The sequence below is a fragment of the Idiotropiscis lumnitzeri genome, chromosome 2 (genome assembly GCF_059441095.1).
Source record: "Idiotropiscis lumnitzeri isolate Australia: NSW breed Sydney's pygmy pipehorse chromosome 2, RoL_Ilum_1.0, whole genome shotgun sequence".
Lineage (NCBI taxonomy): Eukaryota > Metazoa > Chordata > Actinopteri > Syngnathiformes > Syngnathidae > Idiotropiscis > Idiotropiscis lumnitzeri.
In genome coordinates this window covers 29,877,239-29,949,327 of record NC_142392.1, presented here as the reverse complement: position 1 = coordinate 29,949,327, position 72,089 = coordinate 29,877,239, and the positions used below count along the sequence as shown (strand labels likewise).

General features: G+C 41.5%; 1 protein-coding gene across 1 annotated transcript; it reads left to right on the top strand.

The window, feature by feature from the left end:
- Positions 1-14,672: 14,672 nt before the first annotated feature.
- Positions 14,673-50,603, top strand: LOC148342270 (uncharacterized). The gene is made up of 6 exons (XM_088288115.1): positions 14,673-14,796; positions 16,662-17,386; positions 49,709-49,774; positions 49,988-50,068; positions 50,122-50,364; positions 50,457-50,603. Exons 1-6 carry the CDS (start codon positions 14,673-14,675, stop codon positions 50,601-50,603), a joined length of 1,386 nt encoding a protein of 461 aa, XP_088144241.1.
- The last annotated feature ends 21,486 nt before the right edge of the window (positions 50,604-72,089 follow it).

Sequence of the window (72,089 nt, the reverse complement as noted above, 5' to 3'; positions counted from 1 at the left end):
AGAAATTTATTCAGAAAGCGAAATATTAAATGTATCTGAGGGGATATTTGAAGAGTTTGAGTTTTGTTCAATGAACCATACATATACGAGCCAGCCAAACACAACGAGAAAACCAGCGCTGACTCCAGTTGCCATCAGATTGCCAACTCCTGACATTCCAAAACCTTGAAGAGAAACTGAGACTATTTGCGTTTCTCTTTCTGGTTCTTTTTTTAGTTCAACTTCGAGTTCTGTTTTTCACCTTTTCACAGCGTAATGAAGGCGAGTTGAGCAAGTGGAACAAGTGATTTTATTGATGATTGTGGAAGGCACCGATTTCATAAGCACTGTTTCTTCTCACACCTTTTCCATTAAATGCGATTAAAAAGACAACTGAAAAGCATAATGTTAAAAAATGTTGTACCAGGCAAAAGCAATAAATTTTATTTACATGTTTGAAGTAAACACACAAAAAAATCATCACCACTCAGACAGTGGTTCTTCTGGCACTGATCTCAATAAAAGAGCTTTGCAAAATTCAATTTCATCATATTTTATTGAAAATCACATTTACATCTTACCACAAAGAGTCGGTTCTTTCATTTTTTTTGTCTTTTTTTAATCTTCAAGGATCGCTGCAATTCTCGCCAGCACAATCGTGTCTCTCAGCTCCCTGTTTAGTGACAATATTTTTTAGAACGAACGCTGCAACTGAATGGCTTGTCTCCACTGTGTGTTCTTGTGTGGCTTTGTAAATGCCACTTTTGAGAGAAACTCTTAGCACAAACTGAGCAGGAAAAAGGTTTTTCTCCAGTGTGTGTTCTTGTGTGGATTCCTAAATATGACTTTTCAGAGAAGCTTTTACCGCAAACCGAGCATGAAAAAGGTTTTTCTCCAGTGTGCGTTCTTGTGTGATTTATTAAATCAGACTTTCGAGAGAAACATTTACCGCAAACCAAGCAGGAAAAAGGTTTTTCTCCACTGTGTGTTCTTGTGTGTTCTGTTAAATATGTCTTTTTCGAGAAGCATTTTCCACAAACTGAGCAGGAAAAAGGTTTTTCTCCAGTGTGTGATCTTTTGTGGATTGTTAAATGCGACTTATGCAGGAAGCTTTTGCCACAAACCGAGCAAGAAAAAGGTTTTTCACCACTGTGTGTTCTTGTGTGCCTTGTTAAAATAGACTTGTCAGAGAAACTTTTGCCACAAACCGAGTATGAAAAAGGTTTTTCTCCAATGTGCTTTCTTGCGTGATATGTTAAACCTGCCTTTTGAGAGAAGCATTTTCCACAAACAGAGCAAGAAAAAGGTTTTTCACCACTGTGTGTTCTTGTGTGGCTTGTTAAATTAGACTTGTCAGAGTAACTCTTGCCACAAACTGAGCATGAAAAAGGTTTTTCTCCACTGTGCTTTCTTGTGTGATATGTTAAACCTGCCTTTTGAGAGAAGCATTTTCCACAAACAGAGCAGGAAAAAGATTTTTCACCACTGTGTGTTCTTGAGTGAATTATTAATTGAGACCTTCGAGAGAAACTCTTGCCACAAACTGAGTAGGAAAAAGGTTTTTCTCCACTGTGTGTTCTTGTATGTTGTGTTAAATTTGCCTTTCGATAGAAACTCTTGCCACAAACTGAGCAGGAAAAAGGGTTTTCTCCACTGTGTGTTCTTGTGTGCCTTACTAAATGTGCCTTTCCAGAGAAGCATTTTCCACAAACTGAGCAGGAAAAAGGTTTTTCTCCACTGTGCGTTCTTGTGTGCCTTACTAAATTTGCCTTTCGAGAGAAGCATTTTCCACAAACTGAGCATGAAAAAGGTTTTTCTCCAGTGTGTAATCGTGTATGTGTTTTTAAATTTGACTTAAAAGAAAAGCTTTTGCCACAAACTGAGCAGGAAAAAGATGTTTCTCCACTGTGTGTTCTTGTGTGGATTGTTAAATGAAACTTTCGAGAGAAGCTTTTGCCACAAACCGAGCAAGAAAATGTTTTTTCTCCACTGTGTGTTCTCGTGTGCGGTTTTAAAGACAGCTTTGAAGTGAATGAGTCAGTGTGACATACCCTTTCACCTTTAGCTTGCCCATTATCATCATCATTAGTATCACCATCGTCATGAGCGTCTAATGTGTCCTCATTATGTGCTTGTGATGGCCCCCAGTGGTCTTCATCACCTTCTGTTGTCACGTGATGACTTGAGCTGCTGCTTGGAGGCTCCGCCCCTCTGTTGTCCTCACTCTCATCCTTGTTTTCATTTTCAGTCTTTATATGGACAACGTTCATCTCCTCCTCCTTTTTGATGTGAGTCAGGTCTGGCTCCTCTTTCACAGAACAGAGATTGTTTTCACTGACGTCTGTCGGACACAAAAAGACAAACATACAGTTGGTTTGGTCAAGTCAAACCTTGTGCGTCGACTTTGCCTTATATTGTTTCTACCGTACTACCTTGACTGGTGCCTGCCGCACACGGAACAATGCGTGCGACCCCGACTTGGACCAGACCATGGGGGCATTTCAATAAATTACGTCCTTTGATGTAAACCTCCTTTTAGCAGCACAACAGTGATAAACGAGCATTTAAAAAGGAAGCACGTTGCGGCTGATGCCCGATTTCATTCCTGACATCGTCCCAGGCGTTTCTGGAAGCGAGCTGAAGTTAGCACACACAGGTTATTGTGTGCGTCTGATGGAACACCTGTTGTGGGACCCTAAAATATTGATGCAGACCACTGGGGGCCATCGCAACATAATGTCATTGATAAAATAGGAATCCTTCAAGCGAAATACGTTTTCAAGTATTTCTTTTTGCATTTATAGATAGTTTCATTGTGGGTACTTTTTGCTTTCATGATAACCTGCATCCCTAAAAGAATTAAAGGGGCCCTGGAATCAGAGTCGCTATTTATTGCATGAGTAACGTTTGGTTTTTTTTTGTTTTTTTTACCCAAAATGACATTTATCCTGCTAGTACGTTCTGACATTACTCTTTTTATTTTTATAAAATTTCTGTTTCTAAATAAATTCTAAAACAAGATTACGTTTGAAGAGTAAAAGTTCTTACACATAAGCATTCAGCAACAACACTTTCACTCTGACTTTCGTGTTGACATATTTGAATAATGACTGTATATTTTAAAGTTATCCAATATGTATTCAAATTCGACGAAGATACACCAAAATATTATGAGTTCACTGAATTATTTTGTAACCGCAATGATGCTTAACAGCCGTAGGGTGTCAGTAATGAGTAACAAAGTAACACAACACCTCCCATTGTTCCGTCATCATTGTCATTTGCAAAAATTACCAGGAACTATAAGTTGCGGGGGAGATGCAAACCACCTGGGCCACAGGAACTTTATCAGGAACTAAATGTTCCTGGACTTGTAGGTAGAAAAGGGGGTTGTGACTTTCAGCCTTTTTGAGACCATAGTAAGCCAAAGATGCAGATGCATTCCTTGCAGCATGCGCTTGTTCACTGATGAGATCCGTGCAACCCTGGATGGAGGCATTCAATGTATTTTAATTGCTTGGATGGGGTGAAACTATGCACACGTGCACAAAACAGTGCAGGGCCACCCGAGGTTCATTGACCGAGCCAGTAAAAGTTTCATAAATAAGACCAATATGTACTTGATTTATTTAAAAAAAACTTAATCCTTTGTGCTTTATCCACTAAAATTAATCAACCGCCATTGATCTTTTTGCCGCAGTGTGCACAGTTTTGAGAGTCAGGTTGACTCATTCCATAAGGAATTGCTTGAACAAGATATGTCAGAGTTTTTGTCAAAAACGAGACAAGCCAAGATTGTCTTTGTCACTTGCGAGGAGCAGTCCGCCAGGTTGTACCGGCATTAACTCTGTCAAATGGGGGAGGCTCAGATATAGCAAAAACAAATTGGAGAAGCTGTGGAGCAGAGCACAACATCAGTCAGACCCGGGTCCACAACCCCTCTGGCAGAGACGCAAACAGAGATTTCGCTTCAGAGTGACCCATTCACTGTCTACCATACTGTCAAGAAATTCGGAAAATGTTCCGTAACAGAAGAATTCGGATTGGGTGCTGAAACACCACACCCTGCAAGTGACATGGAGTATTCTACATCTGAAATTAACTCTGCCAAAAGTCTTCACCAATGGGCCGAAAACTTTAGTATGATGATGCGCACCGATAGTTAATGTGATTTGTGGCTCAGCGATCATAGACAATTCATACCGTTTCCTCTGCTCTGGGGCAAGGCACACATGCGAGGCAGCACCGGTAGACATCACAAATACATAATCCTAATGCAAGATGCACTTCTGACCCTCGGAATTGGGTGAATGCATCCTGAAAAACCAAATCATCAGAACTGAGTGTTCAATGCAAAGGACCAATTGGTGGTTTGAATGGGTGGAGGCGGCTCCACCGCGCAGACCAGAGCAGGAACAGGACGGACCACCCGCGGGAGGATGGAGACCCTGGTCTCAGAGCTGCCCAGTCGACTGGAACGCAGGACAACATATGCTTCCCCCGGCGGATGTGCACAGTCAAATTCAGTCCCTTCTGGAAATTCAGTCCCACTCGAATTCCAGTGTTTCACAGGTGCGGGTTCGGTCCATGGCAGTGACTCGGCCAATGTCAAGAGTCCCACAAGGGTGACAGTGTTGTTGCTCACTGTTGCTCGTCAAGCTTGCAAAGCGTGGAACATCTTGTTCCACCATCAAAAACTGTTGTCCATCAATCGTCACCGGAATGCCAAGACCTGCCGGTCCTTGAATGCTGAGGCTCCACGGGCACCCCTATCGTGGAATGTGGTCCCAATCGGGTTGAGGCGTCAAGTGTGCGTTTGGAAGCCATAGAAGCGTTGTCGGAGGAGGGGGTAGCGGTGGCGCCCCGTGCTAGTGGAGCTCTTTGTGACAGGCATGGCGCTGGACCACAGGATGGTACATTTCAGGAAGTGGCTCGGCTTGGACCGCTCATGACCCAGTGACCCCACAGCAAAAGAACGTCCCACTCACAACCCATGTCTATAACCACCCCTACTTCTTTTACGTGACCTTGTTGACCGGCAGGTGCGGACAACAAGCCTGCTATGGGCACTGCGTCACCAGAACCTGGCCAAGGAGCAGCGGAAACGGAAAGAGCAGACGCAATGGGAGCTGCATGCGTCGGCTGCTGCATTAGCTGCTTCCCTCTGTTTTATTTTATTTATTTTTTCCATATTCTTTTTTCTTTTCCGGGTGAATTAGCACTCTTGGCCCCCTGAACCTGCAAGTGTAACAATTATTTTTCTCCATCCAATACAATATTTTCTTTCATCGATGCAAAAACGGGGGTTCTACTCATACTGATGAGCAGTTTCTCATTGACGGACTGTTTCGCATGATGTCAGTAACTGGGAGGCGCACGCCCTCGAGGACGGCCACCCGGCACAGCTGTGTGGTGGTGACACTATTGGACGTGTCACTGGCGGAAGCTTCAATCCATTCGCGTCTCGCCCCGTCTCCCATAAGAGCTCACCAACTTAATCCCTCATCATATTTTACAAATGCCAATGCCAATTGGTTTTGTCTTCTGTTTATGATTCATATTCAATCTCCATGAACACATCAACTATAATTTAGCTATTCTTTTTTAACTAACTAATACAGTGATTCTCAAATAGTGGGGCGCGGTGTGATGCTGAGGGGGGCGCGTGGGACCCTGGCGAACATGCTTTTTTGCATGGTTTTGGGACCGAAAAAGGCGATCTCAGACAATGCGAGTTTGAGCTCGTCAAAGCTATTTGAGCCCAGAGTTTACGCAGTACTGGTTTTAAAAAAAACGTGTCGCCCAGTCCTGATTAACAAAAAAAAAAGCGTCGCCCCGTCGCTCGTTGAAGTGATTTCTTTCGCCGCTCTTTAAATGCTAAGCTATCTTGCGCCGCAGCAGAGCGAGCAAGTTGGCGCTAAACGCGCTAATCGCTAAAATTAATTGCTTCGATGGACGCTCGACTTTTAAAAGAAGTCTGACTCAAACCGCGTTCGGGCGGAGAGCCAGCAGCTATGAACAGAAATGTTGGATTGCAACCATTACGTATCCGAACAAAATAAGACGATGGCTACGTGAGCAATTTAGCAGACGCTCTCAGGCTGGAACACGGAAATGGCTGACGTCATCACAACAAAGCGGTTTGACGTCAAACGGATTGTAAACATAAAAAAAAATGTGTAGTCAACATATTAAAACTGTTGCTTTATGTTATTTATATAGAATTTTTGTTTGAAATCCCCCTGGCTCTTTTTGTCTTTTCTATATTATGTATGTATTAATTTGGTTTGTTCATGTTAATAAAGTTAAAAAAACTAAACAAAAACGTATAGTAAATATTTATCATCCCATCAATATTCGCACCACAGAGTGCTGAGTTTCGAGATCCTCACAATAGTCGTTCTCAAAATGATATATTTTTTAATCAATTTATCTTTGTTAAGGGATATTTTATTGACAATCCAACATTAATATACAAAGAACATGTACATTAGTACGAAATGTAAAAAAATTATGGTGGGGGGGCGCAAATTTATTTTCTTCTTGGTAGGGGGGGCGTGACAGGAAATAATTGAGAACCACTGAACTAATATAACCCCGTTTTCCTCAACCCATGAGTCAGTATTCTTTGAAGTGGATTATGCGCAGACTAAAAATTTCTAATTTAATTTATATCAATTTACTGTATCTCAAAAGTCCCCTCATAACATGATAATTCATCATATTCCTGTCATTTCCATCTCAAAATGTCGTTCCATTAATTGAATTACCGTAGCACATCCGTCGCCAAACTGAAGTATGGAACATTAGATGGTTTTTTTTTTTTCGTTTTGCATGACCTTTAACCTTGCATGTTCTTTATCAACAAAATTGTATCTCTTATCAGTTTCCCTGTTTCATGAGTTGCTGCCGGGGGCAAAAAGGAGGAGTTCAGAGAGGAATTTCACCCTCAGGGGCAATCCCAAACTTTTGTTTCCAGGACATTGTAACACTCTTGGCTGGTTTATTGTTCTTCTTATTGCAATTTTACTGTATTCAGTCTTCCTCGAGACTAAATACGTTCTCGTGTTTGCCAAATAGTTAATCCTAGTTTCTCACTTTAGCTTTGCACAGTCAATATATGAACTTTTTCAACTGCACAATCACTTCATTGAGGTCTAATTATCAATTGTTTACCATAGCCAGACTTTTGCCGTCAAACAGACCTGTTCCTGAACCATATGTTAACGTTTTCATCACTCAGGGCTCTGCTTGCATTCTTCCTGCTGGGCCCAATCTTCTACTCTTTCACCTCTGCATGATCATCGTTGACATGTCCTATTAACACCTAAAAATCCTTACATGTAAAAACAATTATGAGAACAAAATACTGCACCTATCTCCCCCCTTTGACACATGCCCCACATGTGTCAACACAAATAACAATAAAAACAAACGAAGCAGCAACCCCCCTAATTAGGCCGAACTTCCACGTACTTTCATCTCATCTCTTCACAAACCCCTGCGTACATCCTGTGCCAATACGGGGCGGACCGCAGCCAGGTTTTTGATTTTGCGTGGCCTTGACCAGAACACGAGTAATCACAGGGTACATATCTGAACAGCGGAGTCGAACCGGCCCAGACTTAATGCATTATTCTTGCTACGTACCAGCGAAACTGTCGGCTCAGCCCCAGGCTCTCCACACAACGGTACGCCTCGATCCTTACTGTGTTCCATGCCACAAAGTGCCCAATACGATACGTGGACGCGCGCTGCTCTTCATTATTTCTATTTTCAGCTCATAATTTTCCTGCTAAAATTTACACCCTGGCCAGGGTATGTGCTCAAACTGAGCTTATTCACGACTATGTTGTCTATAGCTATAGTTTTACACTTCTTATTTCTCATTTCTTTAACCACTAGACCTTTCTTTTCTTTATCTTCTGCACATTTCTCCCACACTCGTCCCCATTTACTGAGTTCCCATCATATTTTTTTTAATCATTTATAGAGGCCTCTTGTTTAAACAATAATTGAAACTAACACAGGGACATTTTCCATGACCAATCAGCCAGCAGACCCACACGCACAAGCTCTCTTTAACGACCCCAAAAGCCCCGACCGCTTGGACACAGGCGCACAACACCCATTGTGAGTAAAAGCATCTCACCGAAAGTTCAGCCGGCCGGCTGTTGAACGCCTGCGCCCCAGCACCCTGAGACCCTCAATGGAGCAAGAATCCTGTTTGTGACGCCAGAAATGTGGTATATTTTGTTGTTGATGTGTGGGTCTGGCTCAGCTTCCCTCCGGACAGGTCGTGGAGCATGGCAGAATTGGTGATGGAAAAAAATTCTCTGACACAGCCATTTTGGTTAGAAAGAGATTTTATTCTCGTCACATGCTGATGTCAAAAGAAGTCTCCCCAAAAAGAAAAAAGGGAAAGGTGTACCCTTCTCTCCGACGTTCCCTTCTTATTGGGCAGGGGTCTCAAACTAAATTTACCTGGGGGCCACTAGAGGCAGACTCTGGGTGAGGCTGGGCCGCATCAGGTTTTCCGCAAGAAAAAAAAAAAAAAATCTAATCTTCTCAAATGTCTTGATTTTTATTTTTTAACACAAAATAGGATTTAAAAATAAATAAGCAATTAATAAGAAAATAAATAAGAAATTAATAAGAAAATTAATCCGTAATAAATAATAATAATGAGTCAAATGTCTGTCTTCACAGTTCTTTAATCTTCTTCTGAACATGAATTGTCATGAACATGAGTGGAACATTGAACATGAACTGATCTTCTGAACATGGCTTCTCATGCCTACATCTTGCTGCTAGAGACCTGGCAGCGCTTCCTTTTGCATAGCTGAGCCACGAACAAAAGTAAATAATAAAAACTCAGTTTATATTTCGATAAAGTTTTCAACCAGCCTGCTCACTAAATAAAAACCGGAAGTAATTTTCAGACGCCACAAAATCCGAACATTCATCAATCAAACCCCTACTAAAACATCGAAAAAAAAATTACAATCCTACCCTCGTTTTAAAGCTGAAGATGTGGTAGGTTCGTTCAGCTCCGCACAAAACACTGTAAAGTGCCAGTCATATCAAATTCGCGGGCCGCACGAACATAAACTTTCATAATAAGGCGGGGGCCGCAAACTATCATCGCGCGGGCCGCAAATGGCCCGCGAGTTTGAGACCCCTGTTATAGGGAATGGCCACACCTGACATGAATATTGAAGGATTGTATTATGATTGCTTGCATTATTTTAAACACTTCCGGGACAGAAGGTCAATTATTTAATTTAGCAGGTTCATATTTACTGAATATGTTAAACATTGATTAAACAAAAAGCATTTATCAAAGGAAAGTAGAAGAACAGTGCATCGATAAGATTGACTGGGATTGTAGTCATGGTGTTCACTGATGCATTCATATGCTAAATTGATATGACTTAGTTTAAATGTAAGACCTCAAAATTGCACACATAGTATTTTCATGACCCACACTCTCATTCAGAACAGATTCAGTCTGCTCAGGTTAAACTGATGACAAACCAGATAGCACATCATGGACAAATACGACTAAACACATTCTCCACATAGGCCATAGAAGATACAAACATATCAAGTTGGGCAGGGGAGGACGTCACAGGGACACTATCAAGAACACCAAAAACATAACAATTTCATCTGTGAAAACATACACCACACAATCTGTACACTGACGAGATTACAGGGGAATGAGAGACGGAGAGACTGCCGCCTGCCTGAGAAGGTCAGCCTTGGACGTGGAATGTGGACCGGGCCGGGGGAAGGAGCAAGGACGACCGATTCAACCTACATGACCCTTGACATAGAAAACCTCCTAGAAAATGTGAGGCTGGGCTGAGATCAGCGCGCCATTTTTCGATTGTGGTCGTCCGAGTACAGTTTCTCGTCAGATTGAGAAAAAAACGCCCAGATATCTGTCTTTGTACTATTTCCTGAACTCCAGAAATCGAAGAAACTAAAATATCGCAACTGTAATCAGTTGTTGTTGAGTCTTTATTTGACCCTATTCTTCTTGAGTACAAAAAATGAACACGCATTGGAGTAAGTTTGGCTTTCAAGATTCATTTCCTAAATGTTTCTCATTTTCTCGGTGGCTCAACTCCAACAGTGGATATAAAAATACACTACATCTGTCAGCATAGTTTTGAGACATGACAAACTTAATTTCTTTCACAACGTATAAAAACTGGAATATGTAAAATGTTAAATAATCAGTTCAAATTTTAAACTGGGAAAAAAAACACGGAGTTTACCCCCCACTATTGGTTATTCTTTGGCATTTATTTTCTGCACTGATTTCATTTGGCATAAACAAATGTTCAGCAAACCGGCAAGTAAAAGGCAATATTTAAAAATAAAACGGCAATAACCTTGAACGATTTCCCCAAACAACCTAATGTTGTGATGCATATTTTTAACGATAGAAAGTCGTTCTTTACAAAGCAAATGAGAGTAAGACGGGTACAAACCTGCTTTGTGTAGCACAACACGAGGCTGGTTGCAAACTTCGTCCAGCAGTTGAAGATGTTGCTCGTTCTCTTCTTTTATTCCACAAAGTTCCTCTTTGTACTTGGGTGTCGTTCTTGCACACATTTTCAAACGCCAATCTCAACAAATCCGCACTTGATCTCTGCTTGGCGATAACTCGTGTGCTTCTCTTTGTTCGACGAGACGAATGAAAGATGGCGTCGTCTTTTCAGAGTCGCACTGAAAGAATTTCCTCCGAGAAAATGGCAGTCTGTTCGGCACGAAAACGGAAGAACAGGACACACCCCGCTGTGATTTGATTGGCTGCTGGCTGTGTGGAGCACTGTCACCAACTCACCGACAGATGTCGCCATTTGCGATGCAAATCATCCTTATCTTCTTCTAAACATAGAGAAAAACCCAAGATGCACATGAAAAAACATTTTAGTTCCCAAATATGAACTTGAGAGATGTATTGAATTTTACTTTTGTTGCTGGTTTTGTTTTCACATCTGACACCATGTTGTTGGTTGGATAGTATTCCAAATGTATTTCCCTGTTATTAACAGTTGACATGATAAAGTGATACTTTATGTCAACATATTTGCCTTTTTACAGGGTTTTTCGCCAGCGACGTGGTTGCGAATTTTAAATTAAAATATGTCACTCTTTTATTACTTAACTGTTATTGTGTTTGAAAATGATTTCGGTATTTATTTAAAGTACTGTAATATTTCATTATTCGTTTCAGTATTTATTAAACTACAATAATTCACTATTAATTTCAAGATTCATTGATCTGTTTTAGGAATAATTTAGTATTCAATGTTTAATAGTTACAGTATTTACTTTTTAAATTTTTGTTTCACCATTTTGTTCAATCTTAATCTTATGGAAAATTATTTTGCAAGCACCAACACAAGGTTTTTAAAGATAACGATAAAGATGTCTTTTAATAGTCCCACAATGGGGAAATTTGCAGTGTTACAGCAGCAAAGGTATAGCTCACACAGAGGCGGCGGTGCAATGTGGCCGTTAATGTATAACATTAGCAGCAGACATTCAGAATCAGCAAACCTATGCGAATATACACAGTATATACGTAAATACACAAGTCCCCATGTGTATATACACACTTACATCCCACAACATTTACAAGTGTAAGGAAACACTCCGAATGTCTGTCTATGGTACAGAGGGAAAATTAATAAAATGCTGCAATGATAAAAAATACTGCTGTCATAACCCGTGTCGGTCATGTCAGTGTTTTTGTTATTATTTTCTTCACCTTCCTGCCATGTGCTCATTCTGTTTATTTAGTCAGCTGAGTGGGACGTTCCCTCCAGCACTCGTTCCCCACCAGCCACGCACCTGTTCCCCGTTACCCTCACACACCTGATGCCCATCTGCTCCCCTAATTACTGGACTATTTGAACACCTCACTCCAACAACTCATTGTCAGTGCATTGCTCCGTTACGGACTGTCACGACCGCTCTCTGATCTCGCCCCCGCTCTCGCCCCCGCTCTCGCCCCCGCTCTCGCCCCCGCTCTCGCCCCCGCTCTCGCCCCCGCTCTCGCCCCCGCTCTCGCCCCCGCTCTCGCCCCCGCTCTCGCCCCCGCTCTCGCCCCCGCTCTCGCCCCCGCTCTCGCCCCCGCTCTCGCCCCCGCTCTCGCCCCCGCTCTCGCCCTCTAGCATTTGTCCCTGTCCTTGTTCCTCACTCTTGTGATCCAGTTTGCCACGTTAAGTTCGTCTTTCTTATTTTGCACCCTGCCCCGTTGTCTGTCATTATTTTGGTCCCCGAATAAATTGCTTAAGTTACACCTTCTCCAGCTTCCTCGCATTCTGGGTCCACCTCCTCCTCGCCGACCAGCGACCCTGACAACTGCAATGATAAGACGATTGCAATAAATGAAGGATTGTATTATGATTGCTGGCATTATTTTAAACACTTACAGGACAGAAGGTCAATTATTTAATTTAGCAGGTTCATATTTACGGAATATGTTAAACATTGATGAAACAAAAAGCATTTATCAGATGAAAGTAGAAGCACGGGTCACAAGAATAACTGGGATTGTAGTCCTGTTTTCTGATTTATTATATTTTTCTCATATGCTAAATTTATAGTACTTAGTTTAAATGTGTGAACTTTATTGAAATTTTGGGTAGTGAGAACAAATTTGCACACATAGCATTTCCATGACTTGCATTCACATTCACAGCACTTCGTGGTCAAATACGACGAAGCACATTCTCCACATTGGCTGTAGAGATGCAAACATACCAAATTGGGCACTGGAGGACTCACGCAGACGCTATAAAAAAACACATTCTGAAAGACGGAACAATTGGAGATCAGAGCACATGCACATACGCATGCATAAACACAGACACACCCTTACACCTGCACATACACGTATACCTGCATACACACGCACACATGCACACCGACAAGATTCCAGAGCAATGCCAGCTGGAGAGACGGAGAGACTGCCCGCCGGAGAAGGCCAGCCTTGGCGTGCCAGTCTTGGGGACAAGACAGGAATCAACTATCCAGACGATGACTAACCTGGGGAGGACCTTCCCTTGGACGTGGACCCGTGCCGTGGGAGGGAGCGAGGACGAACGATTCAACTGATTCAACCTACATTACTCTTGACATAAAAAACTCCAATAAAAACTGAAGCTGGGCTGAAAGATGGTGCACATTTTTTGACTGTGCTCGCCCGAGTGCAGTTTCTCGTGAGATTAAGAAAAAGCCACCCAGATATCTGTCTTTGTACTATTTCCTGAACTCCAGAAATGGAAGAAACTAAATATCGGAACTCTAATCAGTTGTTGAGTCTTTATTTGACCCTTTTCTTCTTGAGTACAAAAACTGAACACGCATTGGCGTAAGTTTGGCTTTTAAAAGTTGCTTTACTAAATACTTCTCATTTCCACGGTGACTCAACTCCAACAATACTAAAGCTGTTGCTTTATGTTAGTCATATAGAATTTTTGTTTAAAATCCCCCTGGCTCTTCTTTTTGTCTTTTCTATATTATGTACGTATTAATAACTGTGTTTGTTAATGTTAATAAAGTTTTTGGCAAAAAACGTATTAGTAAATATTTATCATGTCAGTGATGGTGGAGTGGTACACTCGCCTGAGTTGTGTACAGGCAGCGTGGGTTCAGTTCCCTCTCAGTGACGGTGTCTATGTCTGCCCTGTGACTGGCTGGCGACCAGTTCAGGGTGTAGTACGCCTTTCGCCGGTAGTCAGCTGGGATAGGCTCCAGTACTCTCCCGCGACCCTGTTCAGGATAAGTGGTGTGGATAATGACATGACATGACAAATATTTGTCATCTCATCAATATTTGCACAACAGAGTACTGAGCTTCGAGATCCTCACGATAATAGTTCTCGAAATTATATTTCTTATCAATGTAGGTTAGTGAAGGGATATTTTATTGACAATCTAATCTCAATATACAAAGACAGAAAAAAAATTGGTGGTGGGGGGGCGCGAATCTTTTTCTTCTTGGTAGGGGCGGGCGTGAAATAATTGAGAAGCACTGCTAGAATATGCAGACATTATATTCATACAATCTTGCAGCCCGAGTGAACCACAGCATTGTTGTAAATTCGGTAGGAGAAACGTAACCTTCCCATTGCTATTCCAGCAGCGGCTTCTCCGGGCATAGGGGGGAAGTGACGTCGGAGCTGACTCGCTTTTGTGGCGTTATTTTAATTATTTTGTTACATTTTTTTTATCAACCGAATTAAAATATTACATAGAATATATATTAAAAGAGAACAGCCAGGTGTAAAAACAAACACAGAGGCAAAGAAATATATTTGAAAAATACGTGCTTAAAGCATGACGTCATTAGCAAGCGCGCAGCTTCCGAAGGACCTCGACCACATCCACCGAGCCGTCCACGCCGGAACAAAAGCAGTCCACCGCTAAATTCTTCTTATTTAGTGTGGAACTGACTGTAATTTTCTCATAGGATGTCCAGTGCTACTCTAAAGGACTACGACATAATTCATTAAGTATTTGTGTCCCGATAACCTCATCTTCGCGCGTTGATGCTTTTCGGCGTAGTTAGCTTAGCTTGTTAGCTAGCTAGCCGCTAACAAAAAGAGGCACATGACTCATCGCCAAGCAGAGATCAAGTGCGGATTTTTTGGAATTATCATTTGAAAATGTGTGAAAGAACGACACCCAAGTACAAAGAGGAACTTTGTGGAATAAAAGAAGAGAACGAGCAACATCTTCAATCGCTGGGCGAAGTTTGCAACCAGCCTCGTGTTGTGCTACACAAGGCAGGTTTGTACACGTCTAACTCTCATTTGCTTTGTATAGAACGACTTTCGATCGTTAGAAATATGCATCACACGTTCAAGGATATTGTCGTTTTATTTCTAAATATTGCCTTTTACTTGTCGGTTTGCTGAACATTTGTTGATGCCAAATTAAATCAGTGCAGAAAATAAATGCCAAAGAATAACCAATAGTGGGAGGTGAACTCCATGTTTTTCCCAGTATAAAATTTGAACTGATTATTTAACATTTTACATTTTCTGGTTTTTATATCTTGTTCAAGCGATTCCTTACGGAAAGAATTCTGCTTGAATCTAAAATATATGCACACTGCGGCGAAAACATTAATGGCGGTTGATCAATTTTAGTGGATAAAACACAAAATATTATGTATCTTTTTTAATAATAATAATAATAATAATAATAATAATAATATTCCCTTTATTAGTCCCACAATGGGGAAATTCGAGATTCGAACCCAGGCCTCCTGGGGAGACTGGGTCCTGAACGCGGCGCCTTAGACCACTCGGCCATCCTGGCAGCCAAAAAAAATCAAGTACGTATTGGTCTTATTTATTTATTTATTTATTAACTTTGTGCTGGCTTCGTCGGGTGTAAGTCAAGTTTTGTGCATGTGCGCATAGTTTCACCTCATCCAAACATTTAAAATTCATTTAATGCATCCATCCAGGGTTGCACGGATCTCATCAGTGAACAAGCGCATGCTGCAAGGAATGCATCTGCATCTTTGGCTTACTATGCGCTTAAAAAGGGAGAGCGTCACAACCCCCTTTTCCACCAACAAGTCCAGGAACATTTAGTTCCTGGTAATAAAGTTCCTGGTAATAAAGTTCCTGTGGCCCAGGTGGTTTGCATCTCGACTGCAACTCATAGTTCCTGATAATGTATGCAAAAGACAATGATGGCGTAACGGTAGGAGGTGTTGTGTTACTTTGTTACTCATTACTGACACCCTATGGCTGTTATACATCATTGCAGGTACAAAATAATTCAGTGAACTCATAATATTTTGGTGTATCTTAGTCGAATTTTAATACATATTGGATGACTTTAAAATATACAGTCATTATTCAAATATGTCAACATAAAAGTCAGAGTGAAAGTGTTGTTGCTTAATTTATGTGTAGGGGTTTTGACTCTTCGAACGTTAATTTTGTTTTAAAGTTTATTTAGAAACAGAAATTTTCTAAAAACGTAAAAAGGGGAATGTTGGAACGTACTAGCGGGCTAAATGTCATTTTGGGCAAAAAAAAAAAAAAACTTAAATCATGCAATAAATAGCGACTATGATTCCAGGGCCCCTTTAATTCTTTTAGGCATACAGATTATCATGAAAGCAAAAAGTACCCACGATGAAACTATCTCTAAATGCAAAAAGAAATACTTGTAAACATATTTCACTTGAAGGATTCCTATTCTATCAATGACATTTTGTTGCGATGGCCCCCAGTGGTCTGCATCAATATGTTAGGGTCCCACAACAGGTGTTCCATCAGACGCACACGATAGCCTGTGTGTGCTAACTTCAGCTCGCTTCCAGAAACGTCTGTGACTATGTCAGGAATGAAATCGGGCATCAGCCGCAACGTGCTTCCTATTTAAATGCTCTTTTATCACAGTTGTGCTGCTAAACTTTAGCAGCACAACTGTGATAGCAGCTAAAGGGAGGTTTACATCGTAGGATGTAATTTTGTGAAATGCCCCCATGGTCCGGTACAAATCGGGGTCGCACGCATTGATTCGTGTTCGGCAGGCACAAGTCAAGGTAGCAGGGTAGAAACAATATAAGACAAAGTCGCCGCCTGAGGTTTGACTTGGCCAAACCAAATTTGTCTTTTTGTGTCCTGCAGACGTCAGTGAAAACGATCTCCTTTCTGTGAAAGAGGAGCCAGACTGGACTCACATCAAAAAGGAGGAGGAGGAGGAGGAGATCAACAAGTCACCAGTGATCGTTGTCCATATAAAGACTGACGATGAAAACAAGGATGAGAGTGAGGACAAGAGAGGGGCGGAGCCTCCAAGCAGCAGCTCAAGTCATCACGTGACAACAGAAGGCCGGGAGGAAGGATACAACCTCTACGTGGTCTCCCGGACGAGTCGGCGGTCCCCCGTCGACGACGAATGTATCCTGCCGGCACCCATATTACCCCACGACTCGGTCCGGAGGACCGGTCAGGGAGAGGGCGCCGCCACTATCTCCTGCCACCTTTTGGCTATGGCTCCTGCGGTGCCCCCGACTCATTCCTCTCCGGCAGAGGATTTTCGGCGACGCACCTACCCCTCACAAAGGCCTCTCCACCGAGCCGCACAAGGTGATTGCGCTAGCTGGGCGAACCTTGGGAGGTTCCGCCCAGGCGCCAGCCCAACAACAACAACAGAAGGTGATGAAGACCACTGGGGGCCATCACAAGCACATAATGAGGACACATTATCAGACGCTCATGACGATGATGATGATGATGATGATGGGCAAGCCAAAGGTGAAAGGGCACATCACACTGACTCATTAACTTCAAAGCTGTCTTTAAAACCGCACACAAGAACACACAGTGGAGAAAAACCTATTTCATGCTCAGTTTGTGGCAAGAGTTTCTCTGACAAGTCTAATTTAACAAGCCACACAAGAACACACAGTGGTGAAAAACCTTTTTCTTGCTCGGTTTGCGGCAAAAGCTTCTCTCGAAAGTCTCATTTAGTAAGGCACACAAGAATGCACAGTGGAGAAAAACCTTTTTCATGCTCAGTTTGTGGCAAGAGTTTCTCTGACAAGTCTAATTTAACAAGCCACACAACAACACACAGTGGTGAAAAATCTTTTTCCTGCTCAATTTGTGGAAAATGCTTCTCGAAAAAGACATATTTAACAGAACACACAAGAACACACACTGGAGAAAAACCTTTTTCCTGTTCAGTTTGTGGCAAAAGCTTTTATGTAAAGTCAATTTTAACAGATCACACAAGAACACACACTGGAGAAAAACCTTTTTCCTGCTCAGTTTGTGGCAAGAGTTTCTCTCGGTCTCATTTAATAATTCACACAAGAACGCACAGTGGAGAAAAACCGTTTTCCTGCTCAGTTTGTGCCAAGAGTTTCTCTCAAAAGTCGCGTTTACGAAACCACACAAGAACACACAGTGGAGACAAGCCATTCAGTTGCAGCGTTTGTTCTAAAAAATTCTTCACTAAACAGAGTGCTGAGAGACACGATTGTGCTGGCGAGAATTGCAGCGATCCTTGAAGATTAAAAAAAGAAAAAAAATGAAAGAACCGACTCTTTGTGGTAAGATGTAAATGTGATTTTCAATAAAATATGATGAAATTGAATTTTGCAAAGCTCTTTTATTGACACAAGGCCAATGTGATCAGTGCCAGAAGAAGCAATGTGTCTGAGTGATGATGATTTGTTTTGGTGTTTACATCAAACATGTAAATAAAATTTATTGCCTTTACCTGGAATAACATTTTTTAACATTATGCTTTTCAGTTGTCTTTTTAATCGTACTTAATGGAAAAGGTGTGAGAAGAAACGGTGCTTATGAAATTGGTGCCTTCGACAATCATCAATAAAATCACTTGTTCCACTTGCGCTGTGTGAAAAGGTGAAAAACTAAACTCGTAGTTGAACTATAAAAAGAAACAGAAAGAGAAACGCAAATAGTCTCGGTTTCTCTTTCTAGGTTGAGCTCTATCAAGCATTTGGGGTTTGTTGCTAAGCAGAATCTCACTTCGGAAAAACTATAATTTTGTCAAATATACAAAATACTCTTTTCATGCTATATTATATTTTTTATACTTTGGATCGCTTATATAATGAAATCGGGAAATATTAAAATTTAAAATTGGAAACCACATACAGACTTAATGCAATTAATAAGAAATATAGAAACATTTTATAAATATTGAACACATTGAGAAGAGTTAATCTTGAAATAAATATTGAAATATAAAAAATACTTAGGTATTAAATTAATTCAATAACCCGACCCCGGAATGAGTGGCAGAAAACGGCTTGATGGATGGAATAATTTAAATTGCACACATATTCAAATGAACAAATATGTTCAGAAATATTCAAGTGTGAAATAAAAAGGTTTAAATTAATATTGATAATTTTACATATTAAAATAATTGAATAAATATTGTAGTATTACATAAGCAAGCTTAAATATACATTGAAATAAATAAAAAAAAAAAAAGTTGTGTATTTTTAAATGGCCTAATCTAGATATGGGAAGTATTCTCTTTATGAAACTATGAAGGGACTGGAGCTCACAGAAGTGACCAGTCTTGGTTCTGAAGTTCCGATGTAACCAGATACTGCCCTGAGAGAAAATAGGCCTGAGCATTGTTTATGGTGGGGGCAATTCTCTCGCCAGGTCAGTGACCTTCCAGAGTATGAGAGGAATTTAAGGTGGTCACGAGTAGACTGGTCGTATCAAAGGGGAGACGCATCTGCTCTCCCTCTGGGGGACTTTTGGAGGGAAATCCCGAAGACTAGCGGGATGGGAATGCATATGCAACAAGGGAAAATTAGATATTCATGTCCTATTTGGGCATTCCCTATAAGAAGGGAATGTCTGAGAGGGGGTTCGCACGTTTTTGGGGAGACTTCTTTTGACATCAGCATGTGACGAGAATAAAATCTTTCTTCTTTCTTTTGTTCTTTTCCATCACCAATCCAGCCTTGCTCGGCTGCCTCTCCTGAAGGCAGCAAGGACCCACACTTCAAAGACAAAATATACTACATATTGAAAGAAAAATAATACTCAAATATTGAAATAAGTATAGAATTGAATGAATAAACAACAAAGAAATAAATACCTCCTGGAAAATATCATTATTTATCAACAATTGTCAACATTTTTCTTTCTTGCACATTCTTCAGCAATTGTAATTTTATTTTTTTTTATTTTACTTTTTAAGTTACTTCAGTGCATTTCACACCTGTGCCTTCGGGGAATTCCTACTTTGTTCTACTTGAATAAATCCCCATCAAAATACCATCATTTATATAGGGCTGGAAAGCGGTGAAGGTGGATTCTTAAAACGCTGACAAGGGAAAAGGTTGGGTAACAAGGATTTATTTTGACCGGCAAATGACAATCAATACACGATAGGCAAGGTAACTTGCTATGAATAATACTTTGGTATCTATAATTATCGTCGCCAGAAGACGAGAACGAAAAGCGCTGGTGGAGAGAACTCACACCAGGAAAATCAAAACGAGGAACAGAAAAAGCTTGCAACCCAAGAAAACCGAAAACGACGGAGTCCTTCCACAAAAGGGTAAGGTTAGATCCAATGCACGAAGCGAGAACAGAAAGCGAGCCGAAACGTAGCTGAAACATAAAACACATCAAAAACTTACAAAGACCATACACGGGGAAACTTGGGCGAAGACTGTAGCTAGTGATGGGTCCAGCGACACCGAGGCCTCGATGCGCGCGCCGAGCTTCCAGGGCAAACCCCGTGTCGGTGCGCGTACCGCTTTAAGAAAGTCACGTGACCACTGCCGGAATGGTGTCGACACGGCGGTCGCGCGCCAAACTGTGTTCATAAGGAAACGCATCTGTCAACAGGATGGACGCTCAAAACAAGCATCGAGTTATTGGCGCGTTACTTTGCATTAAATATCCGCAAGATGGCAGACGTCACTGTTGATGCGCACTCAGAGGTGCAGTGCTATATGTCAGCAGGACACGTTGCACGTACGGAAGACCCGCTCTTATACTGGAAGTCCATGGAGGCAACGTTCCCTCACCTATTTATATTAGCCACACAGGCGTTGTGCACACCGGCCTCTTCAGTGCCTTGTGAGAGGATCTTCTCAAAGGCGGGGGAAATTGCCTCAAAAAAAGAAATAGACTGAATAACAAAACGCTGGAGAAACTAATTTCTTTTGAATAAAAATCTTTAATTACAATGCGTCCATTGTCATTCACAACACTTTTACTTGGGCATTCAGACAGATGTTCTCTTAATTTATCAACTGCGTCTCGAATATCAAAGATTTTTTTAATGAAATTGCATGTATGTAAAAATAATGTGAAAGGAAATGCCTAATCAGAATCAGAAATCCCTTTGTCATTGTACTCAAGTGTGCAACGAGATTAGAGAGCTCCCCTCTCCAGTGCAATACAACAATAATTCAGTTAAATATATAAATTAGATAAGAGAATAATTAGTGCGATGGAAAGTAATAAGAAATAGGATATATAAAAACACATCACGTCGCTAATCAATGGAATTGGATAAAATTAGTTTGACAGATCAGTGTCAGATGACCCTGTCAAATGTTTCCTGCAAGTCCACCAGGTGTCAGTATTCAGCAACACAGTGTCAACACAGTGTCAATACATTGTGTCACTGTGTCGAAACGATACAGGATGCCTCATCTACCCATCACTAGTATCTATAATTATTGTCGCCAGAAGACGAGAACGAAAAGCGCTGGTGGAGAGAACTCACACCAGGAAAATCAAAACGAGGAACAGAAAAAGCTTGCAACCCAAGAAAACCGAAAACGACGGAGTCCTTCCACAAAAGGGTAAGGTTAGATCCAATGCACGAAGCGAGAACAGAAAGCGAGCCGAAACGTAGCTGAAACATAGAACACATCAAAAACTTACAAAGACCATACACGGGGAAACTTGGGCGAAGACTGTAGCGAAGGCACATGGGCACGAGCAAATTCGGTCAATAATCCGACGCGAGTGTGTCCGCGTCGATGGCTTAAAATAGTCCGTGACTCATTAACTTCATTGGTCGCAGCTGTGTGGCTCGTGAACGCTTCTCGCTCGCGGCCGAGTCCCAAAGAAGCGCGCCGTCGGGCACGCCCACTCAGCTGCAACAAATACACATGGATCGTGACAATGACACATCGGCTGGACAAATAATATCCAGAAACACACTTACGCACCACTGAGTGAGTGTTGGACGATATAGCTTCTCTTGAAAGGTCCGACTTGAAAATGTCCTTGCAAGTGGATCTGCAATTAAATCCACACTTTTCCCTCCTTCGGCCATTGTGTTTTAAAAAAAGCAAGAATATATTTTAGATTTTCGAACGGTCGCCAATTACGATTTTTGGGTGTGTTCATTCGGCATAGCGCCGCCCCCTCACGAGTGAGTATCCAATCACAAAACGCGTTCATCACCCTCAGCATAAGGCCAGCGAGAAGGCTCACTGTAACCAACTCGTGATCTAATTGGTTTTCGCAACTGTCTAACAAATATGAAAGCTCATTGACTTTGACAGAAGAGATGCCCGCACTGTAAATGATGGCAACGAGGCTCTTGTCTAGCAACACGTTTTAATGGCGATACCACTGTCAGGTTTAAAAGGTCCTGACGCCTTCATTAGACTGAATTAAATGCAGAGAACCAGAGGAATAACCAGGGAAGGTTTTGTCTTTTCTCCATCGCGATGGGAGGAGAAGCCAGGAAGTGAAGTAGACGTCTTGCCAGTTCACTCTCCCGCACTCTCACTGACTCCTTCGCCCATCCCTCTGGACTTTATTCAGAGAAAAACGAAACCTATGGAAAGTGAAACCCAAACAAGCGTGTGGGTGTGCGCATGCGTGCTGAAGCAATGATGTGCGTGTCTGTGAGTGTGTGTGTAATTATCATTGTTACAAATAGTGTATAAAAAACATGATTAAAAATACACAAACTATTTACATACTCTCACATTTCCCCCCTGTTTGTCGGATTTAAATCATGTCCATACGGCTTTAAGATGAGTCATCAGGGAATAAAACATATAAAAATACATTTCAATGTGCCTAGTGAAAAATAACAAAGCTGTCTCCACGCAGAGCTTGTCTCTGGGGGACTCGATGCAGGCCCCTTGCCTCGCTGTAGGAGGAGACAGCCGTCTTTACCTCCCGGATCTTCGTGTGTGGGGCTTGGGCGACAAGTCCATATTCATTTTACGTTTCAGTGTCCAGTTTGAGTTCGTCATTGTCCAGTTCGAGTTTGTCATACTCAACATCAATCAGATTGTAATGTTACTTTTGGGCAACAAACATGCAATTAATCATCATTTTTGTCATAAAAATAATGCAACAAAAACAGACTACACATAACAAAAAATGAAAACCATAATTATCCCGATATATATTGTGTCTTTCAAATTCTTCATAGTGGTCATAACATCAATAATTGTTTCATTTTTAAAACTTTAAATGCAATTATGTTCTTCAATCAAGGTTCAAATTTCTTTATGTACGTCATTAATTTCCAAACCATATCTAATATTTTTATTCTGTGGCTTCAACATTCGTATCTGTGGCTGGTGGTGTGGTTCTGATGTGCGTGTGGTCCGAGATTGTGACTCAGGTGGACTCCTGTTCGAGGGATTCGCGTTGCTAGGCCTTTAGCTGGAAACCGGTGAAGTTTGTACTGCAACTGGTGGATCCAGCTGCCACGCCCCGCGACCTTTGCTGCGTCGGGGTCACCGCCATCATCTGGCGAGGGCCATCTCAGCATTCACTTCCCCCCAACGAAGTCGTTTCAACACCTTGAAGAAGAGTTGGTCTCCCACACGGACGTAATTTCTGTAAATCAGAACAACACTTGACCAGTATTGGCGTCTTTTGGATCTTTTTCGGTCAAACATGTTTTTCGTTGGTGGTTCTGATGAACCTGAGAGTCTATAGGGGATAGTGTCCTTCCTTCGGCTGGCATTGTCCTCATTGCTGTGATTGAAACACAGTCTGGCCATTGTCTCTTTTTTTTTTTTTTTTTTTTCCATTAGTGCGTTCCACAAGTCCTGCAGACTGTATGCGCAGTGACGCTTTGAGTCCATTTTTTAACAACTGTCCCACTTGTTACAACATCATTCACAAAATGCATCATTTTCACTTCAAATCACTTCTGGAAATTCCAAATGTCAGGATAATTTGATTACACAACACTTTTCCCAATCGTTTTTAAGCATCAGCATGTGTTGTTGGAAACAACTTGATCCATTTTGAAAACATATCAATCATAGTCAAACAATATTGCAACCCAAACAAATAACACTGTCCAAAAAAAAATTTTTTGTTGAAAAGTCTGTATGTGGGAACAATTCCATATCATATCTCCTCCCTGTTGAGGCACGACGTCTGCTCGTGTCTCACTCAATGTTTGCATCATTGTCCACCCAATGTGCATGTTCAATTAGTGGTGCCTTTTTCCCTGGCCTGAGATCAACTTGTCAAGTTGATTTACTGTGTGTGTGCATGTGTGTGCGTGTGTGTGTGTGTGTGTGCTTTCATTAAACCTCTTGTGCTTTGTTGACTCGGGGGTTATGGCTTGGCTCCAGCCTTTATTCAATCGTAATCGTGTCATTTTCTGTCCAGAAAATTTTTTTTTATTTACAAATACTTATTTAGACGTGCTTTATGCACAATTTTACTTTTATCTTTTGTGATTTTTAAAGCACCCGTTCGCCCAAAATCAACAGAACACAAGAACATTTTATCTTGACTGTGAGTTCACATTGTAACCATACAGCTCATACAAGATGGGAAACTCCAAATTTTAATTAGCTCACAACCGCCTACGCTCTTCCTGCTAATCCTAACAATTTCTCTCTTTTACAAGTTATCTGTTGGTATCGCACTACTAATACTCCCATCGCATAAAAGTCAGCGTGATTTCTTCCTACAACCTTGGTTCTCAGACACTTTCTTATCAGTCTGGAAGGTGCACCTGGTCTTCAAGTCCTACACGTCTTAACTCCTCCAGTCGGGAGGAAAATATGTCAAAAAGTCAAGTCCTGGGTTTGGTGAAAATTTGGACGGCTCCACAGTCGTGTGGCGCCTTCTAAATGGTGCGTGGAAAAAGAATGGCGCTGGGCTTAAATGCATCGCACCTTATTAATGTAATGTTACAATTAAATCGCCGTGCAATGTGAATGTCGTGTGATGGAATGTCATTTTTTCATTCCTTAAAGCAGCAGTGAAAGCTCTTGATCACACTCTTAAATGGTTCTCTGCCACGAAATCCAAATTGTTGTGACTAATATGCAAATGGATTCACTTTCCTGTGTTTTTGCAGCAACACAAGTCCATGAAGCCATTTTTTGCAGTCACTGTTTGCCCAAATGGCTTATAATAATAATTTGGTAGTGCGTTAAGATGCTTTGTAAATACAATCTTGCAGTGTATCTCCACAAGTTCCAACATACACAACCCATTTTATGGCCATGATACTGTTGTTTTAAACTCACCCCAAGCCTGTTGGGCTCTTTTTCTGCCGCATAAATTACAGCCCTGAGAGACTTTGGGCTCCAACTTTATCTATGAAAGGTCAGGGACTTAATGGAGGTCATGAAAGTCCCAAGGAAGGCGTTTACACAAAAGTGGTCTGGCAAAGATTTATTACTATTTTTCTTCCCGCTTATCACTGACAATGCGTCCTTTTAAAGTTTTGACTCTTGTTTAAATTCGCCCTTGCTTTCTGATATTAAAGTCCAATTGTCAGTGTATCACGGCCTAATAAGCAAAACGCATGTTGATGTAGAAGTCCTTCTACACACACTTTTTATGTTAGTTTTTTTCTTTCGCCATGTGATCCTCTGTTGCTTCTCTCTTTGTCCTGAAAAGTTATTGCTTATCACAAGACTCTCTGCTTCCTTCTTTTTTAAAATGTTTTCTCTTTTTCTTCCTTCTGCTCAACACGTTCAAGCTTTTTGTGCATAATTTAAAATCTTCTTTTCCATTTTACAAGTTGGCCATTTTAAATTAGGTTGTTTTATCTGAAAAGCCTGTAATTCTCTTTTTCCTTTTTCACATAATCTTCTCTTTTTAAGGCTACCCTCATCCAATATTCTGTTTCCTCAAAGCCATTTGTCTTCATCTTTTTGTGGTCTTTCTTTGTCTTTGCTATGATTGATTTCTGCAATGCGGCTATTTTTCGTGTTTTTAACTGACCATTAAAACCATGTTCAGTTATCCATGCGTCTCAATACTGAATTTTATCAAGATCCTGTTTTTCGATGAACTTCCTTATCTTCACTCATCTTTTTAAACCAACCTAGGCGTCTGGGTTCAATTTCTTTATTTTTCAGAAAACGCACATCAGGCTATTTCTCTCTTTTCTTTTAAGCCTATCCCGTTGTATAAATTATTTTATTTAATTTCAAATTTAAATGAATTTATCTCCTCAAATCATCTTCTTTATTAACTTCTTTTGTAAATTTGGGAATTATTTTTCTCAATAAGATCTCGTCACTCATAAGTAGCCTTTTGTTGGTTACTAATCCTTGATTCCATTTTATCTCTACTTCGTCAATCCTTTTAGCATGATTCCAACCACTTTGATCACTCTCCCTGACATTTAGACACTCAGACAGACACTCAGACAGACACACGGGCCCACAAAACGACACACACAGTTCTCAACACTGAACAACTACAAACAACAATAACATGTTAGTAATAACAGCAACACAATCCATCTTTATCTTTTGCCCATAATAAGTCCTTTAATTCAACTAATATCTCTCATAATTATGTATGTGCAGCCCTATAGGGCCAATGCAGCCTCTGCCACAAATGCACACTGCCACTTATACACGCAGCACATTGAGGTGAACGCTTTTTTGGTTTATCTGTCTTTTTTGGGGGTTTCTCAGGATACAGGGGGCAGTTGCAACCCCCCTCCCCCTTCTTTACCTTCTTAAGATGCCCTTTATTAGTCCCACAATGGGGAAATTCGAGATTCGAACCCAGGCCTCCTGGGGAGACTGGGTCCTGAACGCGGCGCCTTAGACCACTCGGCCATCCTGGCAGCCAACAACTTTCTCTGTCATTCTCAAATACTGGTCCTGTTTATTACCCTTACTGCAGTACATGGGATAAAATACCAAATGGTATTTGTAATCCCCAATCACACCATTCATTCATTTTGCAAACAGTTTTTCCGCAAACATCCACAAGCAAAAACGATCATTCCACATCTGACGTTGTGTGTGTGTGGGGTTTTTTTTTTTTTCTTCAGCTTCTCTGCAAATTCTTCTCTCACTACCCTGAAACCTGATCCTTCAGGCTTGCCCCAGCCAGACCTCTTCTTTGGCTGTTGTCTGTTCTGCTACTTCTCCAAACCCACACACACACACACACACACGCACGCACGCACACACATTCTCACTGACTCAAACTTGTTCCTTTGTTCCTTTGTTCACACACACACAGCTGCACAGCCCCCAAAACACTTCAAATAAAAACCACCGAAAATAATGCCTTATTATTCCCTGAATTTCAATGTGAAATTGTGAGTAAGACCTTCTCCTGATTGCCACTCTTTTCCATTGTCGACACCGGAGGGAACCTTCTAATTTTCGCGGAAACTTTGGCTCCCTTCTCTAGGCGGATCAATCTCTAAAATTTGCTCAGTTTATGGCCAAATTCGCTACCATCGACGCCGAGGAACAAATCAATTTGTTCACCGTGCTATCCGTGTCTAAAATTTGCTCAGTTTCAACGAGTTATGGTCAATTCGCTACCGATGAGTTATGGCCTAATTCGCTACCGATTATTTTTACATAACTCCTTGGACTAGCACGATGCAGTTTTTGTTACCGTACTGACTAAACGGTCGAGGCCCGGCCTCTGCGCGCGCTGTCTTACCCACATAAATCACCCCTTACGAATTGTGTTAATATTTTAAATTTTAAAATGGTGGCACAAAATAATTTGAAAAACAATACCTGATTTCCTCTGGATCAGCCTTGTCCTATCGGCAACCGGCATCCGGGCGGTGCGCCGTCGCAGGAACTTGGAGGCCTCGCTTTCTCAATGTTGAAGCGCTGACGTCAGATTCGATGGCGTCCAAAAGATCCAACGACGACGCCCGTCCGAGTGCGGCTGCCCGCATTCTCCACCAAATAAATGTCAGGTTTAAAACGGCCCTGACGCCTTTTTTACACTGGGAATTATTTAAATAATGATGGCTGAATGTCCAAAGTCAATCAAGCAAAGTTTTATTTTCCAATTTGCGAGTTGGTGAGAGAGAGAGAGCCGGAGGCCGAACAGGCCTGTTCGGCCTCCCACACTCCCTTCATCTGACCCCCTCCTCTGACTCTCCTCCGGACATAAAGAGACAAAGAGGGGGGCTGTCTTCTGGAATTCTAGCAGACAGGCAGGAAACAACCAATCACAACAGACAGTTTAAAACTTCAGCTCGAAGATTCAGAAACTTGAAACCGAATGTGTGTGTGTGTGTGTGGCTGTGCTCATGTGTGCTAAATGAGTGTCTGTGTGTATACAATTATTAGTGATACAAATAGTGTATGAAACATGATTATGAATACACAAAATTGGTGACATATCCTAACAGACTCCAGTCCACTTGGCACAATTGTGAACGTTAATTTGTGTTGTCTTCCCTTTGCTGTCACTTTTAGCCTACAACATCCCTTTGTTTTTATTGGCTGATTGTTGTCGGTTTTCAATTTCACGGCCTTGTCTGTGCCGGTTTCTCTTCAAGTGATTTCAAGTCTTTTTCGTTAATTTTGTTTGCTTTTGCTCCTGTGTCAATTTTAAAAGCAAATAGTGTCACATTGACAAGCAGTGGTGCAATCCATTTATCTTCTTTTACTGCATTAACAGCTTGCTCTGGGTCTCCTCTAATTTGTTGTTGCACCTCGCTTTCATCATATGACACGATTTTGATGAAAAAAGTGTCACTTAGGTCATCACTATCATCTGTGTCTTCCTGCACGGTGTGCACTTTCTTCCTGGTGTAGCACATCTTAGCATAGTGATTTTGCTTTTTACACTTAGCACATGTTCTCCCAAATGCAGGACATCGTTTTGGCTCGTGCATTTCTCCACACTTTTTCCAGCTGAATGGAGCTTGATCATTTTCATTGTTTTTGGTCTTTTTCTTGAATCGCAGTTTACCTTTGCTCGTCACTGCCTTCACGGACTCTGTTTTTTCATAAGATGGCGCTGCTTGGGAAGATAGCACGTGCTGCTTTGCTAGCTCGTTAGCTTGGCAAGTCTTTTTTGCATTTTCCAATGTTAGGTCCGCCTCCCTCAACAGCCTCTCTCTTAGTTTCTTTTCGTTAGTCCCGAACACAATCTGATCCCTTATCATTGAGTTTTTCAGATCACCAAAGTTACAAGACTAAGCTTTAATTTTTGAGATCAGTGGGGAAATTGTCAAAGGACTCACCGGGCTGTTAGAGTCTTGAACGAAACACGTATCTCTCATAAGTTTTGTTTTTCTTAGCTAGACAGTGTTCATCAAATTTTTGTAGGACCTTTTCAAACTTGTCTTTATCTTCGGGTTCATTGAATACCTCGATGGCCTCGGCTCCGGCATTGGTTCTCAAAAGGGCTATTTTTCTTTCGTCCGTTCTGTTTCCGACTCCCACGGCAGCAAGGGAGAGCTGGAATTGTTGCTTGAAAGCCGTACATAATTTCAACAGGAGGTGCTACTGTCAGACCCAAAGTGTATCCTCAACCTGAGCTTCATTCTGTCTTAACTGGGGCCGGTCTGTCATCACTACCAGCAGGTGTACAACGTGAAACTATTCCAACAATACAGAGTGACCAAGCTTCACCAACAACCGATAGTACATCTGATCGTTTGCTTACAGCACTGGAGAAGCAAAATGAAATAACATCTTCACTTTTCAAACAACAATCACTTTTGCTGTTACCCAAACGAGATTTGCAAGTTTTTGATGGAGATCCATTACAATACCTAAGTTTCATAAGAGCCTTTGAACACAACATCGAAGAAATAACTCCTAATCACAAGGACTGTTTGTACTACCTCGAGCAATATACCAGAGGCCAGTCCCTGGATCTGGTCCGAAGCGGTCAACATCTGCCACTTTCTCGTGGATTAATTAAAGCGAAGGCTTTGCTACAAGAACATTTTGGAGATCCGTTTAAAGTAGCTTCTGCATACATGGACAAGGTACTTTCATGGCCTTTGCTAAAGGGAGAAAATCTCAAGGCCTTGCAGGCCTACAGTTTATTGCTTCGTGAATGCTGTAATTCAATGGGAGATTCTGTAGGTGACCTAAACGTGCCCACCAATATGCAAAATATGGTTAAAAAACTGCCTTATGAGCTCAGAGATAAGTGGAGAAGTGTGGTCTGCCATCTGCAAGAAACGTACCATCGCAGAGCCACATTTCATGACATTGTGGAGTTTGTGGAGAAGCAAGTTAAGATTGCAAGTGATCCTCTCTTTGGAGATATACAAGATTTGCCTGCAACAGGAAAAGGAGAGTTTAGAGCTGTGACATTTCGGACTGGTACGAAAGCTAAAGGGAGTAGCTTTGCCACTACAATAGCACCTGTGGAAAAGAAAATGGAGCCTGTAAATAAAATGGAGAAGAACTTACCTGTAAAGGCATGCTTGTTTTGTGGAGCTGGACATTCTTTGGATGTTTGCCTTCTATTGGATAAAAAGACGCAAGTCGAAAAGATGTCTTTTTTGAGGGAAAAAGGAATGTGCTTTGGTTGTTTGTGCATTGGGCACAGAAGCAGAGAATGCAAAGGACGTTTGGTGTGTAGAGTATGCAATAAGAAGCACCCTACCTTGTTGCATATTTATTCCCAAACGAAGCAAATAAGTTCAACACAGGCCGATGTTGATTTAGAAAGTGTCAGAGACGGACGGTGCTGTGGTGTCTGTGAGAGTATGTAAATAGTTTGTGTATTTTTAATCATGTTTTTTATACACTATTTGTATCAATGATAATTACACACACACTCACAGACACGCACATCATTGCTTCAGCACACATGCGCACACCCACACGCTTGTTTTAAGTTTCACTTTCCATAGGTTTCGTTTTTCTTTGAATAAAGTCCAGAGGGATGGGCGAAGGAGCCAGTGAGAGTGCGGGAGAGTGAACTGGCAAGACGTCTACTTCACTTCCTGGCTTCTCCTCCCATCGCGATGGAGAAAAGACAAAACCTTCCCTGGTTATTCCTCTGGTTCTCTGCATTTAATTCAGTCTAATGAAGGCGTCAGGACCTTTTAAACCTGACATTTATTGGTGCCGGTCAACCCGGGAGCCACACCCGGGCGGGCGAACGTCGCTGGATATTTCGGGGGCCAACGAATCTGACGTCAGCGCTTCACCATTTGAAAGCGGGTCCCTGAGCTGCGGCGCGGCCGTCCGCCCGGATGTCGGTTCCCTGTCGGACCAGGCGGATCCGGAGGAAGCCAGGTATTGTTTTTCAAATTATTTTGTGCCACCATTTTAAAATTTTAAATATTAACACAATTCGTAAGGGGTGATTTATGTGAGTAAGGAAGCGCGCGCCGGCCGTTTTGCAGTAGTTCGGTCGAAAAGAAAAGAAACTGGATCGTGCTCGTCTAAGGAGTTATAGAAAAATAATTAGGCCATAACTCATTGAGAAACTGGGTTTCTCGGGAGACAGGGTCTCCCTTACGGAAAGCACGGTTGCGTTGATTGACGGTTCTGCGGTCCGTCTGATAAAAAAAAAGAAGAAAGGAAAAAAACCGGATCGCGTTATTCAAGGAGTTACAAATAGTATTAGGCCGTAACTCATTGAGAAACTGGGTTTCTCGGGAGACTGGGTCTCCCTTACAGATAACGCGGTGGTAAAAAAGAACGTCCTGCGGTACGTCTAAACCGGATCGTGTTGTTTAGGGAGTTACAAAAAGAAGAAATTAGGTCGTAACTCGTTCAAACCGACAGCACGGTAGAGTCTATTAAAAGTTCCTCGGTGTCGATAAATAGAAATTATCGACGACTTAGAGGTCTACTCACAATTTCACATTGAAATTTAGGGAATAATAAGGCATTATTTTTGGTGGTTTTTATTATTTTTATTTGAATATTGTTTGTAGCTGCGCAGCTGTGTGTGTGTGTATGAGGACAAAGAGAAAAAAAAAAGGTGGGGGTTTGAGAAAGAGCGTATGTGCGTGAGGGGGCGTGCGTGCGTGTGTGTGTGTGTGTGTGGGTTTGGAGAAGTAGCTGACCAGACAACAGCAAAAGAAGAGGTCTGGCTGGGCCAAGCCTGAAGGATCAGGTTTCAGGGTAGTGAGAGAAGAATTTGCAGAGAAGCTGAAGAGAAAAAAAAAAAAAAAAAAAAAACCCGCACACACAACACCAGATGTGGAATGATCATTTTGCTGTATGCAAAGTGAGTGAATGGTGTGATTGGGGATTACAAATACCATTTGGAATTTTATCCCGTATAATGCAATAAGGGTTATAAACAGGAATAGTATTTGAGGATGACAGAGAGTGTTGTTGAAGAAGGTAAAGAAGGGGCGGGGTTGCAACTGCCCCCTGCATCCTGAATTACCCCCCCACCACCCACATTATCAGGTAACGCCACATAGAATGAGAACTAGATCAGACAGAACTGCATCGATAAGACAAAAAACCCCCAATAAAAGATAGATAAACCAAAAAAGCGCTCACCTCAATGTGTTGTGTGTATAAGTGGCAGTGTGCATTTGTGGCAGAGGCTGCATTGGCCCTATAGGGCTGCACATGCATAATTATGAGCGATATTAGTTGAATTAAAGGACTTATTATGGGCAAAAGATAAAGATGGATTGTGTTGCTGTTATACTAACATGTTATTGTTGTTTGTAGTTGTTCAGTGTTGAGAACTGTGTGTGTCGTTTTGTGGGCCCGTGTATATGTCTGTGTGTCTGTCTGAGTGTCTGTCTGTGTGTCTAAATGTCAGGGAGAGTGATCAAAGTGGTTGGAATTATGCTAAAAGGATTGATGAAGTAGAGATAAAATGGAATCAAGGATTAGTAACCAACGAAAGGCTACTTATGAGTGACGAGATCTTATTGAGAAAAATAATTCCCAAATTTACAAAAGAAATTAATAAAGAAGATGATTTGAGGAGATAAATTCATTTAAATTTGAAATTAAATAAAATAACTTATACAACGGGATAGGCTTAAAAGAAAAGAGAGAAATAGCCTGATGTGCGTTTTCTGAAAAATAAAGAAATTGAACCCAGACGCCTAGGCTGGTTTAAAAAGATGAGTGAAGATAAGGAAGTTCATAAAAAAAAACAGGATCTTGATAAAATTCAGTATTTAGACTCATGGAAAGCTGAACATAGTTTTAATGGTCAGTTAAAAACACGAAAAATAGCCGCATTGCAGAAATCAATCATAGCAAAGACAAAGAAAGACCACAAAAAGATGAAGAAAAATGGCTTTGAGGAAACAGAATATTGGATGAGGGTAGCCTTAAAAAGAGAAGAGGGTGACAAGAAACAGAAAAGATGAGACATTTGGGCAATACAAAGTGAGAATGACAGCTGTGTTTCAAAACCACAGCGGGCTGCAGGAAGATGGTGATGTGGATGGGGCATTTCAACAGCAGTTGAAGAATGCTTTACATGCAGGATCAAGAGAGGAAATTCATAAGTGGGTGAATAAACATTACATTTGCCTGCCAACAGGTACCCTGGAGGAGTATGTAAATCACGCCCTCCATGCTGAGAAGATAGAAAATAAAAAGAAACAGAGGTCTATAGACACTTTTTATCAGAATAAAGGTCAGAATGTCTTTTATCAAGGTGGAAGAGGCTGAGACAAGGACGCCTTCCCACCGGAGATGATATTTTTTACAGTTGTGGCAGATCAGGACACTTTGCCAGAAACTGCCGTCAACCACACAGGAAGACCACACTAAAAGAAGGCCAGATAGCAAGAAATTGCCTTGAGAAGAAGCAGCCTTCAGCATGACTAAGATAGAAAGATTAAAGAACAGATGAGTTTTTAAATGAAGAGGTTTTCCTAAATTTACAAAAGATATTGGCTTTTGATTAAATGATTGAGCTGAAATAACCGTATTGGTAATGGGACACCAATTACCCTTTTTATGTGACATTGGTGCAGATAGGATTGCTTATAATAAATCAATTTCAAATGATAGGGCAAGTGAGAAAGGGGCCATAGTCAGATTTGCAAGGGGAAAAATGGAACAGAGTAACAGAATTAGAACCTGTGTGGTTGAGGGACCCAGAAGGCCACTGAGTTGGTTGCATGAATTGAAATTAGTTTTATTTTTACAGAATAATGAGAGCCCAAGTTGTGGGGATGTGATTAATTTACAGAAAAAGTTTAGTGATGAGATAATTTATATTTACATGATTCAATTGACAAGATATATCATTTTGATGATGGTTTTTACTTAATTGTATACTTGCGTCACCTTCAGAAAGGGAGAAGTAGGTGTTATGAAATTTTAACAATTGGATGAAGCTTCTGAAAGTGAACATGAGGAATTTTTGCAAAAACATAGGTGTTTCTTGATTTTTTAAATTTTGATTCGAGACATTGGTAGGTTTGAGTGGTTGTGGAAAAACTACAGTGAATTTGGAAATTAGGAGCGGACTGTGGAGAGGCTCCTGTGAGGAGGAGGATAGAAATTAGATTTTGCTTTTTGGTGAATTGAAGAAATAAATATTTTAGATTTCATATTCCAGTTGATGATGTTTATATTAAAGTAGGCCAGAGATGCAATGAAATGCAGAAATATAAATGATACAGGAAAAATTTGGCAAGGGCTATAATTTTCATTAAAGCAGAGAAGAAATTAGAAATTGCAAATAACATTGATGTGTACTTGTCCACTTCGAAGTAGAATTAACATGTTCATTTTGTGATAAGAAATTTGTGATTATGTGAAAAGGGAAAAAGAGAATTACAGGCTTTTCAAATAAAACAACCTAATTTAAATTGGCCAACTTGTAAAATGGAAAAGAAGATTCTAAATTATGCACAAAAAGCTTGAACGTGTTGAGCAGAAGGAAGAAAAAGAGAAAACATTTGAAAAAAAGAAGGAAGCAGAGAGTCTTGTGATAAACAATAACTTTTCAGGACGAAGAGAGAAGCAACAGAGGATCACATGGCGAAAGGAAAAAAAACTAACATAAAAAGTGTGTGTAGAAGGACTTCTACATCAACATGCGTTTTGCTTATTAGGCCGTGATACACTGACAATTGGACTTTAATATCAGAATCAATAGGCAAGGGCGAATTTAAACAAGAGTCAAAACTTTAAAAGGACGCATTGTCAGTGATAAGCGGGAAGAAAAATAGTAATAAAACTTTGCCAGACCACTTTTGTGTAGACACCTTCCTTGGGACTTTCATGACCTCCATTAAGTCCCTGACCTTTCATAGATAAAGTTGGAGCCCAAAGTCTCTCAGGGCTGTAATTTATGCGGCAGAGAAAGAGCCCAACAGGCTTAGGGTGAGTTTAAAACAATAGTATCATGGCCATAAAATGGGTTGTGTATGTTGGAACTTGTGGAGATACACTGCAAGATTGTATTTACAAAGCATCTTAATGCACTACCAAATTATTATTATAAGCCATTTGGGCAAACAGTGACTGCAAAAAATGGCTTCATGGACTTGTGTTGCTGCAGAAACATAGGAAAGTGAATCCATTTGCATATTAGTCACAACAATTTGGATTTCGTGGCAGAGAACCACTTAAGAGTGTGATCAAGAGCTTTCACTGCTGCTTTAAGGAATGAAAAAAAAAAGACATTCCATCACACGACATTCACATTGCACGGCGATTTAATTGTAACATTACATTAATAAGGTGCGATGCATTTAAGCCCAGCGCCATTCTTTTTCCACGCACCATTTAGAAGGCGCCACACGACTGTGGAGCCGTCCAAATTTTCACCAAACCCATGACTTGACTTTTTGACATATTTTCCTCCCGACTGGAGGAGTTAAGACGTGTAGGACTTGAAGACCAGGTGCACCTTCCAGACTGATAAGAAAGTGTCTGAGAACCAAGGTTGTAGGAAGAAATCACGCTGACTTTTATGCGATGGGAGTATTAGTAGTGCGATACCAACAGATAACTTGTAAAAGAGAGAAATTGTTAGGATTAGCAGGAAGAGCGTAGGCGGTTGTGAGCTAATTAAAATTTGGAGTTTCCCATCTTGTATGAGCTGTATGGTTACAATGTGAACTCACAGTCAAGATAAAATGTTCTTGTGTTCTGTTGATTTTGGGCGAACGGGTGCTTTAAAAATCACAAAAGATAAAAGAAAAGTTGCACATAAAACACATCTAAGTAAGTATTTGTAAATAAAAAAAAATTTCTGAACAGAAAATGACACGATTATGATTGAATAAAGGCTGGAGCCAAGCCATAACCCCAGAGTCAACAAAGCACAAGAGGTTTCATGAAAGCACACACACACACACACACACACACACACACCCCCACACACACACACACACACAGTAAATCAACTTGACAAGTTGATTTCAGGCCAGGAAAAAAGGCACCACTAATTGAACATGCACATTGGGTGGACAATGATGCAAACATTGAGTGAGACACGAGCAGACGTCGTGCCTCAACAGGGAGGAGATATCATATGGAATTGTTCCCACATACAGACTTTTCAACAAAAATTTTTTTGGACACTGTTATTTGTTTGGGTTGCAATATTGTTTGACTATGATTGATATGTTTTCAAAATGGATCAAGCTGTTTCCAACAACACATGCTGATGCTAAAAACGATTGGGAAAAGTGTTGTGTAATCAAATTATCCTGACATTTGGAATTTCAAGAAGTGATTTGAAGTGAAAATGATGCATTTTGTGAATGATGTTGTAACAAGTGGGACAGTTGTTAAAAATGGACTCAAAGCGTCACTGTGCATACAGTCTGCAGGACTTGTGGAACGCACTAATGAAAAAAAAAAAAAAAAAAAAAAGGAGACAATGGCCAGACTGTGTTTCAATCACAGCAATGAGGACAATGCCAGCCGAAGGAAGGACACTATCCCCTATAGACTCTCAGGTTCATCAGAACCACCAACGAAAAACATGTTTGACCGAAAAAGATCCAAAAGACGCCAATACTGGTCAAGTGTTGTTCTGATTTACAGAAATTACGTCCGTGTGGAAGACCAACTCTTCTTCAAGGTGTTGAAACGACTCCGTTGGGGGGAAGTGAATGCTGAGATGGCCCTCGCCACATGATGGCGGTGACCCCGACGCTGCAAAGGTCGCGGGGCGTGGCAGCTGGATCCACCAGTTGCAGTACAAGCTTCACCGGTTTCCAGCTAAAGGCCTAGCAACGCGAATCCCTCCCCGAGTCACAATCTCGGACCACACGCACATCAGAACCACACCACCAGCCACAGATACGAATGTTGAAGCCACAGAATAAAAAGATTAGATATGGTTTGGAAATTAATGACGTACATAAAGAAATTTGAACCTTGATTGAAGAACATAATTGCATTTAAAGTTTTAAAAATGAAACAATTATTGATGTTATGACCACTATGAAGAATTTGAAAGACACAATATATATCGGGATAATTATGGTTTTCATTTTTTGTTATGTGTAGTCTGTTTTTGTTGCATTATTTTTATGACAAAAATGATGATTAATTGCATGTTTGTTGCCCAAAAGTAACATTACAATCTGATTGATGTTGAGTATGACAAACTCGAACTGGACAATGACGAACTCGAACTGGACACTGAAACGTAAAATGAATATGGACTTGTCGCCCAAGCCCCACACACGAAGATCCGGGAGGTAAAGACGGCTGTCTCCTCCTACAGCGAGGCAAGGGGCCTGCATCGAGTCCCCCAGAGACAAGCTCTGCGTGGAGACAGTTTTGTTATTTTTCACTAGGCACATTGAAATGTATTTTTATATGTTTTATTCCCTGATGACTCATCTTAAAGCCGTATGGACATGATTTAAATCCGACAAACAGGGGGGAAATGTGAGAGTATGTAAATAGTTTGTGTATTTTTAATCATGTTTTTTATACACTATTTGTATCAATGATAATTACACACACACTCACAGACACGCACATCATTGCTTCAGCACACATGCGCACACCCACACGCTTGTTTTAAGTTTCACTTTCCATAGGTTTCGTTTTTCTTTGAATAAAGTCCAGAGGGATGGGCGAAGGAGCCAGTGAGAGTGCGGGAGAGTGAACTGGCAAGACGTCTACTTCACTTCCTGGCTTCTCCTCCCATCGCGATGGAGAAAAGACAAAACCTTCCCTGGTTATTCCTCTGGTTCTCTGCATTTAATTCAGTCTAATGAAGGCGTCAGGACCTTTTAAACCTGACAGTGTCAATTCAGTCCACTGGCTTGACTGGGACCAGTAAACAGGACTATGTGTTATCAATACTACCCGTCCAGGTGAAATCCAAAAGAGGTAACAAAACTTTGTCTTCTGTTGGGTACAGAGGCGCGCAGAACTGTGTTGAGAGGGCTTTTGTACTAGATCTCCTGTGAGGAATAAATCGGCTCCTGTGTGAAGTTGCCGGCTTCCTGGTCATCTTTCTCTCAAAACGAGCGCGCATAATTGTTGGATGAATGTCGGTCATGTTTGGTTAATCATTAATGGAATCAGATAATTAATTCGAATAATTTGGTAAAAGTTATGCTACAGTCTTAGAGTTAAATTCCAACGGCACCAAGAGAACAAAAATAATATACTTGCTTAGGAGGAAAGGTGAACAAATTCTAAATCTTTGACTTAAACAAACTTGTGAAACATTAATGTCTATTCAAGACATGAGAGAGGCAATTAACCTTGAACGCTTTCCCCAAACAACTTAATGTTGTGATGCATATTTTTAACGATAGAAAGTCGTTCTTTACAAAGCAAATGAGAGTAAAACGTGTACAAACCTGCTTTGAGTAGCACAACACGAGGCTGCTTGTAACCTTCGCCCAGCAGTTGAAGATGTTGCTCGTTCTCTTCTTTTATTCCACAAAGTTCCTCTTTGTACTTGGGTGTCGTTCTTGAACACATTTTCAAACGCCAATCCCAACAAATCCGCACTTGATCTCTGCTTGGCGATAACTCGTGAGCTTCTCTTTGTTCGACGAGACGAATTAAAGATGGCATCGATTTTTAAAGTAGCGCTGAATGGATTTCCTGCGTGAAAACTGCAGTCTGTTCCGCACGAAATCCGAAGAACAGGACACACCCCGCTGTGATATGATTGGCTGCTGGCCATGTGGAGCACTGTCACCGCTCACCGACAGATGTCGCCATTTGCGATGCAAATCATTGTTATCTTTTTCTAAACATTGGAAAAACGTACGATTTGAAAAAAGAAAAAACGAAAGATTTAAACCGTATGCATTTGACCAAACATTTTAGTTCCCAAATATGAACTTGAGAGATGTATTGAATTTTACTTTTGTTGCTGGTTTTGTTAAAACATCAGCAACCATGTCGTCGGTTGGAGAGTATTCCAAATGTATTTCCCTGTTATTATCAGTTGACATGATAAAATGATACTTTATGTCAACATGTTTGCACCTTTGCCTTTTTACAGGGTTTTTCGCCAGTGACGTTATTGCAAATTTTAAATTAAAATACGTCACTGTTTTATTATCTAAATATCTAAATATTAGTGTTAAAAATGATTTCAGTGTTGATATAAGCACTTAAATATTTCATTATTCGTCTCAGTATTCATTAAACTACGCCGATTCACTATTATTTCAAGATTCATTCAACTGTTTTAGTAATAATTTAGTATTCAATGTTTAATCGTTTCTTTTTAAATATTCGTGTCAATATTTTGTTCAATCTTAATGTTATGGAAAACTATTTAGCAAGTAAGGTTTTTGTTATTTATTGTGGCCACCTGCTTTTGAAGAAAGTGCCTTTCGCTTCTTGTACAACACAACTTTGACTGATAAGTATGCTCAATGCAGAAAAAATATCTCTGTTTTAAGATTCCACTGTCAAATAAATCTTCATCTTCCTGTGTGCATCAGTATCTTCCCAGCACTTCTCCCACTGAGATCACTCTACAGACTGACCCAAAAGACAATTTATTTTCCAGACTATCTCATTGATCTTCCCTTACTGCTGAAAATTCCACAACAATTTGGGGTCAGACGTGGGATAGCTGAAGATCTGCCGGTGAAATTCAGGACGCAAATTCAGACAGCAGCAGCAACGAACTGCGTGATGCGGATCATCTCCTCCGTGGTGACAAATAAACGTTGACTCCAGTCACCATCAAGTTGCCAACTCCTGACATTCTAAATCCTTTGAGAGAAACTGAGACTACTTGCGTTTCTCTTTCTGGTTCTTTTTATAGTTCAACTTCTTGTTCAGGTTTTCACCTTTTCACACAGCGTAATGAAGGCCAGTTGAGCAAGTGGAACAAGTGATTTTATTGATGATTGTGGAAGATACCGATTTCATAAGCACCGTTTCATCTCACACCTTTTCCATTAGGATTAAAAAGACAATTGAAAAGCATAACGTTAACAAATGTTGTTCCAGGCAAAGGCAATTAATTTCATTGATAATGTTTGATATAAAAACAAAACAACTCATCATCACTCAGAGACAATGGTTATTCTGGCACTGATCACATTGGCTTAATGTCAATAAAAAAAGCTTTTCAAAATTAAATTTATCATATTTTATTCAAAATCACATTTACATCGTTTTTTTTTTAAGCTTCAAGGATTGCTGCAATTCTCACCAGCACAATTGTGACTCTCAGCACCCTGTTTAGTGAAGAATTTTTTAGCACAAACACTGCAACTGAATGGCTTTTCGCCACCGTGTGTTCTTCTATGATTTGTTAAAGTTGATTTTTGAGTGAAACCTTTCCTACAAACTGAGCAGGAAAAAGGTTTTTCTCCACTGTGTTCTTGCGTGTTCTGTTAAATGTGCCTTTTTTGCCACAAACTGAGCATGAAAAGGGTTTTTCTCCACTGTGTGTTGTTGTGTGTTCTATTAAATTAAACTTTCCAGAGAAGCTTTTGCCACAAACTGAGCAGGAAAAAGGCTTTTCTCCACTGTGTCTTCTTAAGTGGCTTGTTAAATTATACTTTTGAGAGAAGCATTTTCCACAAACTGAGCAGGAAAAAGGTTTTTCTCCACTATGTATTGTTGTGTGTTTTATTAAATGCGACTTACGATAGAAATTATTTCCACAAATTGAGCAGGAAAAAGGTTTTTCACCACTGTGTGTTCTTGTATGTTCTGTTAATCGTGACTTTTGAGAGAAACTTTTCCTACAAACTGAGCAGGAAAAAGGTTTTTCTCCACTGTGTATTGTTGTGTGTTTTCTTAAATATGACTTTAAAGAAAAGCTTTTGCCACAAACTGAGCAGGAAAAAGGCTTCTCTCCACTGTGTGTTCTTGTGTGTTCTGTTAAATGTGACTTTTGAGAGAAACTTTTTCCGCAAACTGAGCAGGAAAAATGTTTTTCTCCACTGTGTATTGTTGTGTGTTTTATTAAATATGACTTTAAAGAAAAGCTTTTGCCACAAACTGAGCAGGAAAAAGGCTTCTCTCCACTGTGTATTCTTGTGTGTTCTGTTAAATATGCCTTTTGAGAGAATCCTTTGCCACAAACCGAGCATGAAAAAGGCTTCTCTCCACTGTGTGTTCTTGTGTGCCTTGTAAATTGTGCCTTTTGTGAGAAGCTTTTGCGACAAAATGAGCATGAAAATGTTTTTTCTCCACTGTGTGTTCTTGTGTGTGGTTTTAAAGACAACTTTGAAGTTAATGAATCAGTGTGACGTGCCCTTTCACCTTTGGCTTGCCCATCATCGTCATCATCATCATCATCATCGTCATGAGCGTCTGATAATGTGTCCTCATTATGTGCTTGTGATGGCCCCCAGTGGTCTTCATCACCTTCTGTTGTCACGTGATGACTTGAACTGCTGCTTGTAGGCTCCGCCCCTCTGTTGTCCTCACTCACATCCTTGTTTTCATCTTCAGTCTTTATAGGGAGAACGTTCACTGGTGACTTGTTGATCTCCTCCTCCTCCTCTTTGATGCGAGTCAAGTCTGGCTCCTCTTTCACAGAAAGGAGATCGTTTTCACTGACGTCTGTCGGACACAAAAAGACAAATTTGGTTTGGTCAAGTCAAAGCTCAGGCGGCGACTTTGTCTTATTTTGTTTCTACCGTGCTACCTTGACTTGTGCCTGCCGAACACGAATCAATGCGTGCGACCCCGATTTGGACCGGACCATGGGGGCATTTCACAAAATTACGTCCTACGATGTAAACCTCCCTTTAGCAGCACAACTCTGATAAACGAGTATTTAAAAAGGAAGCACGTTGCGGCTGATGCTCAATTTCATTCCTGACATAGTCACAGACGTTTCTGGAAGCGAGCTGAAGTTAGCACACACAGGCTATTGTGTGCGTCTGATGGAACACCTGTTGTGGGACCCTAACATATTGATGGGGCCACTGGGGGCCATCGCAACATAATGTCATTGATAAAATAGGAATCCTTCAAGCGAAATATGTTTTCAAGTAATTCATTTTGCATTTATAGATAGTTTCATCGTGGGTACTTTTTGCTTTCATGATAATCTGGATCCCAAAACAAATTAAAGGGGCCCTGGAATCAGAGTCGCTATTTATTGTATGATTTACGTTTGTTTTGTTTTTTTTACCCAAAATGACATTTATCCTGCGAGTAAGTTCCGACATTACCCTATTTATTTTTATAAAATTTCTGTTTTGAAATAAATTTTAAAACAAAATTACGTTTGAAGAGTAAAAGTTCTTACACATAAGCATTAAGCAACAACACTTTCACTCTGACTTTCAGACATATTTGAATAATGACTGTATATTTGAAAGTTATCCAATATGTATTCAAATTCGACGAAGATGCACCAAAATATTATGAGTTCACTGAATTATTTTGTAACCGCAATGATGTATAACAGTCATAGGGTGTCAGTAATGAGTAACAAAGTAACACAACACCTCCCATTGTTCCGTCATCATTGTCTTTTGCATACATTATCAAGAACTATGAGTTGCAGTCGAGATGCAAACCACCTGGGCCACAAGAACTTTATTACCAGGAACTAAATGTTCCTGGAATTGTTGGTGGAAAAGGGGTTTGTGACGTACTCCCTTTTTAAACCCATTGTAAGCCAAAGATGCAGATGCATTCCTTGCAGCATGCGCTTGTTCACCGTTGAGATCCGTGCAACCTTGGATGGATGAATTAAATGTATTTTAAATGTTTGGATGCGGTGAATCTACGCACATGTGCACAAAACTGTGCAGATCCACCGGAGGTTCATTGACTCTCACCCAACGAAGCCAGTACAAACTTAATAAATGAATAAGACCATTACGTTCTTGATTTTTTTTAAAAAAACTTAATATTTTGTGTTTTATCCACTAAAATTGATCAACCGCCATTGATGTATTCGCCGCAGTGTGCACATTTTTTAGAGTCAGGCAGAATTCCTTCCGGGAGAAATTGCTTGAACAAGATATAAATACCAGAAAATGTAAAATGTTAAATCAGTTCAAATTTTATGAAAAAAATACATGGAGTTCACCCCCCCTATTGGTTGTTCTTTGGCATATATTTTCTGCACTGATTTCATTTGGCAAAAACAAATGTTCAGCAGACCTGCAAGTAAAAGGCAATATTTAAAAATAAAGCGGAAATAACCTTGGACGCATTTCCCCAAACAACTTAATGTTGTGATGCATATTTTTAACGATAGAAAGTCGTTCTTGACAAAGCAAATGAGAGTAAGACGTGTACAAACCTGCTTCGAGTGGCACAACACGAGGCTGGTTGCAAACTTCGTCCAGCAGTTGAAGATGTTGCTCGTTCTCTTCTTTTATTCCACAAAGTTCCTCTTTGTACTTGGGTGTCGTTATTTCACACATTTTCAAATGATAATTCCAAAAAATCCGCACTCGATCTCTGCTTGGCGATGAGTCATGTGCCTCTTTTCGTTAGCGGCTAGCTAGCTAACAAGCTAAGCTAACTACGCCGAAAAGCATCAACGCGCGAAGATGAGGTTATCGGGACACAAAGACTTAATGAATTATGTCGTAGTCCTTTAGAGTAGCACTGGACATCCTTTGAGAAAAATTGCAGTCAGTTGCACACTAAATCAGAAGAATTTAGCGGTGGGTGCTTTTGTTCCGGTGTGGACGGATCGGTGGATGTGGTCGAGGTCCTTCGGAAGCTGCGCGCTTGCTAATGACGTCATGCTTTAAGCACGTATTTTTCAAATATCTTTCTTTGCAATAAAAAAAAAAAAAAAAATCTTTCATCGCCTCTGTGTTTGTTTTTATCCCTGACTGTTCTATTTTAATATATATTTTATATAATATTTTAATTCGGTTGATAAAATTTTTTTACAAAATAACTAAAATAACGCCACATTGGCGAGGCAGCTCACTTCCGCCTATGCCCGGAGAAGCCGCTGCTAGAACAGCAGTGGGACGTTTCCGTTTCTCCTACCGAACTCGCAACAATGCTGTGGTTCACTCGGGCTGCAAGATTGTATGAATATAATGTCTGCATATACTCGCAGTGCCTCTCAATTATTTCACGCCCGCCCCTACCAAGAAGAAAAAGATTCGCGCCCCCCCACCACCAATTTTTTTTTCTGTCTTTGTAGATCGATATTAGATTGTCAATAAAATATCCCTTAACTAACTTAAATTGATAAGAAATATAAATTTGAACCATTATAGTGAGGATCTCGAAACTCAGTACTCTGTTGTGCAAATATTGATGAGATGATAAATATTTACTCATACGTTTTTTGTAAAAAAAAACCTTTATTAACATTAGCAAACCAAACACAGTTATTAATACGTACATAATATAGAAAAGACAAAAAGAAGAGCCAGGGGGATTTTAAACAAAAATTCTTTGTAAATAACATAAAGCAACAGCTTTAGTATGTTTACGATACGCTTTTTAAAAAAACAATTTTATGGTTACTATACGTTTTTTTTTAATGGTTACTGTAATGTTCCGTCTTCTATCTTAAGAAGTCACGCTGGTACAGTGATGCTGCAGGCTTGTGTCTCTTTATTTATTGACTTGCATTCTCGTCTATGTGCAGACACACGAGTTCGTCTGGTAACCAAAACACACGTCGGGCAATACTGCCAACTAGTGGCCAATGATATAACTGCTATCATTACATCTCCCTTTCAAACGTTAAACAATGCCTTTGCTTTTTTTTCATTATTATTATTTTTGATTAATATTATAATAATTTTGTTTTGTTCGCAATTATTTTCACTTCTTTTCAATATCTACCCTTTTTTTTCTGACAACAAGCAGCTCTAGAACAATTTTAGCAAAAATCACACAACATTAAACATTTTCAATCAGCCTGTCCGGTTGTCGTCTAACTCTTGTTGATCTTCGAAGAGGTTCAGTAATCCCAGAAATTGCTGGTGGTTGAGGTCTGTGCTCCTTCGATGTATCCATCTGCTTTGCAGCCTCAGCCGCATCAGAAGATTTCTTACAGTTCCCGGGAACCTTCAGAAGACTCCTACGGTTCCCCCTCACTCTTTGTCCATCCTTTGTTTCCACAATGTAAGATCTCGGTTCGGCTTCGCTGAGGACAGTCGCTTTTCTGTTTCGCTGAGGACAGTCGCTTTTCTGTCCCAACAATTAGGTCCCTCGATCCGTACAGTGTCTTTCTCAGAAAGAGGTTCCTGATGTTTTGTAGCTCTGTCATATGCAATTTTCTGTTTGAGTTTGAGCATTCTCTTCTTTTCAATCCAAATGTTGTGGTCATGTCCTTGTGGTATTTGTGGTGCGAAGCTTACGGCACATGAGTAGGTCAGCAGGCGAAGAAGCTCCCCACTCCAGAGGTGCACCTCTGTAACTCAATAGGGCAAGGTAAGGATCAGATGCATCATCCTTGGCCTTCCTTAGCAGTCTCTTGATGATTTGCACTCCTTTCTCAGCCTGGCCATTTGCCTGTCGGTATAAAGGGCTTGAAGTGATGATGTGAGCCTCAGCCTCCTCCGCCGTAACGCAGTCCTTGATGTCACTGTTAGGGTGCGGCGCTCGGGATAACGCATCAGCAAGCACTATGTATTTTCCAGGCGTGTATTTTAGCTCAAAATCATAGCGCTGCAACGTCATCATCATGCGTTGAATTCTGGGCGTCATGTCATTGAGATTTTTCTTTCTAATTGAAATCAGTGGCTTATGATCAGTCTCTGCTATGAACGTGGGCAGTCCATAAACATACGTGTGAAATTTGCCAAATCCAAACACTAGACCCAGTGACTCCTTTTCGATCTGAGCAGAGCGTTTTTCAGTCTCTGACATTGACCTGGATGCATAGGCTACAGGTTGCCATGTGTCTCTCGCCTTTTGCAGCAGTACGGCACATCGCCCATCGACGCTTCAGTGGAAATTTTGGTTGGTTTTGATGGATCAAAGTAGGCAAGGACTGGCTCAGTTGTCACAGTTCTCTTTAGATCTTGCCATTCTTCGTCATGTTTTGTTGTCCACTCAAAGACTACGTTGTGATGCAGCAGCAAACTTAGGGACTTTGTCCTTGAAGAGAGGTTTGGAATGAACTTGCCCCGGAAGTTTATCATCCCCATTGCTCGCAGAAGTCCTTTTTTCTCAGTTGGAACTGGCATGTCCAGTATTGCTTGCACTTTGGTTCTGTCTGGCACCACTCCATCTGCTGTGAGCTTGTCTCCCAAGAATGTCAATTCTGTAACTCCAAACAGACATTTCTCTCGTTTTAGTTTAAGTCCATTCATTTTAACTCTTTGTAGCAGTTCCTCGAATCTCTCATTGTGTTCTTGTTCCGTGTTTCCCCAAACAACCAAATCATCAATGTACACACGGGTTCCTTCCAGACCTTCTATGATTGACTCCATAGCTCTGTGGAAGATCTCAGGCGCAGACTTTATGCCAAATGGCAGTCTCAGAAAACAGAAACGCCCAAATGGTGTGTTGAAGGTGGTGTACCTGCTGCTTTCGGTGTCCAGCATCAGCTGCCAAAATCCATGCGTTGCATCTAATTTGCTAAAGTACTTAGCACCTGCCATGTCACTCAGGATTTCTTCACGGTTGGGAATCTGATAATGTTCTCTTTTAATGTTCTCATTCAGATCTTTGGGGTCGAGGCAAACACGTAACTCTTGGGAGTTCCCCTTTTTAACACACGTGATGGAATTTTCTTCCACTTTCTCTATGACTCCGATCCGTGTCATTCTGCTCAGTTCCTTTTTTAATCTCTCTTTGAGAGGGGCTGGGACTCTTCTCGGGGCATGTACTACAGGTTCAGCATCTTCCTTGAGCAGTATTTTATAAGTGTAAGGTAGCGTCCCTTGTCCTTTGAAGACAGAAAAGTATTTGTTCCCTATACTCTTACTACCTTCACTCTTCAACACTTTGTTGTTCTTATTGACATCCTTGCTGTTGATTTGGTAAATTCTTTTTACCAATCCAAGATCTTCAGATGTCTTGTCTCCAAGGATTGACTCCAGTCCACTTGGCACAATTGTGAACGTTAACTTGTGTTGTCTTCCCTTTGCTGTCACTTTTAGCCTACAACATCCCTTTGTTTTTATTGGCTGATTGTCGTAGGTTTTCAATTTCACGGGCTTGTCTGTGACTCTTTCCGGTTTCTCTTCAAGTGATTTCAAGTCTTTTTCATTTATTATGTTTGCTTTTGCCCCTGTGTCAATTTTAAAAGCAAATAGTGTCCCATTGACAAGCAGTGGTGCAATCCTTTTATCTTCTTTTACTGCATTAACAGCTTGCTCTGGGTCTCCTCTAGTTTGTTGTTGCACATCGCTTTCGTCATATGACACGATTTTGATGAAAAAAGTGTCACTAAGGTCATCACTATCATCTGTGTCTTCCTGCACAGTGTGCACTTTCTTTTTGGTGTAGCACATCTTAGCATCGTGATTTTGCTTTTTACACTTAGCACATGTTCTCCCAAATGCAGGACATCGTTTTGGCTCGTGCATTTCTCCACACTTTTTTCCAGCTGAATGGAGCTTGATCATTTTCATTGTTTTTGGTCTTTTTCTTGAATCGCAGTTTACCTTTCCTTGTCACTGCCTTCACGGACTCTGCTTTTTCATAAAATGGCGCTGCTTGGAAAGTTAGCACGTGCTGCTTTGCTAGCTCGTTAGCTTGGCAAGGCTTTTCTTATTATTGAGTTTTTCAGATCACCAAAGTTACAAGACTTAGCTTTAATTTTGAGATCGGTGAGGAAATTGTCAAAGGACTCACCGGGCTGTTAGAGTCTTGAACGAAACACGTATCTCTCATAAGTTTCGTTTTTCTTAGCTAGACAGTGTTCATCAGATTTTTGTAGGACCTTTTCAAACTTGTCTTTATCTTCGGGTTCATCATAAACAAAGGTGTTGAATACCTCGATGGCCTCGGCTCCGGCATTGGTTCGCAAAAGGGCTATTTTTCTTTCGTCCGCTCTGTTTCCGACTCCCACGGCGGCAAGGTAGAGCAGGAATTGTTGCTTGAAAGCCCGCCAACTCGCGTCCACATTTCCCGTGAATTTCAGTGCTTCTGGTGGCCTTACGGAGCCCATCTCGCGTCAGTCCTTTTCTTGACCCGCGACCTGGTACCATGTAATGTTCTGTCTTCTATCTTAAGAAGTCACGCAGGTAATGTGATGCTGCAAGCTTGTGTCTCTTTATTTACTGACTTGCATTCTCGTCTATGTGCAGACACACTTGTTCGTCTGGTAACCAAACACACATCAGGCAATACTGCCAACTAGTGACTAATGATATAACTGCTATCATTACAGTTACTATACGTTTGACATCGAACCACTTCGTCGTGATGACGTCAGACATTTCCGTGTTCCTTTTATTTTATGTTTAGATATTTAATGGTTGCAATACAACATTTCTGTTCATTGCTGCTGGCTCTCCACCCAAACGCAGTTCAAGTGAGACTTCTGTTAAACGTCGAGCGTGCATCGAAACAATTAATTTTAGCGATTAGCGCGCTTAGCACCTCCTCGCCTCCTCGTTTAGCACGCTACTTGTGAGTGGAGTCGTTTATTTTCCATCACGTAGCTTGTTGCTGCTGCTGTGTATGGACTTACATATAGTTCAAACAAAGTCCGTTTTGCTGCGGCGCAAGATAGCATAGCGCAGGGCATTTAAGAAGCGGAAAGAAATCACCTCCGGGACAACGAGCGACAGGGCGACGCTTTTTTAAATTTTTTTATTCAGTACTGCGTGAACAAGGGGCACAAATTGTCATGACCCGCGTCGGGCATGTCAGTGTTTGTGTTATTGTTTTCTTCCCTCCTTCCTGCCATGTGCTTTTGTTATTGTTTTCGTTCTCACCAGCCACGCACCTGTTCCCAGTTCATCATCACGCACCTGTTCCCAGTTCATCATCACGCACCTGCTTCCCATCTGCTCCCCTAAGTACCCGGACTATTTAAACCTTCCAGACCGACAACGCAGTGTCGGGTCATTGTTCCTTCTTGCCGCATTTCCCGTGTATCTCGCTACCTTGGACTGTCACGACCACGCCCTGTTCCCGTATTGCTCTTGTCATCGTTCCCTGTCCGCATTGTTCGTTCCCGTCTCGTTTTTGTTCCTTGTCCTCGTTCCAGTTAAGTCTCGTTTAGTTGCCTTTTGTTGTTTCTTTGTCCACGCCCCGTTGTTTGTCCCTGCTGAGCTTCAATAAATCCCCTTTTAAGTTTCACCTACCCCGGCTTCCTCGCTTCTTGGGTCCACCTCCTCATCGCCGCAAGGCGATACCTGACACAAATAGCTTTGACTAGCTCAACGTTGTCTGAGATTGCCTTTTTCGGTCCCAAAACTATGCATCGTACAGCTGGACTACGGCGGAAAAAAAGCATGTTCCCCAGGGTCCCACGCGCCTGCCTCAACATCGCACCGCGACCCACTATTTGAGAATCACGGCTATAAAGAGTGAAGATGAAGACACGGTCTACTGAAAGATCAAGTGTGAGGGAAGCTTGACCCACCGTATATTGAGTAATAAATCTAATTTAAGAATGCTCACGTTATTTATTTATTTTTTTAACACGAACTTCCTAGATTCCTATTTCTTTTGGCTTGACAGGACGCGGAAGTTGTTCGCCTCCGTAGGAGTAAAGATAAAGATAAAGATAAAGGAGTGCTCATCGTAGTAAGCTTGCGCAAATTTTACTGCTTGGACATACTTTTTATACTTTTTATTATTTTTTGTATACAGTGACTGTTTTAAATTTTTAACCTACGGGCACGATCCCACCGGTGAACCGGCCAACTGTCAAACAGCTAGCATACTTCTGCCTCAGACTAGCCGCTGCTAGCCCGCTGTGCTAGCCCCGGTCACCGGACCCGGTTCATAATGGTGCAGGATGAAACAAATAAAACAATCTCTGACCTGAGAGAGGAAGACCGTCGTCTGACGGAAGAACTCCGTCGAAAAGAGTCCCTTGTCGCGTCTTTCACGACCCGTTTCCCACAACTCTCCGCCGTCATTATGAATAGGCAATCCAGCGAAATCACAGCGGTGAGTATGACAGAGGCTCCACTGACGGACATGGTGAGATGGCATCCAGCTACCTGCCCAGGCCCATCCTGTTCAACACCACTCCATGGTACCACCTGGGTCGAGGTGGCATCCCGCAGCGAGAGGAGCAGAGAACCATCTCCCCGCCCTCGATTGGTCATGAGGAATCGTTTTTCCTCCCTGGCAGAGGATTCTCCCGCTGCCACTGCTGCGCCCCTGCGGTCGGAGACGTCAGCCGTAGCATATGACCCCAGGGCTGGGGTCCCAGGTGCTCCTTTGAATTCTCTGCCGCTCATGCTGAATTCGGCCGGAGTGGGTAAGTCCACGCGTGGCCCGGTCGGCCGTTCTCGAGTGGGGCTGCTCAGGGACGCAGTGTCCCGGCACACGAGTGGGCCACAACATCGGCACCACTCACCAGTCCCGTCCTCAGTTGCCACCCGGCCTGAGGAGCACGATTTAGGACAACGAGGTCGGGATTCTCTTCACAGAGTCCACAGAGTTCACGCTTCCCTTGGCACTCATCCTTCACATCCTCTGCACTCACCAACCACCGTCATTGTTGGCGACAGCATCATTAAACACACACGCTACATTGGTCCTATCACCCGCTGTTATCCCGGAGCCAACGTTACGGACATAGCTAACATCCTGCCAGATGTTCTTCTCTCTCTTCCACCATCCGTATCCCGGCTCGTTGTCCACGTGGGGACGAATGAAACAGTGCGCCGACAATCGGAACAAACCAAGCGAGATTTTAATGTCCTCTTCGACCTGCTACAAACTTGTGGTCTGTCGGTCTGGGCAAGCGGCACTTTACCGCCGCTATCCCCCGGCAGCGAGCGCTTCAGTCGTCTTTTAAGCCTGAACACATGGTTCATACGCACTTGCGGACATTTCGGTTTTGCTTTTATTGACAATTTTAACCTATTTTGGAACCGTGCTTCCTTTTATCAACCAGACGCTTTTCACCCGAGCTTCCTGGGTAGCTCGATTTTAGCAGCTAACATTCATTATGCAGTTGTCAATCAAGCTCCCAGCTGACTCCGACGGACAAATCACTCCGCCTGTGTTCCCACCCCAAGCTCTAACACAAACACAAACAAGCTCTTCACCCACCTACAGGCCAATCTTAGTTTCTTTCAATAGCATTCCCAACAGGCCCCGACTATCATTCCCACTCAAGTCGGACATTTTCTCAATTCAAACCATCACTCGCAGACGGTTCCCTCCCACACACAAACAAAGTGGTTTTAAAAGTGACAATCTTTTATATGTTAACATTTCAAATCCATGTGACCATGAGCGCACGTCCAGCACAAACATTAACCTGGCTGTGCTGAACGTGCGCTCCCTTTTAAACAAAACTTTTATCATAAACGACCTGATTTTAGACAACAACCTTGAAGGTATTCTTTTATCTGAGACATGGCTAGGTACAGATGCTCCAGTTGCTCTCACCGAGGCTTGCCCACCAAATTTTAATTTTTTATTTTCGACCAGAGACTGTAAAAGAGGAGGCGGGACTGTGTCAATTATAAAAACTTAAACTCTTATTTCAAAGGAAACTATTTTTAACAGGTATTTATCTTTTGAACACCATGCCTTTGTTTTTAGCAGTCCTTCTATTCTCTGTGTCACACTTTATCTACCTCCTCATCACTCTACTTCTTTTATGAGTGAGTTTTCAGAGTTCTTATCGATTTTACATTCCACTTATAACAGAATTTTAATAACTGGCGATTTTAATGTGCACGTTGACAATATCTCGGACTCACTGTCCAGAGAATTTTTAAACCTTTTTAACTATTTTGAATTTAAACAGCATGTCGCACAGCCAACTCACAACAGAGGACACACCCTGGACCTGGTCATGACCAAATATTATAATAATAATAATAATAATAATGCCTTTATTAGTCCCACAATGGGGAAATTCGAGATTAGAACCCAGGCCTCCTGGGGAGACTGGGTCCTGAACGCGGCGCCTTAGACCACTCGGCCATCCTAGCAGCCACGAGATTCGAACCCAGGCCTCCTGGGGAGACTGGGTCCGGAACGCGGCGCCTTAGACCACTCGGCCATCCTTATGTCAACAACTCAAATCCTACAATAAAACAGTCAAACTGGCAAGAATGTCTTACTTCTCAAATCTCATTACAATTAGTAAAAACAACCCTAGGTATCTCTTCTCCACCTTCGATCTTTTCACCAGCTCTGATATTAAAAAGTCCTCACAAACAGCGACAGACGTTCTCTGTGAGGACTTTGACCTGTATCCAACTTACCGTTTTGAAGTAAGATTTTAGAAAAAAATGTTTTTCTACAGTTATATTATTTTTTTAAATACAAATAATGTTTTAGAGAAATTTCAATCTGGTTTTAGAATGAACCACAGTACAGAGACAGCTCTTTTAAGGATTCTAAATGATTTCAGGTGTTTTGCAGATGCAAAAAAACTCACAGTTTTGGTGCTACTGGATTTAAGTGCCGCGTTTGACACAGTAAATCACATTTTATTAAATAGACTTAAAAACCTATTGGGCATCTCTGGTACTGCTTTTAACTGGTTTTATTCCTATCTCACAGACAGACGTTTCTTTGCAAGTATGGATACCTGTTCCGCCAAAACCCATGAAATTGAATGTGGGGTTCCCCAAGGTTCAATTTTAGGCCCAATACTTTTTAATCTGTACATGCTTCCTCTTGGGGATGTCATGAGGCGACACGCATCAGCTTCCACAGCTACGCTGATGACACATGGCTGTATATTGCCGTGTCTCCGGATGACACAAAGCCTATCGATACCCTTTTAAATTGCATTTTAGATATTAAGTCATGGATGGCAGAGAATTTCCTACAGCTCAATCAGGACAAAACAGAGGTTTTAGTTATTGGTCCTGAAGGTCAGAGAGAAAAACTTTTACCAAAACTACAAGATTATAAATCATCACAATTTGTGAAGAACCTGGGCGTCATTTTTGACTCTGAGCTCAGTTTTATTCCTCATATTAAAAATGTAACCAAGATTGGTTTTTATCACCTTAAGAATATAGCCAGAGTCCGCCCGTTTCTCTCTCAGGCTAACACGGAGGTGCTGATGCATGCTTTTATTTCCTGCCGCCAAGATTACTGTAATGCCCTGCTCTCTGGTCTTCCCAAAAAGAGTATTTCTAGTCTACAACTACTTCAGAATTCAGCCGCACGGGTGCTGACGAGGACCACAACGTGCTTGTGAGAAGGGGCCCTTGCAGCAGCTCCGTATTCAGGGACAAGCCCTTAAACGTGGCACCACAGTCAAACACGACACGCAGTGTTCCCTTTCTGGGATGATGGACACCATGATGGGGAATATACCAAACTCTTCCTGAATCAAGGTCTCTTTGATTGTCAGGTACTTGTTCTGCATAATTGCAAGTGATTACATTAGTCATGGACTTCACATATTCTTGATGGAGTTGCTGATCAAACTTAAATTTCTTCTTCAGACCTTGTAACCGTTGCTGGGCCACAGCAAAATTGTTTGGTAAGAAGACATCTTTCTTCTTGAAAGGTAAGTTCATAGTATACTTTCCATCCTGTAACTTGGCAGATGTTTGGGTCCTTGCTGCCTTCCGGAGAGGCAGCCGAGCAAGGCTGGATTGGTGATGGAAAAGAACTGGTTCGAAAAAGATTTTATTCTCGTCACATGCTGATGTCAAAAGAAGTCTCCCCAAAAACGTGCAAGCCCCCTCTCAGACATTCCCTTCTTACAGGGAATGCCCAAATAGGAAATGAATATCTAATTTTCCCTTGTTGCATATGCATTCCCATCCCGCTAGTCTTCGGGATTTCCCTCCAAAAGTCCCCCAGAGGGAGAGCAGATGCGTCTCCCCTTTGATACGACCAGTCTACTCGTGACCACCTTAAATTACTCTCATACCCTGGAAGGTCACCGACCTGGCGAGAGAATTGCCCCCACCATTAACAATGCTCAGGCATATTTTCTCTCAGGGCAGTATCTGGTTACATCAGAACTTCAGAACCAAGACTGGTCACTTCTGTGAGCTCCAGTCCCTTCATAGTTTCATAAAGAGAATTACTTCCCATATCTAAATTAGGCCATTTAAAAATACACAACTTTTTTTTAATTTATTTCAACTTATATTTAAGCTTGTTTATGTAATACTACAATATTTATTCAATTATTTTAATGTTAAATTATATCAATATTAATTTAAACCTTTTTATTTCACTCTTGATTATTTCTTAATGTCATGATCCGCGTCGGGCATGAGAGGGGCTTTGTTATTGTTTTCATGTGCATGCGGTTTTGTTATTGTTTTCGTCCCCTCCTTCCCGCCATGTGTTTTCTGTTATTGTTTTGGTCAGCTGTGATAGCGCCTCCCCTCAGCACTCGTCCTCACCAGCCACGCACCTGTTCCCCGTTACCCTCATCACGCACCTGATTCCCATCTGCTCCCCTAATTACTCGGACTATTTAAGCCTCCCAGACCCACCACTCTGTGTCGGGTCATTGCCGCAAGTTACGGACTGCCACGACCACGTTTCGCTCACGGTCATGTTCATGCTTTTGTTCCCCTCCTCGTTCCCGTTTGCCTTCCTCAGCCTTTTGCCTCGGTTTTTGTTCCTCGCCCCCCTTTTTCTGTTCGTCACGTTGGTACCGTTGTTATTTTTCTACCGTCCCGGTTGTCTTCCTTTGTTGAACCCCTTCAATAAACCCCCTGAACGACATCCATTCCCTGCCTCCTCGCCTTTTGGGTCCACCTTCCTCCTCGCCAAAAGGCGACCCTGACACTTAACTTATTTGTTCATTTGAATATGTTTGCAATTTAAATTATTCCATCCATCCAGCCATTTTCTGCCGCTCATCCGGGGTCGGGTTATTGAATTAATTTAATACATAAGTATTTTTTATATTTCAATATTAGGACTCTTCTCAATGAGTTCAATATTTATAAAATGTTTCTATATTTCTTATTAATTGAATTAAGTCTGTATGTGGTTGCCAATTTTAATATTTCCCTATTTCATTATAAAAATAATCCAATATATAAAAAATATAATACAGCATGAAAAAAATATTTGGTATATTTGACAAAATGATACATTTTCCGAAGTGAGATTCTGCTTCGCAACAAACCCCAAACGCTTGATAGAGCTCAACCTAGAAAGTGTTTTTAGCAAGTCAGAAATTTATTCAGAAAGTGTAATATTAAATGTATGTGAGGGGATATTTGAAGAGTTTGAGTTTTGTTCAATGGACCATACATACACAGCCAAACACAGCGAGAAAACCAGCACTGACTCCAGTCGCCATCAAGTTGCCAACTCCTGACATTCCAAAACCTTTGAGAGAAACTGAGACTGCTAGCGTTTCTCTTTCTTGTTCGTTTTATAGTTCAACTTCTAGTTCAGTTTTTCACCTTTTCACGGCCTATTGAAGGACAGTTGAGCAAGTGGAACAAGTCATTTTATTGATGATTGTGGAAGGCACCGATTCCATAAGCACCGTTTCTTCTCACACCTTTTCCATTAAGTACGTTTAAAAAGACAACTGAAAAGCAAAATGTTCACAAATATTTGTTCCAGGCACAGGCAATTAATTTTATTTACATGTTTGATGTTAACACACAAAAAATATCATCATCACTCAGAGACAATGGTTCTTCTGGCACGGATCACATTGGCTTAATGTCAATAAAAAAAGCTTTTCAAAATTAAATTCATCATATTTTATCCAAAATCATATTTACATCTTACAACAAAGAGTCAGTTCCTTGAGTTTTTTGTTGTCTTTTTTTTAAGCGTCAAGGATCGCTGCAATTCTCACCAGCACAATTGTGTCTCTCAGCACCCTCTTTAGAAAAGATTTTTTTAGCACAAACGCTGCAACTGAATGGCTGGTCTCCACTGTGTGTTCTTGTGTGGCGTCGTAAATGCGACTTTCGAGAGAACCTCTTGGCACAAACTGAGCAGGAAAAGGGTTTTTCTCCACTGTGTATTCTTGTGTGCCTTGTGAAATGAGAATTATTGGAGAAGCTTTTACCACAAACTGAGCAGGAAAAAGGGTTTTCTCCACTGTGTGTTCTTGTGTGACAAGTTAAACTTGACTTTTCAGAGAAGCGTCTACCACACACTGAGCAGGAAAAAGGTTTTTCTCCACTGTGCGTTCTTGTGTGGATTGTTAAACTTGAATTTTGAGAGAAGCTTTTACCACAAACTGAGCAAGTAAAAGGTTTTTCTCCAGTGTGTGTTCTTGCGTGTTCTGTTAAAGTTGCCTTTTGAGAGAAGCATTTTCCACAAACTGAGCAAGAAAAAGGTTTTTCTCCACTGTGCGTTCTTGTGTGGATTGTTAAATAAAACTTTCCAGAGAAGCTTTTGCCACAAACTGAGCAGGAAAAAGGTTTTTCTCCACTGTGTGTTCTTATGTGATATGTTAAACTTGAATTTTGAGAGAAGCTTTTACCACAAACTGAGCAAGAAAAAGGTTTTTCACCACTGTGTGTTCTTGTGTGCCTTACTAAATGAGACTTTCGAGAGAAGCATTTCCCACAAACTGAACAAGAAAAAGGTTTTTCACCACTGTGTGTTTTTCTGTGTCCTTTTAAAGACCGCTTTGAAGTTAATGAGTCAGTGTGACATGCCCTTTCACCTTTGGCTTGCCCATCATCATCATTAGTATCATCATCATCGACATGAGCGTCTGATAATGTGTTCTCATTATGTGCTTGTGATGGCCCCCAGTGGTCTTCATCAACTTCTGTTGTCACGTGATGACTTGAACTGCTGCTTGTAGGCTCCGCCCCTCTGTTGTCCTCACTCTCATTTTCAGTCTTTATAGGGAGAACGTTCACTGGTGACTTGTTGATCTCCTCCTCCTCCTCCTCCTTTTTGATGTGAGTCAAGTCTGGCTCCTCTTTCACAGAACGGAGATCGTTTTCACTGACGTCTGCAGGACACAAAAAGACAAATTTGGTTTGGTCAAGTCAAACCTCATGCAGCGACTTTGTCTTATATTGTTTTTACCGTGCTACCTTGACTTGTGCCTGCCGCACACGGAGCAATGCGTGCGACCCCAACTTGGACCGGACCATGGGGACATTTCACAAAATTACGTCCTACGATGTAAGCCTCCCGTTAGCCGCACAACAGTGATAAACGAGCATCTAAAAAGGAAGCATGTTGCGGCTGATGCCCGATTTCATTCCTGACATCGTCACAGACGTTTCTGGAAGCGAGCTGAAGTTAGCACACACACGCTATTGTGTGGGTGTGATGGAACACCTGTTGTGGGACCCTAACATATTGATGCAGACCACTGGGGGCCATCGCAACATAATGTCATTGATAAAATAGGAATCCTTCAAGTGAAATATGTTTACAAGTATTTCATTTTGCATTTAGAGATAGAATTAAATAATCCTGGGCTTGTTGGTAGAAAAGGGGGTCGTGACGTTCTCCCTTTTTAAGCCCATCGTAAGCCAAAGATGCAGATGTATTCCTTGCAGCATGCGCTTTTTCACCGATGAGATCCTTGCAACCCTGGATGGATGCATTAAATGTATTTTAAATGATTGGATGGGGTGAAACTATGCACACGTGCACAAAACAGTGCAGGGCCACCCGAGGTTCATTGACTCTCACCCGACCAAGCCAGTACAAAGTTCATAAATAAGACCAATACGTACTTGATTTTTTTAAAAAACGTAATATTTTGTGTTTTATCCACTAAAATTGATTAACCACCATTGATGTTTTCGCCGCAGTGTGCACATTTTTTAGAGTCAGGCAGAATTCCTTCAGTAAGGAATTGCTTGAACAAGATACGTCAGAGTTTTTGCCAAAAACGAGACAAGCCTGCACAAATGAATCACCCAGCCAAGATTGTCTTTGTCACTTGCGAGGAGCAGTCCGCCAAAGAGAAAAGCGTTCCCGCTCTTGTGCGGCGTTTTATTGAAGCACAGCAAAGTAATTTGTATATGCAAACTCATAAAGAATGGAAAAACATGAACACTTTGACTTTATCACACCCGTCCACACTCTTCCTGTTGTTCGAACGGTTTCAGCTTACAAGACATGTTTGGGTCACACTTCTGTTCAATGCGAGCTAAACGGTTTCCTGTCAAACATGGTTCAAGATGTGCATCTGTTTTTGTGGCTTTCTGCTAAACAGCCAGCATAGACACAACTCTGTTACCACTGAACTCACGTTTTTCTGTTTAAGAGGTCCATGTTTTTGTGACCTTCTATTAACCTGTAAGCATAGTTTTGAAACATGAGGTGTCAGGTTGAAATGCCCTGAGGCCTTTGGGAGAGCTTAATTTGCTGCTGACTGAAATAGCTTACTGCACCAGATAAAGGTGACTGACACCAGGGAAAAAGCAGGCATTGCTGTTCATTTTTACAGCCGTCCTGCTTCCTTCAGCTCTGTGTACCCTCTCTCTGCTAGACCCCCCCCCAATATTAAAAAATAAAACGGCAATAACCTTGACCGATTTCCCCAAACAACTTAATGTTGTGATGCATATTTCTAACGATAGAAAGTCGTTCTTTACAAAGCAAATGAGAGTAAAACGTGAACAAACCTGCTTTGTGTGGCACAACACGAGGCTGGTTGCAAACTTCGTCCAGCAGTGGAAGATGTTGCTCGTTCTCTTCTTTTATTCCACAAAGTTCCTCTTTGTACTTGGGTGTCGTTCTATCACACATTTTCAAATGATAATTCCCAAAAATCCGCACTTGATTTCTGCTTGGCGATAACTCGTGAGCTTCTCTTTGTTCGACGAGACGAATGAAAGATGGCGTGTTTTTTTTTTTTGGCGTCGTTTTTTTCCTTCGAGAAAATGGCAGTCTGTTCGTCACGAAAGCGGAAGAACAGGACACACCCCGCTGTGATATGATTGGCTGCTGGCTTTGTGGAGCACTGTCACCAACTCACCGACAGATGTCGCCATTTGCGATGCAAATCATTGTTATCTTCTTCTAAACATTGGAAAGCGTACGATTTGAACCGGATGGACATGACCAAACATTTTAGTTCCCAAATATGAACTTGAGAGATGTATTGAATTTGACTTTTGTTGCTGGTTTTGTTTATACATCTGACACCATGTCGTCGGTTGGATAGTATTTCAAATGTATTTCCCTCTTATTAACAGTTGACATGATAAAGTGATACTTTATGTCAACATATTTGCACCTTTGCCTTTTTCCAGGCTTTTTCGACAAGTTGCGATGTGGTTGTAAATTTTAAATTAAAACATGTCACTCTTTTATTACTTAACTGTTATTGTGTTCGAAAATGATTTGGGTATTTATTTAAGTACTTGAATATTTCATTATTCGTTTTAGTATTCATTAAACTACAATAATTCACTATTAATTTCAAGATTCATTGAACTGTTTTAGGAATAATTGAGTATTCAATGTTTAATTGTTACAGAATTTACTTTTTAAATTTTTGTTTCACCATCTTAATCTTATGGAAAATTATTTAACAACCACCAACACAAGGTTTTTAAAGATAACGATAAAGATGTCCTTTAATAGTCCCACAATGGGGAAATTTGCAGTGTTACAGCAGCAAAGGTATAGATCACACCGAGGCGGCGGCGTAATGTAGCCGTTAATGTATAACATTAGCAGCAGACATTCATAAAAAGCATGCAAATATACACTGTATATACGTAAATACACAAATCCCCCTGAATATACACACTTACATCCCACAACATATACAAGTGTAAGGAAACACTCCGAATGTCTGTCAATGGTACGGAGGGGAAATTAATAAAAATGCTGCAATGATAAAAAATACTGCAATGATAGAAAATACTGCAATGATAAAAGTGCTGTAATGGTAAAAGTACTGCAATGATAAGACTACTGCAATGGTAAACAAAATACAGCATTGGTCAATATTTAAGTACAGCATTGGATAAAGCACAGTAGTAGTTTGTATTGCATCCTCGGACTGCACAATTGCACTAATGCCCGCCCATTTGTAGACCTGACCTAGTGTTCTTGTTAAAAAGTCTGACAGCAGCCGGCAGGAAGGAGCGGAAAAATCTCTTCAGTCAATCACTGAAGGAGCTGTGGCGTGCTCCAAGAGTGCCATTGAGTGGGTGGGCTGGGTTGTCCAGCATTGATGCCAGTTTCACCGTCATCCACATGTCCCCCACTGAGTCCACAGAGTCCAGGGAGCAGCCCAGGACAGAGCTGGCCCTCCTCACTAGTTTGTCCAGTCTCTTTTTGTCTCGGCCCGAGATGCCTCCTGCCCAGGAGACCACTCCATAGAAGATGACTGATGAAACCACCGAGTCATAGAAGTTCCTGAGGAGTGTTCCCCGAACGCCAAAGGACCTCAGCCTCCTGAGTAGGAAGAGTCTGCTCTGACCCTTCCTATAGAGAGCGTCTGTGTTGTCGCTCCAGTCCAGTTTATTGTTCAGATGAACACCCAGCTACTTGTAAGTTGAGACCCTCTCAACGTCTGTTCCCTGGATATTCACTGGTGCAGGTGGAGAGTGCCGACGCTTGCGGAAATCCACCACCAGCTCTTTGGATTTCCCAGCGTTGATTTAGAGGCGGTTCTGCTGACACCAGTCCACAAAACCCTGCGTAACCCCTCTGTACTCCCGATCGTCTCCGTCAGTGATGAGGCCTGTGGGGGGTTTTCATTCGCACCGGCAGGAGGGGTTGGTGGGTGCTGCAGCAGTTGAGACCGAGCGGGGGCACGCATCTGATCAAATATATTGAAAAATAGGTTCAACTCATTTGCCCAATGAAGGTCCCCCCCCCCCTCTGGGGCTTTGGTTGTCTGTGGCCTGAAATGGTCTTCAGGCTCCTCCAGACATCCATGGCATTATTACTCTGCAGCTTTTCCTCCATCCGCATCCCATAGGACTTTTTCCCCTCTCTGATCCTCCTTCTCAGCTGACGTTTCTCTTCAGCCCTTCCTTGTCGCCTGACACAAAAGCCCTCTTTTTCTCCTTCAGGAGAGGTTTAATGTCTGGTGTGATGCATGGTTTGTTGTTGGAGAAACATCTTACTGTCCTGGTGGGAATGGTGTTCTCCATGCAGAAATTATTATAGTCTGTAAATGTGTCCGTTAGACCATTAATGCCCTCCCAGTGGGCTTCGCTGAATACTTCCCACACAGTTGTGTTGAAACAGTCCTTCAAGGCCTCCTCTGCTTCTCCAGACCATCTCAGAACTGTGCCTGTCACAGCTGGCAGCCTGCGGACCAGAGGTTTGTACACAGGAAGGAGAGCCACCAAGTTGTGATCAGCTTTGCCCAGCGGGGGGGAGGGACAGTGATGTGTACGCCTCCTTGGTGTTGGCATAGAAAAGGTCCAATATTTTATTGTCTCTGGTGTGGCAGTCACATATTGTGTGAATGAAGGCAGAGAGGAGGAAGGAGCAGCATGATTGAAGTCGCCAGTGATAAGGAGCAGGGCATTTGGGTGCTTTGTTTGTAGTCTACTCACAGCACTAGTCAGTACGTCACAGACTGTCTCACTCTTAGCAGACGGAGGTTCGTACACCGCCACCGAGATCACATGACTGAACTCTCGTAGGACGTAATACGGACGCACGCTAACAGCTAGAAGTTCAATGTCCCGACTGCAAAGTTGCTCCTTAATAGTGATGTGCCCAGGATTACACCATCTATCATTAATCTCGTTGCACACTTGAGTACAATGACAATAAAGGGATTTCTAATTCTAACAAACACAGCCAGCCCTCCTCCTTTCTTCTTACCGCTTTCCAGTGTCCTGTCCGCAAGTAGAATTTGGAAGCCGTCCAATTCGACGACGGCGTCCGGCGTTAGCTCTGTTAGCCAAGACTTCGTGATCATCAGCAAGATAGCCTCCCGGAAATTCCACACGTGCCGGGTTAACGCTGTTAGCTTGTCCATTTTATTGGGAACAGATCTAACATTCCCCATAATAACGGACGAGAGGACGGGGTGCTTTCGTCTCCTCCTCCTCCTTGCCTGGTGTTTAGCCCGTCTCTTCCTCCTCAGCTCCCGGGGGATATCGGGTCTCGCTCCGGCAGCCGGTGTGGGGTTAGATCGGAGTGCTAACAGGTGATCTCTTGTGTACACGATCGATCCGTAGCTCAGAGTTATGTCTCCGGACACGGTCGCGCAAAAAACAGCCCCCAGCAGCAATAAAACCACCACAAGTTGGATGTCCATTGCTGTGATGAGGTGAAATAAATAAATAAATAAACAGGGTAAAGGGAAAAACACACGAAGAAGGCTCAACGGTGAGCCAGTGCTGCTGAAACAGGCAGCCACTTGCGCGGTGCCGAAAATCATCATCATCATCATCATCATCATTGTCGTCTTCAGGAGCGTGGGACGATGTGTCCTCACTATGTGCTTGTGATGTCCCCCAGTGGTCTTCGTCACCTTCTGTTGTCACGTGATGCTTGGAGGCTCCGCGTGTCTGTTGTCCTCACTCTCACCCTTGTCTTCATCTTCACTCTTTAAAGCCGTGATTCTCAAATCGTGGGTCGCGGTGCGATGCTGAGGCGGGCGCAAGAGGACCCTGGGGAACATGCTTTTTTTCCGCCATAGTCCATCTGAACGATGCATCGTTTTGGGACCGAAAAAGGCGATCTCAGACAACACGAGTTTGAGCTCGTCAAAGCTGTTTGTGCCCCTAGTTCACGCAGTACTGATTAAAAAAAATATATATAGCGTCGGCCTGTCGCTGGTTGTCCTGGAAGTGATTTATTTTGCCGCTACTTAAACGCCCTGCGCTAAGCTTTCTTGCGCCGCAGCAGAACGGACTTTATTTGAACTATATCTAAGTCCGCGCACAGGAGCAGCAACAAGATACATGATGGCAAATAAACGACTCCACTAACAAGTAGCGTGCTAAACGAGGAGGCGAGGAGGTGCTAAGCGCGCTAATCGCTAAAATGAAATGTTTCTATGTACGCTCGACGTTTAACAGAAGTCTGACTTGAACTGCGTTTGGGTGGAGAGCCAGCAGCTATGAACAGAAATGTTGTATTGCAACCATTAAGTATCTAAACATAAAATAAAAGGAACACGGAAATGTCTGACGTCATCACGACGAAGTGGTTCGATGTCAAACGTATAGTAAATGTAATGATAGCAGTTATATCATTAGTCAGTAGTTGGCAGTATTGCCTGTTTAGTTACCAGACGAACAAGTGTGTATGCACATAGACGAGAAAGCAAGTCCGTAAATAAAGAGACACAAGCTTGCAGCATCACATTACCTGCGTGACTTCTTAAGATAGAAGACAGAACATTACATGGTACCAGGTCGCGGGTCAAGAAAAGGACTGACGCGAGATGGGCTCCGTAAGGCCACCAGAAGCGCTGAAAATGACGGGAAATGTGGACGCGAGTTGGCGAGCTTTCAAGCAACAATTCCAGCTCTACCTTGCCGCCGTGGGAGTCGGAAACAGAGCGGACGAAAGAAAAATAGCCCTTTTGAGAACCGATGCCGGAGACGAGGCCATCGAGGTATTCAACACCTTTGTTTATGATGAACCCGAAGATAAAGACAAGTTTGAAACGGTCTTACAAAAATTTGATGAAAACTGTCTAGCTAAGAAAAACAAAACTAATGAGAGATACGTGTTTCGTTCAAGACTCTAACAGCCCGGTGAGTCCTTTGACAATTTCTTCAACGATCTCAAAATTAAAGCTAGGTCTTGTAACTTTGGTGATCTGAAAAACTCAATAATAAGGAAAGCCTTGCCAAGCTAACGAGCTAGCAAAGCAGCACGTGCTAACTTTCCAAGCAGCGCCATTTTATGAAAAAACAGAGTCCGTGAAGGCAGTGACGAGCAAAGGTAAACTGCGATTCAAGAAAAAGACCAAAACCAATGAAAATGATCAAGCTCCATTCAACTGTAAAAAGTGTGGAGAAATGCACGAGCCAAAACGGTGTCCTGCATTTGGGAGAACCTGTGCTAAGTGTAAAAAGCAAAATCACGATGCTAAGATGTGCAACACCAAGAAGAAAGTGCACACCGTGCAGGAAGACACGGATGATAGTGATGACCTAAGTGACACTTTTTTTCATCAAAATAGTGTCACATGGCGAAAGCGAAGCGCAGCAACAAAATAGAGGTGACACAGAGCAAGCTGTTAATGCAGTAAAAGAAGATAAAAGGATTGCACCACTGCTTGTCAATGGGACAGTTGTTCCTTTTAAAATTGACACAGGAGCAAAAGCAAACATAATTAACGAAAAAGACTTGAAATCACTTGAAGAGAAACCGGAAAGAGTCACAGACAAGGCCGTGAAATTGAAAACCGAGAACAATCAGCCAAAAAAAACAAAGGGATGTTGTAGGCTAAAAGTGACAGCAAAGGGAAGACAACACAAGTTAACGTTCAAAATTGTGCCAAGTGGACTGGAGTCAATCCTTGGAGACAAGACATCTGAAGATCTTGGATTGGTAAAAAGAATTTACCAAATCAACAGCAAGGATGTCAATAAGAACAACAAAGTGTTGAAGAGTGAAGGTAATAAGAGTATAGGGAACAAATACTTTTCTGTCTTCAAAGGACAAGGGACGCTACCTTACACTTACAAAATACAGCTCAAGGAAGATGCTAAACCTGTAGTACATGCCCCAAGAAGAGTTCCAGCCCCTCTCAAAGAGAGATTAAAAAAGGAACTGAACAGAATGACACCAATAAGAGTCAGAGAGAAAGTGAAAGAAAATTCCATCACGTGTGTTAAAAAGAGGAACTCCCCAGAGTTACGTGTTTGCCTCGACCCCAAAGATCTGAATGAAAACATTAAAAGAGAACATTATCAGATTCCCAAGCGTGAAGAAATCCTGAGTGACATGGCAGGTGCGAAGTACTTCAGCAAATTAGATGCATCGCATGGATTTTGGCAGCTGAAGCTGGACACTGAAAGCAGCAGGTACACCACCTTCAACACACCATTTGGGCGTTTCTGCTTTCTGAGACTGCCATTTGGCATAAAGTCTGCGCCTGAGATCTTTCACAGAGCTATGGAGTCAATCATAGAAGGTCTGGAAGGAACCCGTGTGTACATTGATGATTTGGTTGTTTGGGGAAACACGGAACAAGAACACAATGAGAGACTTGAGGAACTGCTACAAAGAGTTAAAATGAATGGACTTAAACTAAAACGAGAGAAATGTCTGTTTGGAGTTCCAGAATTGATATTCTTGGGAGACAAGCTTACAGCAGATGGAGTGGTGCCAGACAGAACCAAAGTGCAAGCAATGCTGGACATGCCAGTTCCAACTGAGAAAAAAGGACTTCTGCGAGCAATGGGGATGATAAACTTCCGGGGCAAGTTCATTCCAAACCTCTCGTCGAGGACAAAGTCCCTTAGAGAGCTGCTGCATCACAACGTCGCCTTTGAGTGGACAACAAAACATGACAAAGAATGGCAAGATCTAAAGAGAACTGTGACAGCTGAGCCAGTCCTTGCCTACTTTGATCCGTCAAAACCAACCAAAATTTCCACTGAAGCGTCGATGGGCGATGTGCCGTACTGCTGCAAAAGGCGAGAGACACATATGCATCCAGGTCAATGTCAGAGACTGAAAAACGCTATGCTCAGATCGAAAAGGAGTCACTGGGTCTAGTGTTTGGATGTGGTATGTTTATGGACTGCCCACGTTCATAGCAGAGACGGATCATAAGCCACTGATTTCAATTAGGAAGAAAAATCTCAATGACATGACGCCCAGAATTCAACACATGATGATGACATTGCAGCGCTATGATTTTGAGCTAATATACACGCCTAGAAAATACATAGTGCTTGCTGATGCGTTATCCCGAGCGCCGCACCCTAACAGTGACATCAAAGACTGCGTTACGGCGGAGGAGGCTGAGGCTCACATCAACATGGTCACAGCCGCGCTTCCTGCTACTGACGCTATGCTGCAACAAATTGTTGCAGAGACGGCAATGGACGCAGTCTTGAACAAAGTGTCACAATGTATGAACAATGGATGGTCAAAAGGGAACTGCCCTCAGTTTTACCCGATGAGAGCGGAGTTGTGCATGGCGGACGGCCTCCTGCTGAGGACGGACAGGATTGTAGTTCCACAAGCTATGCACAAGGACATGCTTCACAGCGTCTTCACAAAGGACACCTGGGAGTGGAGAAATGTAAGAGAAGAGCACGAGAAGCCATCTACTGGCCGGGCATTAACAAAGACATAGAAGAAATGATTCAAAAATGCCAAGCTTGCCAAAAACATCAACACAAACAAGTCAAAGAGCCAATGCTGGTAGCTGACCTTCCCACAACTCCCTGGCAGAAGGTAGGCACTGATTTGTTTCATATAAGAGAACATTATCTGATTCCCAAGCGTGAAAAAATCCTGAGTGACATGGCAGGTGCTAAGTACTTCAAATTAGATGCATCGCATGGATTTTGGTATTCATAAATGTGTTTGGTTTGCTTTTGTGAATAAAGATTTTACAAAAAACGTTTGAGTAAATATTTATCATCTCATCAATATTTGCACAACAGAGTACTGAGTTTCGAAATCCTCACAATAATAATTCTCAAAATTATATTTCTTAGCAATTGAGCTTAGTTAAGGGATATTTTATTGACAATCTAACATCACTATACAAAGACAGAAAAAAAAATTGGTGGTGGGGGGAGCGAATCTTTTTCTTCTCGGTAGAGGCCGGCGTGAAATAATTGAGAAGCACTGCTAGTATATGCAGACATTATATTCTTACAATCTTGCAGCCCGAGTGAACCACAGCATTGTTGCAAGTTCGGGAGGCGAAACGTAAACGTCCCACTGTTGTTCCAGCAGCGGCTATTCGGGGCATAGGCGGAAGTGACGTCAGAGCTGACGCGCCAATGTGGCGTTAATTTCGTTTTTTTTTTTTTATCAACCGAATTAAAATATTATATAAAATATATATTAAAATAGAACAGCCAGGGTCAAAAACAAACACAGAGGCAAAGAAAGATATTTGAAAAATACGTGCTTTAGCATGACGTCATTAACAAGCGCGCAGCTTCCGAAGGACCTTGACCACATCCACCGACCCGTCCACGCCGGAACAAAAAATCCCACCGCTAAATTCTTCTGGTTTAGTGTTGAACTGACTGTAATTTTCTCACAGGATGTCCGTTGATATTCTAAAGGACTACGACATAATTCATTAAGTCTTTGTGTCCCGATAACTCATCTTCGCGCGTTGATCCTTTTCGGCGTAGTTAGCTTAGCTTGTTAGCTAGCTAGCTAGCCGCTAACGAAAAGAGGCACTTGACTCATCGCCAAGCAGAGATCAAGTGCGGATTTTTTGGAATTATCATTTGAAAATGTGTGAAAGAACAACATCCAAGTACAAAGAGGAACTTTGTGGAATAAAAGAAGAGAACGAGCAACATCTACTGCTGGGCGAAGGTTGCAAGCAGCCTCGTGTTGTGCCACTCAAAGCAGGTTCGTACCCGTTTTACTCTCATTTGCTTTGTATAGAACGACTTTCTATCGTTAGAAATATGCATCACAACATTAAGTTGTTTGGGGAAATGCGTTCAAGGTTATTGCCGTTTTATTTTTAAATATTGACTTTTACTTGCAGGTCTGCTGAACATTTATTTTTGCCAAATGAAATCAGTGCAGAAAATAAATGCCAAAGAATAACCAATAGTGGGGGGTGGACTCCATGTTTTCCCAGTATAAAATTTGAACTGATTATTTAACATTTTACATTTTCTGTTTTTTATATCTTGTTCAACCAATTCCTTACGGAATGAATTCTGCTTGAATCTAAAATATGTGCACACTGCGGCAAAAACATTAATGGCGGTTGATCAATTTTAGTGGATAAAACACAAAATATTAACTTTTTTTTTAAAAATCAAGTACGTATTGGTTTTATTTATTTATTTATTAACTTTGTACTGGCTTCGTCGGGTGAGAGTCAATGAACCTCCGGTGGCTCTGCACTGTTTTGTGCACATGTGCGTAGTTTCACCCCATCCAATCATTTAAAATACATTGAATGCATCCATTCAGGGTTGCACGGATCTCATCAGAGAACAAGCGTATGCTGCAAGGAAAGCATCTGCATCTTTGGCTTACTATGGGCTTAAAAAGGGAGTACGCCACAACCCCCTTTTCTACTAGCAAGCCCAGGAACATTTAGTTCCTGGTAATAAAGTTCCTGTGGCTCTGGTGGTTTGCATCTCCCCCACAACTCAAAGTTCTTGATAATTTATGCAAATGACAATGATGACGGAACAGTGGGAGGTCTTGTGTTACTTTGTTACTCATTACTGACACCCTGTGGCTGTTAAGCATCATTGCAGTTACAAAATAATTCAGGGAACTCTTATAATATTATGGTGTATCTCAGTCTAATTTGAATATGTATTGGATAACTTTAATATCAACAGTCATTATTCAAATATGTCAACATGAAAGTCAGAGTGAAAGTGTTGTTGCTTAATGCTTATGTGTAAGAACTTTTACTCTTCAAACGTAATTTTGTTTTAAAATTTATTTCAAAACAGAAATTTTATAAAAATAAAAAGGGTAATGTCGGAACTTACTCGCAGGATAAATGTCATTTTGGGTAAAAAAAAAACCCAAACGTAAATCATACAATAAATAGCGACTCTGATGCCAGGGCCCCTTTAATTTTTTTAGGTATCCAGATTATCATGAAAGCAAAAAGTACCCACGATGAAACTATCCATAAATGCAAAATGAAATACTTGTAAACATATTTCGCTTGAAGGATTCCTATTTTATCGATGACATTATGTTGCGATGGCCCCCATTAATAAGTTAGGGTCCCATAACAGGTGTTCCATCAGACGCACACAATAGCCTGTGTGTGCTAACTTCAGCTCGCTTCCAGAAACGTCGGTGACTATGTCAGGAATGAAATCGGGCATCAGCCGCAACGTGCTTCCTTTTTAAATGCTCTTTTATCACTGTTGTGCTGCTAAAGCAGGGATGTCCAAACTTTTTGCAAAGGTGCCCGGATTTGATGTTGTAAAATGTGGGAGGGCCGACCTCGGCTGACATTAACTACATAAAGAACAATATATTCAAACACATTTTAGCAAGTGATTCTGTGTTTCACATTTGCTTTTTTATTTTCATTTAAACCATCAAACATGTATTTTGGTTCATTTGAAACATGAACATCACATGCAATTGAATATTTGCTTAACTTTTTTTCTTAAACAGAAGTAATTATAGTCTTGAGTGCAAATAATATTTGAACATGAATTATATCATCATGGGAGTTCAATGTTCACAGAATTTTTGAATTACAGAAATGATTATCCACAAGTGCAAGGACTAATTTGATATACATGACATATCATCAAATATAAATGTTGAATGAACATTATATTCTGGAATGAAAACCGACAACTTGTCTAAATTTGTGACTGAACAAAACAAAATTAAGTCAGTTATTTAAATGACAAATGACTTGCCTGCATTAATGTGACGGGTGATACTGAGATCTGGACTGCAGCACAAAGGCCAGGTCTGGCTCAAAGATGCGCGAGGTGAGAGTCTGTGAGCCGTGTCCTCACGCGACTCTGATTTAAGTTCATAACCGAGAATGTCTTTTCACACAAATATCGACCCAAACAAGCTCAGCATTTTCCTAGCAAACTCTCGAATCTCTCGAAACCTGCCTTTATCCATCTGTCGGTAAAAGTTGTCGAGAGAAAGTTGCCGGTGCCGACTGCGGCTCTCGGCGTCACACTGCAGCTCAATGAGCTCCAGCTGGGCTGGAACATTGTCTGTGTCCACGGAGAAAGGTGATGAAAAAAGAGAGATATCCTCCTCAATAGCTGCAAAATCCCGAAAGCGTCGTGTGAACACTTCAGCCAAAGACTTCCTATCTAATGCGTACTTTGTTTGCGCACTGATATTGCTCTCAGTCAATTTTCCTTTTTTTGTTTCTTGTCGCCATTTTAGAAATTGGGGGTAAAGGTCACCCGGGGTGATGTCGCAGAGTGGTACTGCCTCTAGTGGGTAAATTAGGAACAGCAATTAAGAAGAGAGCGAACTAAGCACTGTATATGTGCGGGCCAGAATTTATTAATTTTATTACAGAGGCTGCGGGCCAGATGAAGTTTGACCCCGGGCCGCATTTGGCCCCCGGGCCGGACTTTGGACATGTCTGTGCTAAAGGGAGGTTTACATCGTAGGACGTAATTTTCTGAAATGCCCCCATGGTCCGGTCCAAATCGGGTTCGCACGCATTGATTCATGTTCGGCAGGCACAAGTCAAGGCAGCAGGGTAGAAACAATATAAGACAAAGTCGCCGCCTGAGGTTTGACTTGGCCAAACCAAATTTGTCTTTTTGTGTCCTGCAGACGTCAGTGAAAACGATCTCCTTTCTGTGATAGAGGAGCCAGACTGGACTCACATCAAAAAGGAGGAGGAGGAGGAGGAGGAGGAGGAGGAGATCAACAAGTCACCAGTGAACGTTGTCCATATAAAGACTGACGATGAAAACAAGGATCAGAGTGAGGACAAGAGAGGGGCGGAGCCTCCAAGCAGCAGCTCAAGTCATCACGTGACAACAGAAGGTGATGAAGACCACTGGGGGCCAGCACATAATGAGGACACATTATCAGACGCTCATGATGATGATGATGATGATAATGGGCAAGCTAAAGGTGAAAGGGCATGTCACACTGACTCATTAACTTCAAAGCTGTCTTTAAAACTGGGCACAAGAACACACAGTGGAGAAAAACCATTTTCTTGCTCAGTTTGTGGCAAACGCTTCTCTCGAAAGTTTCATTTAACAATCCACACAAGAACACACAGTGGAGAAAAACCTTTTTCATGCTCAGTTTGTGGCAAGAGTTACTCTGACAAGTCTAATTTAACAAGCCACACAAGAACACACAGTGGTGAAAAACCATTTTCTTGCTCTGTTTGTGGAAAATGCTTCTTTCAAAAGGCAGGTTTAACATATCACACAAGAAAGCACAGTGGAGAAAAACCTTTTTCATGCTCAGTTTGTGGCAAGAGTTTCTCTGACAAGTCTAATTTAACACGCCACACAAGAACACACAGTGGTGAAAAACCTTTTTCTTGCTCGTTTTGTGGCAAAAGCTTCTCGAAAAAGACATATTTAACAGAACACACAAGAACACACAGTGGTGAAAAACCCTTTTCCTGCTCAGTTTGTGGAAAATGCTTCTCGAAAAAGACATATTTAACAGAACACACAAGAACACACAGTGGTGAAAAACCCTTTTCCTGCTCAGTTTGTGGCAAAAGCTTTAATGTAAAGTCAATTTTAACAGATCACACAAGAACACACACTGGAGAAAAACCTTTTTCCTGCTCAGTTTGTGCCAAGAGTTTCTCTCAAAAGTCGCATTTACGAAACCACACAAGAACACACAGTGGAGACAAGCCATTCAGTTGCAGCGTTTGTTCTAAAAAATTTGTCACTAAACAGGGAGCTGAGAGACACAATTGTGCTGGCGAGAATTGCAGCGATCCTTGAAGATTAAAAAAAGAAAAAAAAATGAAAGATCCGACTCTTTGTGGTAAGATGTAAATGTGATTTTCAATAAAATATGATGAAATTGAATTTTGCAAAGCTCTTTTATTGACACAAGGCCAATGTGATCAGTGAATTGTGTCTGAGTGATGATGATTTGTTTTGGTGTTTACATCAAACATGTAAATAAAATTTATTGCCTTTGCCTGGAATAACATTTTTTAACATTATGCTTTTCAGTTGTCTTTTTAATCATACCTAATGGAAAAGGTGTGAGAAGAAACGGTGCTTATGAAATCGGTGCCTTCGACAATCATCAATAAAATCACTTGTTCAACTGGCCTTCATTACGCTGTGTGAAAAGGTGAAAAACAGATGTAGAAGTTGAACTATAAAAAGAACAAGAAAGAGAAACGCAAGCAGTCTCAGTT

What these genes read in the sequence shown, in the direction of transcription:
- LOC148342270 (XM_088288115.1), top strand. Translation starts at nt 14,673, where the DNA reads ATGTGTGAAAGAACGACACCCAAGTACAAAGAGGAACTTTGTGGAATA. An exon ending in ATAAAGGAGTGCTCATCGTA is followed by an intron (nt 49,775 to 49,987) that starts GTAAGCTTGCGC and finishes ATAATGGTGCAG; the next exon opens with GATGAAACAAATAAAACAAT. An exon ending in TCCGTCGAAAAGAGTCCCTT is followed by an intron (nt 50,069 to 50,121) that starts GTCGCGTCTTTC and finishes CATTATGAATAG; the next exon opens with GCAATCCAGCGAAATCACAG.